Below are 59,302 nucleotides of genomic sequence, written 5' to 3' on the forward strand. Positions count from 1 at the left end.
CTGAGAGGGTCTGTTTTGGAAACCTACATTGGAAATGATCTAGGGCAGATTTAAGGCTTGTATTTGTCTTGTATACATATACACATCCAGTACAATGAAATGCTTTCTTTACTTATCCCAGCTTCTGGAAGTTGGGGTCAGAGTGCGGGGTCAGCCAATGTATGGCGCCTCTGGAGCTAAGAGAGTTAAGGACCCAACAGTGGCTGCATGGCAAAGCCAGGATTTGAACTCACAGCCTTCCAGTTGGTAACCCATGGCTCTACTCACTAGGCTACCACTGTTCCAAATCAATGCAAGAGGGGTCACTGTCCATGGGTAGTGATAGCTCAGTGGTTAAGGTACTGGACTAGTAATCAGAAGGTTGCCCCACCACCACCAAGTTGCCACTGTTTGGCCCCTGAGCAAGGCCCTTCAGTCATAATTGTAGGTCGCTTAGGATAAAACATCTGCCAAATGTCGAAAATGTAAATGTCCACTTTCATACTTTGCATCTTAGGCAGCAAACAGTTCTTCATTGTTGTCTAGCTGCGCTGAAATTAAAGTATCCACCAGATAGTTGCAGTGCTGGGGTTTGCAGCGAGCACTTTGTACATTAGGACTATGGAGTACAGTGGCACCTTGCAACTCAACGTCTCCTAAACTCAAAATCTTTGGAACTCAACGTCCTTTATCGAGAAATTTGTACCCTTAAACTCAACGGTTCCCTTAAACTCAACATTTTCATTATGTTAAAATTTTTTTTTTAAATTTAATTTCAAATTAACAATTAACAGTCGCTTTGTTCGGCGCTCGACTTGAGCGGTGCGGTAAAACGTCATCAAAGTGTGCATATGAGACGAATCTGCATTTGTGTGGAATAACTGTCAGATCCAGTGTGAAAGCTCCACATGTATCTGTGTTTATCTGGATTTTCCTCGCTGTTTCACTTTTAAACTTGTGTTACAGCTCGAGGTTCTGAGAAATTGTAAGAATCAGCTTTTTATTTCAGTGTTTTTATATTATATTTGTGTTATTTGCAGTGTATAAGTGCCAAAAACAACCCCATTATTTTACATAAGCCTAAAATATATGCAGTTCCTCGGGACCATGGAATGCAGTAACAGATTTCCCATACATCCTTATGGGAAAAAATACCTTGAAACTCAACGCCTTTTAAACTCAACGCCAGTCCCAGAACCAATTGACGTTGAGTTTCAAGGTACCACTGTATATGTCAACTGTCTGTCTGCCGTTAACCTGAACAGGCAGTCTATTTTTTTGTCCTTGCTTAACATAAACATTATGCAGTGCCCTTTTACATGATAAATAGCTAAATGATGGGCCACTCCAGGGTCTCCGCACAGACTTCGCGTAGAGAGAGCATGGGCACTCTCTAAACATTCCTCTTACAGTAGAGCATCTGGTAACTGAATGCCTCCTGACAGCAGATCGACTCACTTGGGGTCGGCATTTTAGTACAGTTACCACACTTGCACCAGCTGGTGTTGCCCACCCTCTTCTTTAGGTCAGAAGTTTGGCTTAGACATGCATGTACTTTGTCTTAAACCAACTCCTTAGTTATTATAGCTTGAGACATTTTGTTTATGGTCATTGCCTGCTATAATGTCCACATTTATTTTCATGTCAGATAAGATTTAAATTAACCTTTAATAAATCCTGGTACATCAGTGATGTTTCATTCAATGCTATGAAGTGATTGCTAGGTTCTGTTATACCGTCTTTGCTTTGGTGTGATAAGTTTTCCTGTTTTAATTAAAGTGTTTTTCATTATTTATTTTAAGAAGCTTCTTTACTTTCACCATAATTGCTTCTTGTTGCATGAATCTTCCAAAATAACAGCAACATACACCGATCAGCCATAACATTAAAATCACCTCCTTGTTTCTACACACACTGTCCATTTTATCAGCTCCACTTACCATATAGAAGCACTTTGTAGTTCTACAATTACTGACTGTAGTCCATCTGTTTCTCTGCATGCTTTGTTTGCCCCCTTTCATGCTGTTCTTCAATGGTCAGGATCCCCAAAGGACCACCACAGAACAGGTATTATTTAGGTGGTGGATCATTCTCAGCACTGCAGTGATAATGACATGTGTGACAATGTCCACTCTATTAGACACTCCTACCTAGTTGGTCCACCTTGTAGATGTAAAGTCAGAGATGATCGCTCATCTATTGCTGCTGTTTGAGTTGGTCATCTTCTAGACCTTCATCAGTGGTCACAGGACGCTGCCCACGGGCCGCTGTTGGCTGGATATTTTTGGTTGGTGGACTATTCTCGGTCCAGCAGTGACAGTGAGGTGTTTAAAAACTCCTTCAGCAGTTCTGTGTCTGATCCACTCATACCAGCACAACACACACTAACACACCAGTGTCACTGCAGTGCTGAGAATGATCCACCGCCCAAGTAATACCTACTCTGTAGTGGTCCTGTGGGGGTCCTGACCATTGAAGAACAGGGTGAAATGAGGTTAAAAAAGTATGTAGAGAAACGGATGGACTACAGTCAGTAACTGTAGAACTACAAAGTGCTTCTATGTGGTAAGTGGAGCTGATAAAATAGACAGTGAGTGTAAAAACAAGGAGGTGGTTTTAATGGCTGATCGGTGTATTAGGTAAACACAGTGACTGAAAACCCCCTATACTGTATAATGACAGGCCTACCTGAAATTGCCCCTAGGTGTGTATGTGTGGTAGGTGTGTAGGATACCCTGTGATGGACTGGTGCCCAAGTCAGCTATAATGATTACTAATAACAATTACTGAATGAATGAATATTTAAACATGTCAAATCAAATAAAATTCCATTATGGTTATTTAGGCATTAACACTATTTCTTGTTCACCTGGGCTAGACTTTAATCGCTGAGTCTTTATTTAAATCACACAGGTTCATGGCATTATGAGATAATGTATATAATTACCTCTTACAGGAACTGTGCAGTATTTTTTTCCTGGGAAGACTGATGCTGAGATTAAGGGCTACATCCGCCAGAAGCTGCAAAATGAAGCAAAAAGATTGAGAAAAAAACCTCCACTGTCTGGTGTGGACCCTATCGCTCTGAGTCTTTCCTGCCCAAGATCAAGCACAAATCAGTTAAATTTGACGGGACAAAAATCTAACGTTTGATTAGCAGTGATGAGTTATGTGGTGTCTGATTAACTAGATTTGTTGTTAAATACATAGCCCCTACTGTTAAATATAATTTAGGTATTAAAAATTCCTGACCAGTACATACTGATATGTCATTCTTGTTTTGAAGAATATGATCGAGTGACACAGTTTGGCGAGACAATTTTGTGACAGCAAATAAAATAGGTTAAAAAAGTCCAACTAGCAAGATCAACATCAGTTCTAGGATTAGCATTAATGTGAGTCTGTATTTTTTTATGATTTGTATTCGATGTGTAGCAGCTACACTGCAAAACAGAAGGTGTGAACATTATTTTCATGGTATCTATGTCTTTCTTACTATATTATGGTTCTTATTATGATTCAATCGTAGCTATGTATGTATTCTTTGTTATTAAATCATAAAAAAGCAAGTTGTAATGAGCTATTTTTGTCTCTTGTGTGTTTAGATTTATTGAGACTGTGGTTGTGTACAAAAGACGAGGTGCATGACATACTGGGTGTAATAGTGTGAATATTGGCAACAGAGAACAATGTGTGCTGCATGCAGAGTGCTGCTGAGATGAAGGTAATCAATGACGGAGTGACACAAGCAGAGTGACAACAGCAGGGGTGCTGGGCCAGTTGTCTTGGCAACCCGAGTCTTCTGGGGCACAGAAGCGTGGCTCTTACTCTGGCCAGCGCCTTTGAGCATCTGCCCAGTACAGGGGCGAGGGGATTTACAGCAAACAAATGAAGAACGAAAGTGAATTATTTGGAGGACCCAATTAAATTAGGTCAAGCATCAACATTGGAAAGACCACATATTTATAATGAGCATGAGGATTCGGTTGTGCTTTTTTTTTTGGTAAAAATCTGGCTCATTGTCATACTTTGCTCATTTGGCAAAAGCCTTCTTTGCAATGGTTGCTCTTGGCGTTTGTGTGTATGTGTGTGCGTCTGGCCTGATGGATGGCACAGACAATAACTGGGCAGACGCAGTCTCTGATTATCATAACCCTCATCAGAGCAGAAAAAGAAGAAGCAAGACAAAGGGGCAGACGTACGTACACGTGTTTGTGTGTGTGTGTGTGTGAATTGCAAGATTAATAGAACTCAGTGCTAATAAATGTTTTCCTTTTTTGGAACGGCAAAGGTTTACACGAAAACGTACCTGGCATTGAATTTTATTCAAAACGAATTTACAAGCCTGAATGTGGAATTGCCCCCACTACCCTCACACAGGGGATGTGCCAGAGTAGCAAGATAATGGCTATTAAGTCCTCAATCTTGTGAGCATAATGTGTTTCAGACGTGTGATTACGCTGAGAGCCCTGGGGCAAGAGGGAGATGACACGATGATGGAGCACCAAAGGCTGCTGGGAGATTTTACTGATCTCTAATAGAGGAGTGTTTTGACACACAACATGCACTAGATGTGTTATGTCAATGTGTTATTATACATAGATCTTTACTCCTTGCCTGATTTTTGTGTTTAAAAATAAGCTTTTTTAAACAAACAGGAAATAAAGTAGAAACAATCTCAAATGATAAAAAACTGACTTATCATCACAGTCTCTATTTCCTCGGCTGCTCCCGTTAGGGGTCGCCGGCGGATCGTGATCCGCATTATTGATCTGGCACAGTTTTTATGCCGGATGCCCTTCCTGACACAACCCTCCATATTTATCCGGGCTTAGGACCTGCACTACAATGCACTGGTTTATACATCCTAGGTACCTATAGGACAATTCAGTGTCTCCAGTTAGCCTGGCTGCATATTTTTGGACTGTGGGAGGAAACCGGAGCATCCGGAGGAAACCGGAGCATCCGGAGGAAACCCACGCAGACACGGGGAAAACATGCAAACTCCGCACAGAAACTACCCGGACCGCCCCACCTGGGGATCGAACCCAGGACCTTCTTGCTGTGAGGCGACAGTGCTACTCACTTAGCCACCGTGCCACCCAATTATCATCACAGTCAAAAAGAGATTTTGGCTAATCGAGTTCCTAACACCAAATTAGTTCAATCTCACTTGGACCCTGCTTTGTGCACAGGGTCACAGTCATGCTGGACCAGGACAGGGGCTTCCCCAAACGTGCCACAAAGATGAAAGCATATAATAATTACACCTCTTAGCATTGGGTGTGGCTTAATCACTCGGATTCAATAATGAGGGGCGTCCACAGACATTTGGCTAGATAGTGTTTGTACAATCCATTAATGAATCATGACTCCTAAACCTTGGCCCTCTAAACCCAAGTCTGTACAAGGTACTATTTAAAAGCCTAGACCTACTGTACATTGCCTACTTTTCAGCAATGTAAATAATTGTAAATTACTTTATTCATACATTTACTTTAAACAAAAAGAGCATTCTGATAAATTATAGTCTTTCTATTTTGTAATATTACAATATTATCAGTACTGACAATTTTTTACTGCATTTTCTCCCCATATTCCTCCATATTTAGCGCACTCAATTTGTCTTCCGCTGCTGAGAGATACCAGATTGCATCCGAGGAGAGCACATCGCTGTACACGCCTTTTCCGACACGTGTACAGCCCTCCTCTTCTCGCCCATGCACTCTGCACTGACGTCTCTTCCACCAATCAGGGTCATTACACAGCGTATGAAGACCCACCCACCCACACATAGTCCGGTCCCCACCCTGCAGATACGGTGGCCAATTAGTATCTGCTGCAGGCACTGCTAACTATGCCTGCCAAATGGTGCCCAACCGACACAGAGTTTCGAACCGAGGAGTTGATGGCACCTGCGCAGAGTAGGGGAATAATGCTGATCAGGGTGTGGCTCTCTGTGCACAAAGCTGATCCGCATATGAACTCACCTCATGCAGGTGAAAAGATGCAGTCGGTACTGCTCATGTGCCAGGGGGGGCGTGTGTCAGTTGCGAAGCTCCACAGTCAGAAGTGGAGGGTTGTATCGGTAGAGGTGAAGCGTAACGCTACCAGGGTAATTGGATTTAAGATTAAAGTTTGCGATACCAAAGCCCATCTATTTATAGGGACAATAAGATTCATCAATTTTTACTGTCATCTGAAATTGTATAGCTGGACCACCAGTCAGCAACAGAAGGGAGCGGGCTTCTTTATTTTAACTGCATTCCAACACAAATTAAACAGGCAGGTATACAGGATTTATTTGCTTAGGTTTGTATTGGTTTAAATGTTGATCGTCCAACACTGTTAAAGAGTACATAAAATAGAACTGATCACTTGTTATAATATTACTTTTTTTAAAAATCTTAGGTACTCTCTGAATTAGTACAAAACTGTACTAAAGCTCAATGACCCTGATAAATAATAAAAATTCATATAAAATTATAAAAGCTATTTAGACATAAAAGCTGTACACATTATTAAATATGAAATGAAATCTTTATTTATGAAATGTATTTGTGGATTGAGCAGGTCACACATGAACCCCCATAAGGTTGACTGGCCGTTTGTTGTACCGTTTTGAGATGTCAGCTTCAATCTGTACAAAAAGGAAAGATAAAACATTTACTTGACCTTGTCAGAAATGAAGAACAATCTACAGTGGACCCTTGAGTTATGAATGGTTTACCATACGAACATTTTGGGTTACGAATGATCTGTTTCAACTTAACGTATGAACAAATTTCCGATTACGAACCGAAATTCACGAAACACGTGACGTCACGAACAAGTTGACTCAGAGCTTCTCTCTCTCTCTATATATACGTATATATACAGGGGTTGGACAAAATAACTGAAACACCTGTCATTTTAGTGTGGGAGGTTTCATGGATAAATTGGACCAGTCTGGTGGCCAATCTTCATTAATTGCACATTGCACCAGTAAGAGCAGAGTGTGAAGGTTCAATTAGCAGGGTAAGAGCACAGTTTTGCTCAAAATATTGCAATGCACACAACATTATGGGTGACATACCAGAGTTCAAAAGAGGACAAATTGTTGGTGCACGTCTTGCTGGCGCATCTGTGACCAAGACAGCAAGTCTTTGTGATGTATCAAGAGCCACGGTATCCAGGGTAATGTCAGCATACCACCAAGAAGGACAAACCACATCCAACAGGATTAACTGTGGACGCAAGAGGAAGCTGTCTGAAAGGGATGTTCGGGTGCTAATCCAGATTGTATCCAAAAAACATAAAACCACGGCTGCCCAAATCACGGCAGAATTAAATGGGCACCTCAACTCTCCTGTTTCCACCAGAACTGTCCGTCGGGAGCTCCACAGGGTCAATATACACGGCCGGGCTGCTATAGCCAAACCTTTGGTCACTCGTGCCAATGCCAAACGTCGGTTTCAATGGTGCAAGGAGCGCAAATCTTGGGCTGTGGACAATGTGAAACATGTATTGTTCTCTGATGAGTCCACCTTTACTGTTTTCCCCACATCCGGGAGAGTTACGGTGTGGAGAAGCCCCAAAGAAGCGTACCACCCAGACTGTTGCATGCCCAGAGTGAAGCATGGGGGTGGATCAGTGATGGTTTGGGCTGCCATATCATGGCATTCCCTTGGCCCAATACTTGTGCTAGATGGGCGCGTCACTGCCAAGGACTACCGAACCATTCTGGAGGACCATGTGCATCCAATGGCGGTGCCGTGTATCAGGATGACAATGCACCAATACACACAGCAAGACTGGTGAAAGATTGGTTTGATGAACATGAAAGTGAAGTTGAACATCTCCCATGGCCTGCACAGTCACCAGATCTAAATATTATTGAGCCACTTTGGGGTGTTTTGGAGAAGCGAGTCAGGAAACGTTTTCCTCCACCAGCATCACGTAGTGACCTGACCACTATCCTGCAAGAAGAATGGCTTAAAATCCCTCTGACCACTGTGCAGGACTTGTATATGTCATTTCCAAGACGAATTGACGCTGTATTGGCCGCAAAAGGAGGCCCTACACCATACTAATAAATTATTGTGGTCTAAAACCAGGTGTTTCAGTTATTTTGTCCAACCCCTGTATATATATATATATATATATATATATATATATATATATATACACATACACAGTGAGCGAACATTCAGACGGTGTTTTTCGGTGTTGTCTTTATATTTTGTAAAATTCAGTATTAAAATGGCCCCAAATAAGGTGCAGAGAAAGCTTAGTGGTGAGAAAATGAACAAATCTATTACATTTGTTGCTGTATAATTACTCCTGCCAGTAGCTGTCACTGTGTATCAGACAGAGGGGACAGTGAGTGAGAGAGAAGAAGGAAGTCGGCTGAGTAAAGTATGCTTTCTTTCGTGCAATTACACCTACAAAATACAACACTACTGAAATAAAGAAAAAAATAATAGAGAAATATGTGAGTTGTTGTTTCTGGTAGATACATTTTTATAAAAAAAGAAGGAAATGTATTATGTACAATGTAGTATGCACACGTACTGTACTGAAATGTGATGTGTTTTTATTGTAAAATACAGTACTACTGTGTATTGTTGTTTATTATTATTTATTACAGTATTATCTATTCTATAATTTAAATATACACATATTTATAACAAAAAAGACCATTTAAGACATTAGAAAGGTTAGGTAAGGGGGTGGTTTGGGAGGTCTGGCACGGATTAATTTTATTTACATTATTTCTTATGGAAAAGTAGGTTTAACTAACAAACATTTTGACTTAAGAACAGCCCTTCGGAACCAATTAAATTCATAAGTCAAGGGTCCACTGTACTTGGGAAACTAAAATGACTATCATAAAAGCAGAAACCATAATCGTATTGGATAATTGTTACCAGTTTTTGTAGCTCCTTAGTTTGGCTTGTCAACACATCAATGCGAGGCTCCAGCTTCGCCTGCTCTTCCAGAGCCTCCTGCCTCCGCTCTGCCAGAGAGGTTCGCTTTAACAGCAAAATATCAGCTTGCTTCAGCTTCTGTCTCAGCATGTCAGATACTCGCTCTACATAGCTGCAACACAGGGTTTAGGGTTAGGAGCTGTGGACCAAACTGGGATTTCACTTTATCATAACTTGTCAGTTGTAGCCTAGCGGTTAAGGTACTAGACTAGTAATCAAAAAGGTCACTGGTTCAAACCCCACCACTGCCAGGTTGCCATTGTTGGGCCCTTGAGCAAGGCCCTTAACCCTTACTTGCTTAGACAGTATACGGTCACAGTATTTGGATAAAAAGCGTCTGCTAAATGCAAAAAATATAAATATAATAAATATATAACTATTATTTTTGGACCTTTATATCTATGCACCGTATGTATTCTTCTTGGTTTATTAGAAGCACAGTTGACAAGGTGCTTGAGCTAGTGCACCACTGCAGTGTGTTCAAACTTGTGAGTTTGAATCTCAGTAGAGACAACGACCTGGCCAAGCATCCACACAAACACAACTGGCTGTATTTGAGGGAGGGAGGGTCAGACAGGGTCTTTTCCCACAGCGATGTGCAATCACTGGGACTGGTCTGGGCATTTGCACAAGTGGGGTTTTGTCTCATGGATCTTAGCTTGGCTCTCTGCAAGCGATATGGCTCTGTGTGGAAACCCAACACTGTCCGGTGATAAGAAGTGGCTGCAGATTGGACATGTGTTGGAAGGGGCGTGTGGTGATCAGACTTTCACTGAAAAGACCAGGGTTGTAGATTTGCAATTGGGAACCGGAAATGACTAGATTGGGAGACAGATGAAAAACTAATTAATACCACTGCAAACAGTATATTATGGACAACATTTACATTTAATTTTAAGTCAATGATTAAAAAAAACATGCTTTCGATTCACCACTTTACATGTGTAAATATAGCATGTGATAGGCATTTTTGTGGACTACGTATGTTTGCCTATTTTAGTCAGTTATGTGTGACCAGATTTGTTTGTTTGTTAGTATTTTAACGTAATGTTTTTACACTTTTGGTTACATTCATGACAGGACACGGTAGTTACTCATTACACAAGGTTCATCAGTTCACAAGGTTATATCAAACACAGTCATGGACAATTTTGTATCTCCAATTCACCTCACTTGCATGTTTTTGGACTCTGGGAGGAAACAGGGGCACCCGGAGGAAACCCACGCGGATACGTGGAGAACATGCAAACTCCACACAGAAAGGACACTGGGGATCGAACCCAGGACCTTCTTGCTGTGAGGCGACAGTGCTACCCACTTTGCCACCATGCCGCCCGTGTGACCAGATTAAATAATGATGTGACCAAGAAACATTAAATAGTTTGGACACAGTACAAAAAGGAATGCCAGGGGTTTGCAAAGCTGTTATCAAGGCAATATGTTACTATTAAATTGACAGTAAATTCCAAGATTGTTTTTAAGGTCATTGCATGGTCGTTTCATACTTCTGATGTCTTAATTATTCCACATGGTAAAAAATTAAATATTATATTACCTCTATGACTGCTTGTGTCCAAGCTTTTTACTAGCAATGTACATGTAAACATACTCACATCTACTCTAAGCAATATCAATAGGATTACAGACAGTTAAGGTCTGTCTATGAAAGACACCTGTTACAGTGTAAGGGGCTCACCGTGGTGACGCTTGAATCATGAACAGATGCTGCATGCGTAGTGAAGTCAGTTTCTCCAGGAGGTGGCGCACATCCCTCAGCATGGTCTGTACACGCTCTGGCGTTTGGGCCTGGATGATTGAAGGAGCCAACTGAAACTGGCTCATGGACACCATATCAACTTCTTCACGCATCTCACTCAGTCTCTGGCACAGGAACACCTCCAACTGGGCACAAAGGGACAAGCAGTCACAGAAGTGAGAACATTTCTGATAGGATCTAGTTACTGTTATAGATGACAAGCTGTTTAGAAACGTCCATAGTTTTCTATGTGTTACTTTTATGTTTAAAAGTTAGTAACCTAACAGCAACCTGGTAGGGACCTGGTAAAACTGCTGGGTAAATAATATTGGTTGTAGAACAAAACTCATACATTATTGGGTTGGAGTAATCTTGAGATGTGCATTGGACGTATTAACACAGAAGAGAGGCAACATGTGGAACCTTCATCAACTGATTAGATAGGTGAGGTTTTTTAAATGGGAAAATGCTTTGTGTTTGTTTAATAATGTTACATACAGGGGTTGGACAAAATAACTGAAACACCTGTCATTTTAGTGTGGGAGGTTTCATGGCTAAATTGGACCAGTCTGGTGGCCAATCTTCATTAATTGCACATTGCACCAGTAAGAGCAGAGTGTGAAGGTTCAATTAGCAGGGTAAGAGCACAGTTTTGCTCAAAATATTGCAATGCACACAACATTATGGGTGACATACCAGAGTTCAAAAGAGGACAAATTGTTGGTGCACGTCTTGCTGGCGCATCTGTGACCAAGACAGCAAGTCTTTGTGATGTGTCAAGAGCCACGGTATCCAGGGTAATGTCAGCATACCACCAAGAAGGACAAACAACATCCAACAGGATTAACTGTGGACACAAGAGGAAGCTGTCTGAAAGGGATGTTCGGGTGCTAACCCGGATTGTATCCAAAAAACATAAAACCACGGCTGCCCAAATCACGGCAGAATTAAATGTGCACCTCAACTCTCCTGTTTCCACCAGAACTGTCCGTCGGGAGCTCCACAGGGTCAATATACACGGCCGGGCTGCTATAGCCAAACCTTTGGTCACTCGTGCCAATGCCAAACGTCGGTTTCAATGGTGCAAGGAGCGCAAATCTTGGGCTGTGGACAATGTGAAACATGTATTGTTCTCTGATGAGTCCACCTTTACTGTTTTCCCCACATCCGGGAGAGTTACGGTGTGGAGAAGCCCCAAAGAAGCGTACCACCCAGACTGTTGCATGCCCAGAGTGAAGCATGGGGGTGGATCAGTGATGGTTTGGGCTGCCATATCATGGCATTCCCTTGGCCCAATACTTGTGCTAGATGGGCGCGTCACTGCCAAGGACTACCGAACCATTCTGGAGGACCATGTGCATCCAATGGCGGTGCCGTGTATCAGGATGACAATGCACCAATACACACAGCAAGACTGGTGAAAGATTGGTTTGATGAACATGAAAGTGAAGTTGAACATCTCCCATGGCCTGCACAGTCACCAGATCTAAATATTATTGAGCCACTTTGGGGTGTTTTGGAGAAGCGAGTCAGGAAACGTTTTTCTCCACCAGCATCACGTAGTGACCTGGCCACTATCCTGCAAGAAGAATGGCTTAAAATCCCTCTGACCACTGTGCAGGACTTGTATATGTCATTTCCAAGACGAATTGACGCTGTATTGGCCGCAAAAGGAGGCCCTACACCATACTAATAAATTATTGTGGTCTAAAACCAGGTGTTTCAGTTATTTTGTCCAACCCCTGTATGTATTGATTATAACTGTGCCAAGTTAAGCTCGATAATATACACCGATTAGCCATAACATTAAAACCACCTCCTTGTTTCTATACACATTATCTATTAAATTAGTGGATAGTGGATGGCGGCGCGCACGGACGCAGCGGCTTTTGCTCTCCTGAACGGTACTTTGTTTTGTTTGTTTTTGTTAGTCTACTTGTTTTCCGGCATGATTAGAACACTCACGAACTCAACTTATAAACGACAGGATCTATTAAAGATCGGGAATTTATGTAAAGAGTTGGATTTTATCAGGAACTACCAACATGAAAACATCCCAGAAGAGATCGTGCGTCCAGCGGGATCTCCATGGATCACCATACCGGGACGCAGACGCAAGCGGCGTAGAGAGAGGAAACAGAAGCGAGGTTGCAGGGCTGGAATAAAAAACAGACTAAAGAAGGCTCCTCACAAGCCTGCGCTTCCCAGCCTATACATAACCAACGCAAGATCGCTCAGCAACAAAATGGGAGAATTGGAACTTACGATTGCAGCTCAGAAATCTGTGCAGGACTGCTCGCTAATGATAATAACTGAGACCTGGCTTCACTCCAAGATTCCCGACGAAGCTATCACACTAGCGGGTCGCACAGCTCACCGGAGCGACAGGAATAAAACCTCCGGTAAGAGCAGAGGGGGAGGGCTGTGTATTTACTCTAATCGGTGGTGCACGAATGTTACCATCATAGAGAAGCTTTGCTCGCCTGATTTAGAGTACATTACAGCAAAATGCCGACCCTTTTATCTGCCGCGAGAGTTCACCATCGTCATTGTCATTGCTGTGTATATTCCTCCAAATGCTAACACCAAGATAGCATTAAGTACACTGCTTACAACGATCAACACACTGCAGTCTGCTCACCCTGAAGGAATTTTCATCATAGCAGGAGACTTCAATCAAGCTAATTTGAAAACTGTCCTTCCCAAATTCTACCAATATGTGACATGCGCCACCAGGGGCAGAAATACATTGGACCATGTTTACAGTAACATCAAGGAGGGATATAAAGTCTCCACCCTCCCCCACCTAAGCACGTCTGATCACCTATCACTCTTTCTCACACCTGCATACAGACCCATCATCAGCAGAACAGAGCCTTCTGTGAAAACCATCAAGATCTGGCCAGAAGGAGCTTCCATTCAACTCCAGGACTGTTTTGAGCGCACTCACTGGGACCTATTTGCACAAGAAAACATAGAGGAATATACATCCACTGTCCTGTTTTACATACAGTCTTGTGTGGATAATGTCACTGTTGACAAGCGCATCAGATGCTTTCCAAACAACAAGCCATGGATGACCAGGGAGGTTAAGTGCCGACTGAGGGACCGCAACACAGCCTTCAGGTCGGGAAATGGCGAACTTTACAGCACTGCCAGGTCCAACCTGAAGAGAGCCATCAAAGACGCAAAAGCAGCGTACAGGCTGAAGATTGAGGGCCATGTCAGTGATGGCAACCCCCGGCATGCATGGGAAGGCATCCACCACCTCACAAACTACAAAGGCAATAAAAACACAATCACCAGTAGCAGTGACTCACTAGTGGAGGAACTGAATTATTTCTTTGCACGCTTTGAGGGGGTTGCAGTGGAGGAAGCAGAGAACAGGACAGCACCACTGCAAACTGCTGACAGCCTAGCACTTACTGTGAGTACAGAGGATGTCAGGAGAGTGCTCCGCAGTGTGAACCCCAGGAAAGCGACCGGCCCAGACGGAATTTCAGGGAGGGTACTTAAGGACTGTGCATATCAACTGGCAGAGGTGTTCAAAAACATCTTCAACCTCTCTCTGTCCCACTGCACTGTCCCTAAATGTTTCAAGTCTGCCACCATTGTGCCTCTTCCAAAGAAAGCCACAATCAACAGCCTGAACGACTTCAGACCGGTGGCTCTCACCTCCACGGTGATGAAGTGCTTTGAAAAACTGGTTCTGAAGCACATACAGTCTTCACTCCCGCCCACCCTGGACCAACATCAGTTTGCCTACAAAGGCAACAGGTCAACAGAAGACGCCATCAACACTGCTCTCCACGTGGCACTGACTCACCTGGAACATCAGGGAACATATGTGAGGATGCTGTTCGTGGATTTCAGCTCTGCGTTTAATACAGTTATTCCCAGCAGACTGGTATCCAAGCTGCTAAACCTGGGTGTCAGCCAGCACACATGCAGGTGGATTGAGGACTTTTTAACAAACCGCCCACAGTCTGTTAGGATGGGGGCCCATCTCTCCCCTGTTCTGACACTGAGTACTGGAGTTCCACAGGGCTGTGTGCTGAGCCCTCTTCTTTACTCCCTCTACACCCATGACTGTACACCAACCCACAGCACAAACTCAATCATCAAGTTTGCAGATGACACCACTGTAATTGGATTAATACAGAATGGAGATGAGTCTGCCTACAGGGAAGAAGTCCTCAAACTGTTTGAATGGTGCTCCATTAACAACCTGGCACTCAACACCTCTAAAACAAAAGAAATGGTCATCAGCTTCAGGAGACAGAGAGAGGAACCTACACCCTTAGACATCGGAGGAAACACAGTAGAGAGAGTGTCTAATTTCAAATTCCTAGGCACACACATCTCCCAGGACCTCACATGGACCACCAACACCACCTCTCTAGTGAAAAAAGCACAGAAGCGGCTCTACTTTTTAAGGACACTAAGAAAGGCCAACCTGTCCAAGCAGCTACTGGTGTCCTTCTATCGCAGCACGGTGGAAAGCATACTCACCCATGGCATTCTGGTGTGGTATGCCAGCTGCTCTGAGGCTGACAAGAAGGCTCTTCAGAGGGTAATCAAATCAGCTCAGAGAACCATCAACACTGAGCTGCCTTCACTAGAGAACATTTACAAAACCCGATGCCTGCGTCGGGCCACAAACATCATAAAGGACTCATTTCACCCTTGTTGCAACCTGTTCTCCTTGTTGCCCTCTGGTAGGCGCTATAGGAGTATCAAGGCCCGTACTTCCAGACTCCTGAAAAGCTTTTACCCCTCCGCCATAAAAACACTAAACTATCAAACTTTACATCCTAGGAAATAATGTGCAATTTATAGAGACCGTGCAATAACCTTCTTCTTCTTTTCTTTTCTGGAAAGTTCTTAAAACCACACGTTTATTTCTGTATCTAGATGTGTATATGTTTATTTTGTAAATACATGTGTATATATATGTCTGTGTGTACATACATGTACCGTCAAGGAGATGCTCAAAAAATTTCGTTGTGCACTGTGCAATGACAATAAAGGCATTCTATTCTATTCTAAATGGTCAGGACTCTCCCAGGACCACTACAGAGTAGGTATTACTTGGGTTGGATCATTCTCAGCACTGCAGTGACACTGACATGGTGGTGGGGTGTTAGTGTGTGTTGTGCTGGTATGAGCGGATAAGACACAGAAATGCTGAACTGAGAATAATTCACCAACCAAAAATATATCCAGCCAACAGCGCCCTGTGGGCAGTGTCCTGTGACCACTGATGAAGGTCTAGAAGATGACCAACTCAAACAGCAGCAATAGATGAGCGATCGTCTCTGACTTTACATCTACAAGGTGGACCAACTAGGTAGGAGTGTCTAATAGAGTGGACAGTGAGTGGACATGGTATTTAAAAACTCCAGCAACACTGCTGTGTCTGATCCACTCATACCAGCACAACACACACTAACACACCACCACCATGTCATTGTCACTGCAGTGCTGAGAATAATCCACCACCTAAATTATACCTGCTCTGTGGGGGTCCTGACCATTGAAGAACAGGGTGAAGGCAGGGTAAAAAAAAGGCACACAGAGAACCAGATGGACTACAGTCAGTAATTGTAGAACTACAAAGTGCTTCTGTATGGTAAGTGGAGCTGATAAAATAAACAGTGAGTGTAGAAACAAGGAGGTGGTTTTAATGTTATTGCTGATCAGTGTATGTATACAACATGTAGGCTGGAATTTACCTCTGTAAAAATATAATTTAGCATTATCTTCTACTGCAAAATCTACTACTGTACGATAAGTATTTAACCTGTCAGTTTTTACAGGTTATATATAAGATGGAATTGTTTTTAGATCTCATTTTATAAATGGTAAAAAGATCCCATGCCAGCAATCCTTCCTGACTGATTAATACAGTCTATAAACTAATGGTTTAAGATATTAAACTGGCAACATTTAATTACTAACCGCCTGATCCCTAACAGGAGAAACATATGCAAATCTGAATGACTCTGAAAAAAGATGCTGGTACTCAGTAATGAGTCAATAATAAGAAATATATTTTTAATTAGTAATCAGAGTATAATTTCAATGCAGATGAACATGGTAATGCATTCTAAAATGAAATGATACCAGATCCATTGCTGTAGTGCACTGCCATGTGAAGCCGGGATGTGTGAATGTTATTATTCTGTGTCATTACTGGTAATAGAAACCCAGTAATTAAATGGGTTTTGATAGTGAAAGAGGTCATTTATTATACGCCCTTAATTACTGAGAAGATCTGTGTAACATTATTTAAAAGCCAAATGCACTTTAGCATCGACATTTAAAACATAACATCAAACCAGGGGTTGCTAACTTGCCGGGGGAGTTTTTGCTAACTAGTAAGCATACAGCATCCCATTAAAATATATAACACATTACTAAGTTTTATATTATGTCTTAATATTATATTATATTAAGTCTTCCTGCTTTATTGAATGTAAATCAGCATAATGTAGCAAGCGTGGAACATAATGTAGAACAGAAAAATGAATGTAAACACTGTAAGCAGAACCAGTTCCACATTCAAAATGTAGATTTTACACAAAGTCTGTAAAAAACAGTTCATTACCAGTGCTGAGTAAGTATGCTAATCATATAATTGATGCAGTTGGTATATTAAAGCTTTTCCTAACAACATTAGTGTGGCTCTTACAAGAGGATGAGCAAAGTTTTACCTTTATACCAGGGCTGTCACACAATTACAATTTTTAATAGAGATTAAAGAACCAAATTAATCACGATTAATCACCTGCAAAAATAACTAAGCAAAATTTGAACAGTTATGAACATTTTTATTGCAAGAACATGTTTACCAATAAAAAAAAATTAAATTATGATAAAATTATTAAATCTAAATTATCTTTAGAAAGCCAGCCAATGCCTATATATAGTTGTTAACAGCTACCCATCTTTCAGCCAGTTATATGAAGTCGTTTCACATTATCCGGCAAAAGTGAGGATCTTTTCCTGTTCATAACCCTGGCACTGGAAACAGGCGCTCAGGGTACTACAATGAACCATTTCTAGATGCAACACATATAACGTCATGTGGACCCACATCGTTAACTATGTTAAAGCGTCTACAGTCCATTGCAATCCATTTAACACCAGTGTTTGTAATGTTCCCATGACATGTACAGTTCATGGGCTTTCCATCCAAATTCCTCTTAAATAAAGTTGTCTGAGCTCATTTTGCCTGTAATGCGTATTCGTGCGCGCAGATGCCTGACGAGACAAAGGCGGCTCTGACCAAAGATGATACTGAAGCGTCAATTAATAACTGTAATTTTGTCTAGTGAGGATTTCTCACACTTTTTGAAAACAAAAATTATTATTTAAAATACCCGATTTTTTTGCAATGTTTGTATGTATGGGTTTGACTGTCTGTATGTCTACTGTAATGTAAAATTTTTGAAAAGCAATAAAAAGACCCCTATATTTCACAATATGTAGCAGCAGCAGCTTGAGTCATTTGTAACTCATGACCACAAACTGGAAAAAGACCCGTATTATCTCTATACATATTTTCGACACATATTTAGTGGTACAAACATAGCCCAATAAAACGTTGTTTGATGAAAAATTTTAATCTAAATTAATTTTTTTTATCGCGATTACAATTTTAACGTGTTAATTGCGCTAATAGCCCTACTTTATACGTTTTAATCTGCACAGATTCACATGTGCACAGTTTAACATGCAATCTGACTTCCCACTGACACAAACTTGTTTCACTGTTTATTATTTCAACACAAAATAGTTTCACTATTTGTTATTTAAATAATTATTTTAAGGTTTACTTATTAAATTTAGTAATTCGGCTGCACACACTGAGCTGGCCTACAGGGTACAGTACTAAAAAGATCAATATAAATAATGCTTTTGGTGGTCTGAAGCAAAAGTACCTCCATCAGTTCATCAATAAACTGACTGCGTGTCTTTGGGTTCTCCAGCAGAGAGAGGGCATCTTCTCCTCTGGCAACACCTTCAGGACCTGCAAACCCACACTGGCTCATTAGACTTGGGAAAAGTGCACCAGTAAAATAACACCTACAGATGTGTAATTTGCAAATCTACTTCTTCTAGCAGTAATCCCCTCAGGTCAGTTATGTCTATTTGTAAATAGCACTGCTGAAAATTCATGGATTCCAGCAGTAGTGTGCCACCCCAGCAGTAGTGTGCCACCCAAGCATTACAGATCAAAATTAATTTGCAAATAATTGCTGTCTGTTTTATTGACATTATTAAACTGCCCCAACTTTGTAAAACTGGGTGTGTACCACAAAAACTACATTTTACTTACACTCAGTACCTGCAGCAACAACTTCGATTTCCACTGCGGCAGTTTCAGTATCTCCCCAGTCAGCGCCACCATCGCTTGTTGCCTTTAACATTCAAATAAAAAACATAGATGTTAGAGCCTCTCTCTTTTAAAACTGCTGTTGCACAAAGAAAACAAAAAACACACACTTGCAAGGTACCATGTAAGTGATTTTATGGGGTTAAACATTGGGGTTACCTCTTTGCCAGACTCGAGAGTGATGCCCCAGTCCACACCTTCCTCAACTGTGGTTCCAATATTCCCTTCAGCACCACCACTTAAGTCACCCCAATCAATCTGTATTAAGAGATCTTAAGTAAATACAGACATGCATATGTATACTATATTTAAAAAAACATTTTCATTTCTTTCTCCAAACTTACTGCTTCCTCCGCAACACTGTCAGCTGGTGCTTCCTCTACTACAGGTCTTTCTACAACTGTTGGGGCATTTCCTGTCCTCCATTCATACATTGTTGTGTTTCCTTTTTGCTGTACATATGACAGTACAGGCAGAACTGGCTCAGACCTGAACAGATATAACAGGTGTAAATTGGCACGGTTCACATTACGCCATGCACCTTACTGCCACACGAGCTTACAGAGACAATGAAATGTATTTAAGGATAACCTCAATGTGCTATGTAACGGCACGTGCGAGCTTGGATGCTGAAAATCCTGATCATGTCTACCAATGAGAAATGAAAGCGGAATTGTTTTTTTTTTAGCATTTGGCTAGCTGGTGTGCTATTTATTATCGTACACACAGTATTACATTATTTAACTATAAATGACACATTAAAGGGTGCAGAGACAAGAAATGGTACTTACCACTCACAGACAAATTTAGTGAAAGCTGCGTAGAGCTCAATTGGGTCCCCCAGACAGGCAACCTTTTTACCCATCTCCTCCAGGACAGTGGGTAAATCCTTCACCAGAGCCTGCAACTCTCTTGCCACATTTACCCCCTAAACAAGTTAGATCAATGTCAATTTTATTTTCTTTCTTTCTTGCAACAAGGTGATGCAACAATACATTCAGGAAGAAAAAAATATGTATAGAACATGAGTACTTGAGCTCAACCAGTCCCCTTATCCCACTTCCCTTTGACCCAAACCAGTCAGGCATGGTTTCCCCCCGATGCAAAAGAGAGAACGCTAGGGAAAAAAGGCCATTCTTCAGAACAGCAACTTATTAAGTATCCATAGTATATAGTCAAGAATAGGACCCCATATTTTATGAAAATAGTTCCCCCCAGTTCCAACTCCTTAACCCATCTGTCATATGTAGGTGGGTTTCCATTTGAGCAGAACAGTGCGTCTAGCCAACAACGAAGGCAAGAACCTTTTGTGAAGCGCCCAATATTGATGCCCCCGGATGGATGCCAAAAAGTATTGTAAATTATATGCTTGACCAGACACTTTATTAAAGACACAAATACTTTCACATAGTTTTTTAATTGGACAGTAGGGTGTCAGCACCACAAAGCAGACATCCATCTAGTTTCACTGTGCCTGTGCCCATTGCAGCCTCAGATTTCTGTTCTAGGCTGACAAAATGAATCCTGATGTGGACATTTACTGCTGAAGCCCATCGGCCTCAGGGTTCAACATGCTATCCATTCTGAGATGCTTTTCTCTTACTACAGCTGTTAAAAGTGGTTATTTCAGTTTATATAGCGTTTCTGTCAAATCAGTCTGTGCATGCTGCTCTGACCTTTCACCAACATGCCATTTACGCCTCCAGAACTGCTGCTCACTGGATGTTTCACACCCTCACACCCTTCTATGTAAATTCTAGAGTTGTGCACAAATTCCAGAAGATCAGAAGTATTTGAAATACCAACATGCCGCCACGATATGCAATCTCAGAGACTGGTCCAGGCACCTATATGGGAGGGAGGTCACATAGAGCCCAGTGTAGCTGTCAATATGCATTACAGCTCTATATGGGGACCCAACACTGGCGGGTAATAAGAAGTGGCTCTCCTTGAACAGGTCAGGGTTGTGCAAGCTGCAGTGGAATCGCAATCGGGAATTGGAAATGACTAGATCAGGGGTGTCAAACTCGTCATTTTATGTGGCCCGCGAGAGGTTTAACGACTGTACGATTGTTGTGATGGTTCGAGTCGTTACAGAGACGCGCTTATAATTTACCGGGACTCCTGCGCCTTTAAAAGACAACCGTGACATCGTAGTCATGGCAACTAACTTTAACCTTCGCTAAGAAGCCATGTGACTTTTACGGCAAAGAGAACGCGAAGTAGCGTAGTCAGTAATGTAAACAATAATAAATAAATACAAATAATTATCTTGCAGTATAATACCAAAGCATCGTCTGTAAGTAGTGGCGTTTATATTCTCAGTTGTTAGTAAATGTTTAGTGAGTATATCACAGCGTTTTAGTTACAAATTTATCGTAATTAAATACTGTTGTTACGTTACTATAGCAATTAGTATCTTTACACAATTTTAACTCATTAGCGCTATTTTACGTTTGGTTAAAGCTCATATTGTACTAGATGTAACACTTGACTACAGCTGTGTGCTTTTACTGTATTAAGTTCTTTATTGTTTTTATTGTTTGTATTTTTACTTCATTCTGGTGCACACAGTGTATCACACAGCTGGCAAGCAAATGAAACTGACTGTATTCTGAAGAGAGCTGTCTGTCTGTCTGTCTGTCTGTCTGTCTGTCTGTCTGTCTGTCTGTCTGTCTGTCTGTCTGTCTGTCTGTCTGTCTGTCTAGCTGGGAAAGGGGGATAAACTATTAGTGAGGGCAGAACAGTTGTCTTAAAATACACTGTAAAATCCTAAACAAACTGCATCTTTCAAAATGCAGGCTGATTTTGTGACCTGCAAAGTGACACAGCCCACCAGTAGATGATGTTACACATATTTACACATGATCCTAAAATGTACAAGAAGATAAGTAAGAAAATTAAGCAGAAGGAGGAAATGTAATGAAAGTGAAAACAAGTTTGTGCTTCAGGAAGAGAAAACGGTGCGTCTCTTGTGTTATGAGGCTGTGTCTGTGGTAAAGTAGGACAATATAAATGCAGAATTCAGCCTCCAAGAAAGACAACAGACTGCAATCACAGCAGGATACGTTACAATCGGCCCTTTGAGGGCCACCATAATGCTGATGTGGCCCTCGGTGAAAATGAGTTTGACACCCCTGGACTAGATTGTGAAAATGGGGAGAAAAGGCGAAAAATCCAAACAAAAAAAGTACTTTGATCTTTAAACTGAGGCATGGATATGGACATGCTCAAACAAACGATTGCTGACACTCTACTACTAGGTTAATCAACATATCTTACCAGATCCTTTAAGAATAAACAATTCATTTTCTTATAAAAAAAAAACACAAGTTTTTCAGATGTCTACCTGGGTTTTGACATGGTACAGCAGCTTTGTTACTCACAGAAAATGTCAATTTAGTGGTTACTTACCGCAATGCCATACTGCTTAGATGCTGCATAATAGCGCTCCCTCATGTCTGCAGCTCCGCTCTGGCACTCCAGCTCTCGCCTGTTTAGTTCCTGCTGCAGCTGCTGGGCTTTAGTCACCTGCTTCCTCAGAGCTGGTCCCTCATAACTTACGTTGCGGCATAGCAGACTGGCCAGCTCGGCTAAACACACACAGCAAGAAGTCACACAATAATGATGTTCTATGTCTAACACAACATGCACCACATGCACAACAGCGGTTTAACCTAAAGTTTTAAAAACATCTTGCGACTTGCATACTTACCCAAATACGCGTTGTCATTCTCATACAAGGACACTATTTCTTGCCAGTCCTATTAATGACAAATGACATGTTTGTATAATTAATATCTGAGTTTTTAAACACGCTCACATATGCACATACAGGCATTTAATTACCTTCATCCTTTGTGATGAATATCTGCCAAATATATTTCTGGATGAGGCTTCTGTTCCTTTTAGTATTTCTACTATCCTCAAACAATGGAAATAGTGTATATCTGCAATAACACATGACAAAAGACATTACTGAAGACAGTGGTAAGCTGTTAGGGAACACAAATTAAACAAAATTTCCTTTCCAACCAAGAGCATACTGAAATAGCACGCAAGCTGGCTGACAGCCAAGTAGAGCTGCCATCTTCATCCTGAAAATTAAGAAAACTTTAAACCCATGTGAACCCACTTTGTGTTGTACACTGATCAGGCATAACATTAAAACCACCTCCTTGTTTCTACACTCACTGTCCATTTTATCAGCTCCACTTACCGTATAGGAGCACTTTGTAGTTCTACAATTACTGACTGCAGTCCATCTGTTTCTCTGCATGCTTTTTTAGCCTGCTTTCACCCTGTTCTTTAATGGTCAGGACCCCCACAGGACCACTACAGAGCAGGTATTATTTAGGTGGTGGATCATTCTCAGCACTGCAGTGACACTGACATGGTGGTGGTGTGTTAGTGTGTGTTGTGCTGGTATGAGAGGATAAGACACAGCAATGCTGATGGAGTTTTTAAACACCTCACTGTCACTGCTGGACTAAGAATAGTCCACCAACCAAAAACATCCAGCCAACAGCGCCCCATAGGCAGTGCCCTGTGACCACTGATGAAGGTCTAGAAGATGACCAACTCAAACAGCAGCAATAGATGAGCGATCGTCTCTGACTTTACATCTACAAGGTGAACCAACTAGGTAGGAGTGTCTAATAGAGTGGACGGTGAGTGGACATATTATTTAAAAACTCCAGCAGTGCTGCTGTGTCTGATCCACTCATACCAGCACAACACACACTAACACACCACCACCATGACATTGTCACTGCACTGCTGAGAATGATCCACCACCTAAATAATACCTACTCTGTGGTGGTCCTGACCATTGAAGAACAGGGTGAAAGCGGGCTAAAAAGGTATGTAGAGAAACAGATGGACTACAGTCAGTAATTGTAGAACTACAAAGTGCTTCTACAGTGTATCACAAAAGTGAGTACACCCCTCACATTTCTGCAAATATTTTATTATATCTTTTCATGGGACAATACTATGTAGAAATAACACTTGGATATAACTTAAGAGTAGTCAGTGTACAGCTTGTATAGCAGTGTAGATTTACTGTCTTCTGAAAATAACTCAACACACAGCCATTAATGTCTAAATGGCTGGCAACATAAGTGAGTACACCCCACAGTGAACATGTCCAAATTGTGCCCAAAGTGTCAATATTTTGTGTGACCACCATTATTATCCAGCACTGCCTTAACCCTCCTGGGCATGGAATTCACCAGAGCTGCACAGGTTGCTACTGGAATCCTCTTCCACTCCTCCATGATGACATCACGGAGCTGGTGGATGTTAGACACCTTGAACTCCTCCACCTTCCACTTGAGGATGCCCCACAGGTGCTCAATTGGGTTTAGTCCATCACCTTTACCTTCAGCTTCTTCAGCAAGGCAGTTGTCATCTTGGAGGTTATGTTTGGGGTCGTTATCCTGTTGGAAAACAGTTTTCGAAGGGAGGGGATCATGCTCTGTTTCAGAATGTCACAGTACATGTTGGAATTCATGTTTCCCTCAATGAACTGCAGCTCCCCAGTGCCAGCAACACTCATGCAGCCCAAGACCATGATGCTACCACCACCATGCTTGACTGTAGGCAAGATACAGTTGTCTTGGTACTTCTCACCAGGGCGCCGCCACACATGCTGGACACCATCTGAGCCAAACAAGTTTATCTTGGTCTCGTCAGACCACAGGGCATTCCAGTAATCCATGTTCTTGGACTGCTTGTCTTCAGCAAACTGTTTGCTGGCTTTCTTGTGCGTCAGCTTCCTTCTGGGATGACGACCATGCAGACCGAGTTGATGCAGTGTGCGGCGTATGGTCTGAGCACTGACAGGCTGACCTCCCACGTCTTCAACCTCTGCAGCAATGCTGGCAGCACTCATGTGTCTATTTTTTAAAGCCAACCTCTGGATATGACGCCGAACACGTGGACTCAACTTCTTTGGTCGACCCTGGCGAAGCCTGTTCCGAGTGGAACCTGTCCTGGAAAACCGCTGTATGACCTTGGCCACCATGCTGTAGCTCAGTTTCAGGGTGTTAGCAATCTTCTTATAGCCCAGGCCATCTTTGTGGAGAGCAACAATTCTATTTCTCACATCCACAGAGAGTTCTTTGCCATGAGGTGCCATGTTGAATATCCAGTGGCCAGTATGAGAGAATTGTACCCAAAACACCAAATTTAACAGCCCTGCTCCCCATTTACACCTGGGACCTTGACACATGACACCAGGGAGGGACAACGACACATTTGGGCACAATTTGGACATGTTCACTGTGGGGTGTACTCACTTATGTTGCCAGCTATTTAGACATTAATGGCTGTGTGTTGAGTTATTTTCAGAAGACAGTAAATCTACACTGCTATACAAGCTGTACACTGACTACTCTAAGTTATATCCAAGTTTCATGTCTATAGTGTTGTCCCATGAAAAGATATAATGAAATATTTGCAGAAATGTGAGGGGTGTCCTCACTTTTGTGATACACTGTATATGGTTGGTGGAGCTGATAAAAAGTGAGTGTAGAAACCAGGAGGTGGTTTTAATGCTATGTCTGATCGGTGTACAAAGTATCTATCTCAGGTAAATCACTTATGTGAGTACTCCAGTCATAAAATGTACTTACATGAGCCCTTTAGTAGCTGTTTAATCTCCTCATTCTCCGGCATGTCTTGGAGAGCAGCGTTAATCTTCTCCCTTATGGCCATCACTGCGCTCTGCCATTTTAGAGAGCAGTGTCTTCTGTCCACCAGCCAGTCTGAGAGAGTGCATCATAAGTAAACAAAGCATAAACAAGTTGTTAACACAATTATTTGCCTATCAATAATAAGATTAAAAAGAATAACTTTACTGCCTTTTATACATATACATGTGTGAAGTACAATTAATTTTTTATGTACATAGCCTAGCTTGTTTGGCTCAGGGCACCTTGCCCAACAGTGGCCGCTCGAAGGAGCCAGAATTCAAACCCTTAGCCAGTAAAGTAATAGTTCAAAGCTCGAACCAGTAACTGAATTTGTATGTATACAGTTACTAAGGCTTTTTTGTAAATGCAAATGATCAGCCACCCTCAGTAACAGGGACAACTACGACCTGATATGATTTGGGATCATTTGTGCTTCATCATTTTCACTGAGATGGTAATCTGTGGCACATGAGTGTTTTCACTGCTATATGATGAATAGTCCACCACCCAAGCAATCATGTCAGAGGCCGTGTTAGCTTACTCACACAGAGATGTACACCAGAGATGTTTGAATATTGACTATATGAAACTACAGTGATGATAGAAGAGGTATTGTTAACTGTTATTTTTGGATAGAAGAAATTCAGTAAATAAAATAAATATAAATATATATACAGTATATATTATATAAATATAATAAAATAAAATAAAAATATATAATATATAAATCATATTTATGTTTGGTAGATAGTGTTTAGTCTGGTCCAAATTAAATCAATGGCAGCTTGAGCTTTGATCCCCTGCCAGGATTTGACGTCATCTTTGATTTTTTTCATAAATAAATAAAAGAGAAAGACAGTGATAGCCTAGTGGGTCGAGCTTTGAGCTATCAATCAATCATACACACATATTATCAAGGGATCTTTAAAAAGTTTCCGCAATTTTATATTTTCATTGGAAACGAAGGACAGGATGAGTACTAATGGGTCGTGTCTGAGAGACTGAGCGAGAGCTTATAGTCCGGATTTAGTGCCATCTTTCCACCTTTTTGGATGCTCAAAGAAGCTTTAAGGAGAAGAACATTTTCATGTGATGATGATGTAAAAGCAGTGATAAATCAGTGGCTACTCACTCAGCCAAAAACATTTTTTGCTGATGGCACTAAAAAGTTGTTACGACACTGGGAAAAATGCATCGGGAAGGTGACTGTGTGGAAAAGTGATGTAATTTGTTTCTGAAATATATATATACATACACACACAGGTGTGTATACCAGCCAGTAAAAAAGCAGTAAAAAAGGACAGGACAAATAAATAATAAAGGACTTACCAGAAAGTTTGCTGGTTTGAATGTCAATTGGAAGATTCTGAATATTCTGTAAATAATAATAAGTGTTAAATTTAATGTTGATACAGAATTGAGTGTTAATTGATGAAGTAATTTTAAAACCTGTATTAATAAAACAGTATTCCAAACAACTACATTTTATTATTACGTTACACATTAACTATATAGGTCTGTAACACAAATGAATACTATAATACTGTTGCAACTGTGACTTGTCCTGTTTGTTCTCCATATATATTATATACACAGATCAGCCGTAACATTAAAACCACCTCCTTGTTTCTACACTCACTGTCCATTTTATCAGCTCCACTTACCATATAGAAGCACTTTGTAGTTCTACAATTACTGACTGCAGTCCATCTGTTTCTCTACATACCTTTTTAGCCCACTTTCACCCTGTTCATCAATGGTCAGGACCCCCACAGGACCAATACAGAGCAGGTGGTGGATGATTCTCAGCACGGCAGTGACAATGACGTGGTGGTGGTGTGTTAGTGTGTGTTGTGCTGGTATGAGTGGATCAGACACAGCAGCGCTGCTGTCCACTCACTGTCCACTCTATTAGACACTCCTACCTAGTTGGTCCACCTTGTGGATGTAAAGTCAGAGACGATCGCATATCTATTGCTGCTGTTTGAGTTGGTCATCTTCTAGACCTTCATCAGGACGCTGCCCACAAGGCACTGTTGGCTGGATATATTTTTGGTTGGTGGACTATTCTCAGTCCAGCAGTTACAGTGAGGTGTTTAAAAACTCCATCAGCATTGCTGTGTCTTATCCACTCCTACCAGCACAACACACACTAACACACCACCACTGTGTCAGTGTAGTGCTGAGAATGATCCACCAACCAAATAATACCTGCTCTGTAGTGGTCTTGGGAGAGTCCTGACTATTGAAGAACAGCATGAAAGCGGGCTAAAAAGGTATGTAGAGAAACAGATGGACTACAGTCAGTAACTGTAGAACTACAAAGTGCTTCTATAGGGTAAGTGGAGCTGATAAAATGATAAAACAAGGAGGTGGCCATGTGGTCATAATGTTATGCCTAATCGGTGTATGTAGTAATATATACATTATATAAATATCTATCTATCTATCTATCTATCTATATCTATATCTATATAGATAGATAGATAGATAGATAGATAGATAGATAGATAGATAGATAGATAGATTTAATGTATTTAATAACAAGTTGTTTAACCATAACCTGCTTAAACAAATACATTCATAGCCAGTAAATACACAACTTTAATTTTGACAGCTGGCTGCATTAACAAGTTAAACTCAAACCGTAACAACGTAAACACTTATTATGTACATTATTGTACATTTCAGAAATGTATCAGTGCACTGTTACAGCTGTAGATGTGTGTAAATGTGAAATAATCAATGTGTCATGTGTAGTTAAGAACTAATACAGGAAAAACCAACACACAAACAGTTAGCCACATTAGCCACCGTTAGCAAACAGCTAAGCATCTGGATAATAAAGCAGTAAAACGCTGTAGTTATACCAGCACAATATTAACTTTACTTTATATCACTTTACCTCCATTTTATCCTTAATGTTCTGATATTTTCACTTTTCCAGACTGATGTTAACATACTACATGTTCACCATTCTATCCATCATGCAGCGTTTCATTTACACAGCCATTGACACGTACTTGTATAACTAACCAATCACATCGTGCCGGGGTCAGCCGTCGCCATCTAGATCAACCAATAACAACAATGGAATTGAGCCGACGACTCTACCGCGAACCACAGGTATGAGCTACAGGGAATCGGTTCTTCGAGTCACCAAAATAAAAGACCTCGACGAAACGAAAAAAAAAAATCACTGACTGGAAAGTTCAACAAGAAGAGCCGAATCCAGGGATCAGCCGATTAGATAGCTGTCTTGGACCCGATCCCCTAAACGAGTCCAAGCGGAATAGAATTACTTAATAATTTACATGATATGGCCTAATTATTTAGTTCTTTTAACCACACTAATTGCTAAGATTTCATTTACATTTAGGGCATTTAGCAGACGCTTTTATTCAAAGCAACTGTAGTACTGTGACAGTATACTGTCACAATTCTGTCACAATCAAGGGTTAAGGGCCTTGCTCAAGGGCCCAACCGTGGCAACCTGGCAGAGAATATTAGTAAAGTTACATATCTATGAGTAATATATAATAACTATAGCTATTTACATATATGGAATTATATCTATGTGCATAGTACTATATACATAATAATAATAAACAATACAAATAATACAAAATAATAATAAGCATATAAATAAAATGTGATTAGTTAGGTGTATATTATAATAATAACAGTAATAATGATACAAGATGTGTAAATAGATAACTATACAACTGTAACTACTGTATAACTATATAGGTGCAAATGATAAATAATAATAACAGCCTAGTTCATTAACCACTAGGCTACAACTGCCCTAAGAGTTATATAAAATAATTTAAAATATATGCTTCCAATTTTGTGGTAAAAGTTTGGGGAAGGTCCTTTCCTGTTCTAGCTTGACTGTGCCCCTGTACCCTAAGAGAGGTTCTTAAGGACATGGTTTGTCTGGTCGTGTGAAAAACTCCATTAAACTCCTTTGGGATTAACTGATATGTAGACGGCAAGCTTTTATCCAACATCAGTTTATAACTTTATGAATGCATGTATGACTGAATTGCCACAAATTCCCACAGGTAAGTTTTGTAAAGCCTTCCCAGAATAGTGGAGGCTGTTATAGCCACAAAAGCAGGAGTGTCTGGGAAACTTTTGAGTGCTGGAAAGGGATATCCAACAAGCTCATGTTCAGATGTCTACAGACTTGCCTTAACACAATTTGTTGCAGGAACATGTAGTAATAACTTGTAAAAGGCTGACTGCTTTTCAGAGTTTTAGGTTTTAGTCTCTCAGATCTGATTTAACTCAGTAGCCAATTGTCAAGGCCTCTGTGAGCTGGACCAGATGTGTCAAAAACAGAAAAGTGACAAACTGCAAGACCAAACTTGAGAAACAGTGGTGATTTAAGCAGAATTATTCAGTCTGTCCTGTAACATGTAAATGTTTAAAACAAACTAGAGCAATTACAGCTTTAGATTTATTTCAAATATATACTATACAAAATAAAATGTTAAATTAGTACACGGGCGGCACGGTGGCCAAGTGGGTAGCACTGTCGCCTCACAGCAAGAAGGTCCTAGGTTCGATCCCCAGGTGGGGCGGTCCGGGTCCTTTCTGTGTGGAGTTTGCATGTTCTCCCGGGTGCTCTGGGTTCCTCCCACAGTCCAAAGACATGCAGGTGAGGTAAACTGCTGATGGAGCCTATCCCAGCTTTTCAATGGAACAAGGCACACAGTAACACCCTGGACAGGGCGCCAGTCCATCGCAGACACACATATACACACACACACACACAAACATACACACACCCATTCACCTACAGTATATGGCAATTCAGTGTCTCCAATTAACCTGACTGCATGTTTTTGGACTGTGGGAGAAAACCCACGCAGACACGGGGAGAACATGCAAACGCAGCACAGAAAGGACCCGGACCACCCCGCCTGGGGATCGAACCCAGGGCCTTCTTGCTGTTAGGCGACAGTGCTAGCCACTGTGCCACCCATCACATAATCATTCATATTCTAACTCAGTCCTTAAAAGCCGGTTCCTTTTCACATGTTTCTGGGAGGTAGGAGAGAACCAGACATCCTGCCTCCAAACAGTGATCAAAAGTGAAGATCAAACCCAAATTGGTGTTTGGCACCCACTGTACCAGCTGCACCACTGTGCCCAGAAAGAAAATATATGTAAATGTAAATAGAACCACACAGCAAAATCCGCAAACACAAAATAACTCTATGAGAGTTAATTTCAACACTTTAAAAGTGTCTATATGGGTCCACTCCCCAGGGTGTTATTTTAACACTTTTCAAAGTGTTGGAATTTTAACAGTGATGGAGTTAATTTTGACTCCCTGGAGAGCTAAAATGTAACACTGTTTAACACTACTCAGTGTTTAATTTTTTCAGCACCAGAGTGCAGTGTTAATAACCGACTCTTTTATGGTGTCAATTTTTACTCAACAGGAGTTACCTCCATGTTGACATTGATTTGCATACTGCAGCTTTAAGAGTGTGCAATTAATTCACTTTAGCTTGAAAAAGAGAATGACATACTACTGTTTGATTTAACATGTTTTTTATCATTTATTTCTGAACATGTGCACCACTTTCAATAAAACATTTTAAATATTCAATGAAATGTTTCCAACATATAACAATATGGCACTATGCAAGCTCTGTTACCATTCTCATTGGAGTACTGCTTATCAAAGGGTCTGAAATAGGTAAGCTGGTCTGTACAAATAACAGAAAATGCATCACCTCTCTCAATACAGTATCCATTAAAGTGCTCATCAAAGTACAGTGTGTCAATGCTACCAGCTAGTATGAAAGCATGCTCTTCATGTATTATTATACTACAGATTTTTTTGAACTCTGGAAGATCATATGATCCAGTGCAAACAAACAAACCAACCTCATATTCAGTACCGTAATTTCTGACCCAGTTAGTAGTTGAAACATCAGAAAATGCCTCCAATTGTAATGTCTGTCCAAGTACTTCTCCACCCTCCAAGCTAGATAGTGTTTGTGTTCTTGTAGGACCAAACTCAAATCTCTTGAAATAATAGTTCTCATAGTGAAATGTCAATTGACGCTGATGCTGCTTTACTAAAGATTTTATGAGATTTTTGAAATTTTTTACAGGCCTTTTGAAAACACGGTGTTTAGCCTCAAATCTCATACACCAAATATGTATAAGAGGGCCAATTTTTTTAATACAGCGTGGATAGTGTATCATCAGGTGGTGTTTTGGAATCAAATTCCTATCAGGATACAGCAATTTGAACATATTATGGTGATCACAAATTAAATGTTTCAGGTAACATCATTCCATCAGTTATAATTGGGGAGAACACTATGTTGACTATCTGTATCAAAAGGAGAAGTAGTTTCCAGTGACTGTTACCCCTTTCAATGACATCACCAAATATAAGGGGAGTGTTGCGCAGAACACACCATGACTGGACAGCATTCAACCCCAGGTGTTTGCTATTGTCATCCAATTGTAAGCCACTTGGTTTGTTTTTGCGTTCTGGGTAACCATAATTAAAGCTCTGTATTCTGTCAGACAAAGTGTTCACAGAAACATAGCCCTGTTTAATGAGGTAAAGAAAAAGCAGCTTAAGTTCATACTGTACAACACCCTCTAACAAATCACGCATGATGTCAACAGCATAGTTGTCAGAGCTATGGAAATACTGTAAAGCATTGAACACACAGTTCTTTTTAACACCAAATACTGAAAGTTGAGCAGGATTTTCATTTAGTACCTTACAATGTTCAGTGTGCAGTTCTTTTGAATGGAAAATTACACCAGGATGATCCTCAGTAAATACAGACTGTATGTCTTTCTTATTAGTCAAACAAAACCTACAGAAATGTGTTCCACTGAAGGATTCCACAAAACCCAACAAGCCATTTAAAGCAAGGTTATCTCCTGTAATTTGAATTACTGAGCCCAACAATGGTTTTACAAAAAAAGTTGTATTTCTTTTGTTTCCAAAATTTTTAGATCATCAATGAGAGGCTTCAATATTTCATCAAAACCATATGTCTTCAGATCGTTAGTGTAAAAAAAAAAAAAGAGTTGCAAGATGTATATTTATTAGCACAGAGTTACATTTAGGTGGAAGATTTTTCAAAGTAAAATAGACACCACCAATTTTGTGAACCCCCTTCTTGGAACCTAAAGGGTTGGCTGTTTCAAAATCGTCATAATAGAGCAAAAGCTGTAGAGCATGCCTCTCTTGTGAGAATAGGGAATGATTTTGGAAATATGAACCATTATTAATGTCTTTGTAAATGCCCTTTTCACTCAATTTGTCCTGCAAGAAGCTTTCTCTTATTTCCCTGTTTTTGAAAATGGATTTGAGTGTACCAAGAATGGGCACATACATATATTTGTCTGTTACAGGGAACTGGCTGTATATACCTGTAGTTCTATCTCTTCGTACATCCATTCTCACCCCAAGGACATGTTCTTCAGGTTCAACTATTTCCCACCTTTCATCAAAATGTTTCTGTCTCTTTGCCTCTGTGTTTAATGCTGAAAAAGGATTGTCTAGCTGATCAAAACAGTGCTCTATTTTTTTTTTACAAACACCTGAATCCTTTCCTTCAGGAGAAAAGGTTTTGAGAACTGCCTCTCGTGCTTGGTTGTGAACATTATTAACAACTTCCATTGAGCTAACAATTGTTTGGACAGTGCTTTCAGAAAGACCTGCTGCTTGCAAATGTGCAACAATTGAACCACACATAGATGACAGATGAGAAATATCATCAGAACTCTGTGAAGGTACATGAAACACTTCCGAAGTGGCAACAGAAGTTGAACATTTTGGTTGATTACTTGAAAACTGCACCTCATCTTCACTTTGTGCAGTGACATCCTCGCTAGTATCAACATGGGGAACTGTGGCATGCCTATGTACATTGTTGAGGTGCTTTCTAAAGCCATTGTAAGTACAAAAAGATAAAGAACATCCTCGCTCTCCACATTTCAAATGTAAACTTTTGCCAGGATATAAGCCATGGTGAAATTTTAAATGCTGAAAAAGGAGCGAACAACTATTGTGGTGCACTTTACAGACAAAACACGTGAACATTATTTTTCAAAAAACTATTAGTTCAGTCTTGCTCTAAGTTCCTTAACACGGGGGCTCTCCTTGGCACTTCCAACATCAATATTATACACTGTGGTCTGCACAAATGTATAAAAATTGCTCAGAGCTTCATCATAGGAGAGATTGAAGATGTAGTGAGCTTTAAATAGCTCATCAAAAGCAGCCACCAACGTCTGAGCCTTGCATGGGACAGCCTTCTGGTCGATGATGATGTAGAACTTTGAGATTTTGTTCTTTTGCTCACCAATGCAGAGGAGGAAGGGCTGTTTCGTTTCAGCTCTCTCAAGGAAGGTAGTAAAAATGGCTCCTTCCTATAGGTTAGAACTATAGAACATGTTACAAGTCAGTGCAAGTAGAGCTTTCATGCAGTGACATACAAATATTTTCACCTTGAGGATTATTACTGGTAATACCATTACATCATTAGACCCCCAATCGCATATGAAAATGCATTAGAAAAGAAAAAAAAAAAAGAAATTATATCTCCTGTTATAACCTTTAAATCAGTGGTTCTCAATCCTGGTCTTGGTGGGCCATCCTGCACATTTGAGAGATTCCTCTGCTCCCAACACACCTAATGCAACTAAAGAGCTAACCCCAAGGTTGAAGTGGGTGTGATTGAGTGAGGAGAAAATGCACATGCAACATGCAGGGCAGAGGCCCATCAGGACCAGAATTGAGAATCACTACTCTAAATGTTCTTTGAATCAATCCTTCATTAATTAATTCATTCAATCATTTTCTGTAATTGCTTCATCCTGTTCAGGGTCGTGGTGGGTCTGGAGCCTAACTGGAATCACTGGGCACAAAGCAGGAATGCACCCTGGACAGGGCACCAGCCCATCACAGGGCAACACACACTCACACCTTTTAATAGCCAATACACCAACCAACCAACATGTGTTTTTAGACTGTGGAGGAATCCAGAGCACCTGAAGGAAACCCACACAGACTCAGGGAGAACACACCACATTCCAAAGTGACCTGAGGCAGGGTTTGAATCCACTCCCCCAGAACCCTTGAGCTGTGTGACAGTGACACCATCTGTAGCACCACTGTGCCACCCTTACTTCAAATCAAAGGTTTCTAAATGACAAGACAAAAGACAGCATGTACAAAAATCAAACACTACATACTGGAAGGTACCGCACAAGATGGTTGGCTGCCTGGGCTGAACTGATCTTTGCTGGGGGTTTTTGGCCTCTTGAGGTTGGGGGAAGTAGATGCAGAAGCAGGAGAATTGCTGACATATCACTGTCCCATCCTAGAGAACAAACAGTGTTTAACTGACAAATGCTTTTAAAAATCTTCAGAAATATTTTGGGAATAAAAAGTTCCACTCACCATAGATATCCTCAGGTTGGGGTTCAATTGCTGACAGCAGTTCCTCAACATACTGATTCGGGGTGAGGGTCCTGCAGTCACGGATGACTCTGGGCTTGAAAAAAGTAGGCCACTTTGCCAGAAACCTACTGAACACCTCATCTCCAGACACCATGGAGAAGTCCTGGTCAATCTTTGAAGGAGACACACAATTTCCATACATGATTAAATATAATCAAACATGTTGTCTAAACATGTTTCCAAAAAAAAAGAGTGGAGACCTGTCTAATATTTAAGATGAATTTTCTTACCAATCCAGGAATGTCAAGGAAACGAGGAAAGTCATCCAGGACCGAAACTGATGCATCCTTATCATAAACCAGCTTCTGCCTATACTGGAAAGTTGCTCTCATTCTCTCTTTGACCACGGACTCATCTGTTGAGTGCCTCATTGTAGATAAAGCCTCCCTGCACTCTTCACCAAACAGCTGTTCAACACTTAGCAGAGCTTCTCGTCTGCTTTTTGGACTATCCTCATAAGAAGGCCTTGAATGACTCTGGGAGCCAACAGAGGAGTTGCGTTAATCCTCCAGGCTAGGTAGCCAGTGTTACCCACAGGATCGTAGTAGTGTTCCTGTTTTGGACGCAAACCAATCACAGCCACAAAAAAAATCCTTAATTTTCATTAAGACACTTATACATTTCAATTACTGAGACACAGCAGTTTGGGTCTTCAGCTAAACAATAACATTAACTTACATATCCATTATCAGAGTATGGATCTTGGAGGTATGGAAACAGCGTCACAATTCCCAGTGCATAATTCGTCTGTGCACTTGATGGTGGAATCCTCCTTCAAAGAGAAAATAAATAAATAAATGACATTTTCAGTGTGTATTCTTAAATTTAATTGACTTATTATTCAAATTCAGTTGAATGTCTTACCCATGTGTTTCGATCATATCAGCAACCAGGATGTTCACCATTTGTTTCCATTTTGCATCTGTTAGAGTTTTAGTCTTGTCATACTCCATGAAGATTTCTTCACCCTTTGGATTGGCCTTGAGAACTACTTCAACCATCTTCAAAAACATAATTCAATGCCATATTATGTCTTATCCTAAAACTTTGAAAAATGTAATTTTGACAAAAAACTTAAAACTAGATAATATTAAAATCACAATAAGTTTAATGAATTGTACCGGTCTTGCTTGATCCCGATCCATAAATTCTGTCACCCTCCTTCTCTTTGTTGATTCAAGGATGACTGTGGAGTCGGATGAACTGGATGACAGTGGGGAAAGAGGAGTGTCTGACACTACAGAAGAAGCTGATTCATGACTAACAATTTGGACTTTCAGATCTAGGAAACAAAAAAGTATTTATTAGTAAAAGTAGTAAAATTAAGTTTCCCACCTTGCACCCCGTGATTCCGGGTAGGCCCCAGACACACCACGACCCTGAACTGGATAAGCGATTACAGACAATGAATGAATGAACGAACGAACAAACGAGTAAAATTAAGGAAATAAATAAAACACACCAACAAAAAGCATTCTTTAGTGTGTTAATATGTTTTCTCTATTTTATAAGCAAAATCATTCCAATGACTAAATAGACTTACCTATAACTGGTTGTCTAAATGAGATCTTGAAGTTCAGTACACCTGGCTGCACAAGTTCCTCGAAAATATCTTCATCCACTTCTGTTCCTGATTCGTCAGTTAAGATGAGCTGACATTCAGGTTGCAGACAAAATGTTATAGTTACTAGGACAAGAAAAATATGTTGCAATAAGCAACCTAGGCATAGAAACAGTAATATAAATTGTACTATATTTAAATCATCCACTTGTTATTGCTACAAGAAAAAAGTAATTAGCAATTTTCTTGCAAAAAACTTTAAGGTTTCCAGGATTTTTCACAAGTATGCTGGCTATAGATTTGCTTGCCTTTGTTTATTTTCGCAAATAAAAAAATACTGTCTTGAAGAAATCTGTTGTATTCCACGCTTTCATCAAACTGTGGAACTTTGACGTATTTTTGTGTTCCTTCATACTCAACTTTAGCTAGCATGTCCCACAGGGAAGAAAGTTAAGATTGTGATAATTTACCAAAGAGTAATCACGTCTTATCAGCAAAAACATTACCACACGTTGTGAGATATGGCATAAAATTGTGTTCAAAATCTCTTAGAATTGTTCACATGGAGACGTAAAAATAAATTACGTGTTGTAGATGGCAAAAATGTAAGTGTATTTACATGCCAAGACATGAATACACGTACGTTTTTTACATTTTTGCAGTCTACACAAGAAATTACGTGTGTACATGTAATATTTTTGTGTCCATGCCAACTGTTCTAAAAGGTTTTGGCCTTAATTATATGGCATATTTAATATTTTTACCCTCTAAGTCAGGGGTGGGCAATTAAATTTTCCAAGGGGCCACATAAGAAACTCGGACTGTTGTGGAGGGCCGGACCAATAAGGTGAACTTAATTCTGCTCAATATTAATTGTATCTTTTTATTTACATTTACATTACATTTTCAGCATTTAGCAGACGCATTTATCCAAAGCCATTTACAATACAGTTACAGTATACAGTCTGGGCAATTAAGGGTTATGGGACTTGCTCAAGGGCCCAACAGCAGCAACCTGGCAGTGGTGGGGCTTGAACCAGCAGCCTTCTGATTACTAGTCCAGTACCTTAACCACTAGGCTACAACTGTCCACTCTTTATGAAAAGCAGTGAATTGTACAGTTCTAATAAGCTGTTAATGTTTTGATGTTACATTTAGAAAGTTAGAAGTATGCAGAGTAAAAACATCAACATTATTTCACTATTTAAACAAACAAATGCAAAAACAAATGTGAACAAAATGTGCAGGTTTTTAAACTTTACACTATTTTGTTTTGAGTCTAATTACCTCATTTGTTTTTCAGTCCTTTGTTATTGTTTAATATTATGTTTAAAATCACAAAGCTGGTCCTGACTGCTTCAGTTCTGGATGTGTTAAACTTTATAAACAGTCTTTGTTGCTTTTGCAGTTTAGTTAGAGAAGCTTCAGGTGTGACGCTCCACATCGTTCATATGCTTGTATTTCTGTTTAGTACCGCAACAGCGATTTAGAGCCTAAATTCTGATCCTTAACCAGCGTTACATCTGACTTTAGTAAATAAACAATTCAGAAGTTCGTGTCTTGTTAAAAACTCCACCGTCAATCACACTCAGTTCTGTTCGCATTACAGTGAAGCTGATACACTCTAGTGATGGGTCGGTCGCGAACGATGCGGCTCTAAGAGCCGGCTCTTTAAAGTGAACGACGGGATCCGGCTCCTGACTGGGAGCCGATTCGTTTTTTTCCGGATTTTTTTTTCTGTCAAAACCGCACGTGATTGGTCAAGATACGTGGTGGCGTTTGTGTAATTACACTGAGCAGGAGGGGAGGGGTTACACACGCACACACACACACACACAGACACACACAGACAGACAGACAGACAGTGAGCACACGAACAGGAGGGAGAGAGAGAGAGAGATTGTTTTACTACCTCATTATTGTAAATATTATACTTTTTATTGTTATTATTTTGCACTGTTTTTATTAATATTTTATTCTATTCTAAATTTTTTGCACATGTAACTATTCTGTATATTTTTGTTCTTTCTTATTTTTATTGTTTATATTTCCCTGTAACTTGCTTTGGCAATACGAATGTCCTTATTTGTCATGCCAATAAAGCTTCTTTTGAGTTTGAGTTGAGAGAGAGAGAGAGAGAGAGAGAGAGAACTCAGCGCTTTACAGAGCCAGACATTACACGCTGGAAAGGTGAGGAAAATGAGTGAGAGGAAACATAGTAAAGTTTGGACACGAGAAGCCCCTTTTACAGAGAAGTTCAGACCCACTGAACCAAGTGTTCACTGGGAGACCAAGTGTTCAGTCTACCCACATCTTATACATGTGATGGCACATAGACTGTGTATCTGTCCCCTCAGAGAGAATCTTTTTTAACAGGGCAGATCATAACAGAAAGGAGAAACAGGATCAATGCTTTCACCTGGATTTTCTTTTTGTTTTGCACATTTTTATTTATATTTTGTTGAGTGATGCTTTGTTGATGTTGTGTTGTTTCACTCTAGATGCTTGTTTATTTTGTTTTGTTTATTAGGATTTTAACGTCAGGTTTTACACTTTGGTTACATTCATGACAGGAACATTCACCTCACTTGCATGTCTTTGGGAGGAAACCGGAGCACCCGGAGGAAACCCACGCGGACACGGGAAAGACATGCAAACTCCACACAGAAAGGACCCGGGCTCTTCACCTGGGGATCGAACCCAGGACTAGAGATGGGACGATCATGCAATTTTTAGCGCAAAATCAGCAGTAAATAATAAAGTAACCAAACAATTATTTTTTTCACCCACAGGAGACATATCTTATTAGTCTAACTGACCACACACACACACACAGGTTTAATGTTATCCAGTTTAGTCTGAAAAAAACTTAAAAAGAGCCTCACAGTGAAAATAAACCGAAAGCAACAGCGTGTGTGTGTTTCTTTAAAAAAAACGCTTTGTTCACAGTGTCGCTTTAAATGATTCTGATTCAGGAGTCGAATGTGACGCGTAAGTTTCTCTCTCCGTTTTTACTGTTATTAATAAATGCTGTGGTTTTAAATAAACACCGGCTACTACAGAACATTGTGTGACTTTCTTACATTAAAAAGCTTAATTAAAAAGCTTAATTAAACCGCTATTACCACAGAGCGGTAACCGAGTCAGACTCGTTCCGTCTGTGGAGCTAAAAGTTCTGATTACCCTAAAAGTTTAGCAGATGATCCTGAACTAACGAATTTGATAATGAATAAACTTTTGCCTCTGATTGGCTCTGTAACGTTTTCTGTTCTCATCTACATCACAAGTAAGAACCGCTTACGATTTACCAAAGTGAACCAGGAGTTTATATAACGTGCTGATAGAATCGACTCAGATGTGACCGGGTTGAATTATCTTTTTAAAGTAAATATTACAATCAGCAAAATTACATGGTATGTATGATGCACAACGTTAATGATGTTATTTTAGGTCATGAAGAGCTTTCACGATGGTTTCTGTACGATGGTTGATGAATGGTGATGTGATGGTTGGCGCGTCGTAGCTCAAAGTCTGAATCAATCCACTGAGCTGTTAACTTAACATGATCTTTATATAATCACACGATCGGATCGGCTACTTTTAGGAAATATCGCCGATCGCCGATAGCATATTTTGATTAAAAATCGGCCGATACCGATTCATAGCCGATCGATCGTCCCATCTCTACCCAGGACCTTCTTGCCGTGAGGCGACAGTGCCAACCACTTAGCCACCATGCTGTCCCACTTTGGATGCAAACGTACAAATAATATACACAATCAGATCTTTTTGTCTAATTGAGATGGGTCTTTGTTTTTGTATTTTATAATTTATTGTTGGAGCACTCTGTTCCATGTTGAGTATATAAATAAAGCAATTTAAATAATAAACATTTGATACAATGTTTTTTTACATGAGTAATTCATTTTACATGTAATTTGGTAATAAATTAATTTAAGCAACAAAAAAATCTAAGGAGCCATCTTGGGAGCCGAAAGAGCCGGCTCTTTTTAGTGAGCCGAGCCAAAAGAACCGGCTCTCTAAAAAGAGAGCCGAAATTCCCATCACTAATACACTCGCGCACACGCAAATCGAAACGTACGGATATTTAAAGACACAGCGCTCTCGTCAAAATCAATCCTGTTATAGTGCATGTTTGATGTACATTTATTTACATCTAATTTTTAATTGCCACGAACCTCATGCGGGCCGGTTGGGGATGTCTCGCGGGCCGGATCCGTACAATGCCCAGGTCTGCTCTAAGTGAACTATTCTAAAAGATGTTGGCCCTAATTTTATGCCATATTTAATATTTTTTACCATCTTTGTGAACTATTCAAAAATGTTTCGGCCCTAAATTACATGCCATATTTAATATTTTTCCCTCTGGCGAACTATTCTAAAATGTTTCGGCCCTAATGGTAGAACCCTCCTGTGAAACCGAACCGAGAACTTCAACTCACTTATAAATGTTCGACCAAGTTTGCACCAAGTTCAACGCCTCGCCGTTACCCGACTCCACCACCACACAACAATAATTAATTTTAAAAACTTGTAACTAATACATATGCAAACCAATTCTACAGAAATATAACCGAATGCAGCACTTACCGATTAGATTTGTAGCTAGGGTGGCCAGATTCATAGTAACAAAAAGGAGGACATTACACCAAAAAGAAGGACGTCATATTAGGAACAGGGGGACATGATACTGCAACACACAGAATGAATCCAGAACCCATATAACAGAGTTTTTGACCAATTGAAGCAAGAATTCTATATCAAATTACTGTTTTACTCACTAAATGTTGTATCTACTTTTTATATTTAAGTCTGTTCCTCGCTGCCTCCAAAAGTTTACTTTTTGGCATTTTCACCGCGTCCCTGATCATGAGAGCTGAGTGATTGACTCAGGTAGCGGTGTTTACAGGACAGAGAGGGCGGGCGAAATTCAACCACCCAATCACAGACTAGCATTTAGAGGGCGGACCTTCTCCGATTGGCCAGTGGTAGCTCTATAAGGAGGAGTCAAATGAGGCTATTAAACCAATGAAATACAAAGCATTTGTTTCGACATGTACCTGAGCCAATGGTAAATAATATTGATCAAAAATGAAACCAGTTCACTCCAAAAGGAGGATTTTTAAGTGTCCGTCCTAGCGTTGCGTGAATGGAGGACTGGCAGCTGAAAAGCCGGACTGTCCGGCCTAAAATTGGACGTCTGGCCACCCTATTTGCAGCCTGAACTGGTGATAAATTAGATGGCTAATTAGCTGTCCAGTCGAAAAGAGTGCTGTGGGTGGGGTTCATCACTTAACACTCTGGGAGTTAATTCAAAATCCTAGAGTTTAGTAATATTTGTGTTAACACTCTCAGAGTTAATTTAAAGGAGAGCATGTTTAACACTCTATTTTGACACTGAAGTTTTTTTTACTGGGAGTGAAACCAAACAGATGAGACAACCCAGAGTTGGATTAACTCATGCAGTAGTCAGATTAACTCTCTACTCTCAAATATTTCATCAGCACCATATATTTATCTCTGCTGATTTTGCTGTGCAGGATAATTTGTTTTAAAGCTGCATTGATTGCTTTAAATATACAAAATAATTTAAATTACCTAGGTCTGACTATGCAAAATAAAGCATGTTTAGGAAAAACTGAACTCTGGTGGCATGGCTCATTAGATAAGGTAATCAAGACATGTTTGCAAGCCTGTTTGCATATGAACTGCTTTGAAGTTCTTTTAAAGTTGGCATTGCTTTGTGTGTTTTATACTGTGAGAAAAGTCAGCACAGCATTTGTTACAAATAGGCTACAGCTGAAAACCTTCAAAGAAATACATTGCTCATTTATCTTGTGTTTAATGGGATTAGCGCAGGACAGGAATGAGTAAGCTTGCTTTTTTTGTCTCTCCCAGAGAAACAAAGTGATTTAATCAAGAGAAATAAAGACATTTGTTTTTCTTTATAGGTAACCAGGAAATCTTACTGAGTTCATTCAAAGTGTTTAGTGCCTTGTTTGTTTACCAGGCAAATTTAAAGTTAACATCACAGTCCTTTTGAATTGGTTCAGCTTGACAGATCAAACCCTCCTCTTTTTACTCACATGGCTGTAACATTTACACAAGTTGCAAAGATCTGTCTCCAGGTTCAGCTGTGACTGATAGACTTGTGGGAGGCACAATAGGCATAGGACACAAAAGTCTCTGTGAGTGGGTGTGTATGGAAAAGAAGACAACACAACAGCTTGGCACCAAATGAGAGCAATCAGATTTATCAACGGAGAAGGGAAAAAGTCCAAAGTACAGAAAGTAACCAGGCTTTGGAGACAAAAGCAATCTACGCAAAACAATGTAAGAACAACGCTGGTAGATTATCAGTGCTATAAACTGAACTGTTTTATTTTATGTGGACATCTGTTCATCTGGAACACGGATACGTTTGATCAGGTATAATTTATTTTAAGGAATCAAATGAGACCCATTCTAAATGCATGCAAACTGTGGACTAATAGCATTTTTTATATTCCTTAATGCCAGGTAATAGTGTTGTTGCGTTTGTTCATTTTAAATATCAGGTGGCATAACCACACACGAATAAAATTAGACTTTAATTCATTTACAGCAACTTTTTTGCATGTATGGACAGGTTAGTTGTACACATTTCTTTACTTTACTGGCTTTGATGTGTTAATACAGTACTGTTTGCTAGAAATGCTTTATTATTAAATACCATAGAACAATGTTAAACTTAGCTTGAACCTAAACACTTTGCAGAACAGATTGCGTCCTCATTTTAGGTTAAGTGAAAAGAAGAAATATGGGACACTAGATATCATAGTCATCGAAATAAAGTGGTTATGGATGATTGTTTTACTCTTAGAAGTAGGAATCAAACAAATCAGGCCTTGTGTATGAAACTGCAGCATAACATAATTCCACACCAATTCCAGGTAACAAAGCAGGGAAAAAAAGATCAGATCCCGTAACAGTGAGCAATCACAATCCCCTGTGGCTTTACCTCAAAGTGCTGGCCTGGCCACCCTTGGACCAACCTTTTCTTTATTTAAACATTGTTTCAGTGAAAAGCTTTGAACTTGGTTACTGATGGTTAATGTTTATACAGGGCATGATATATATACCTCCCTTGTGATTTCCCTGGTTGCTGGAACAGGGGAAAAACTAATTTACATAGTAAGCTTATTTTTGGTAACACTAAAGGGAAAAGGCTAAAAACTAATGCTGCCATGAGGAAGTTTAGATGTGTTGATAAAAAAAAAAACTGAATTTATGTTGCCAGTCATAGTTCTGGGTGGTTCTGACATTGATTATAATGTGTATAAGGCTCTTACTTTTTTGTTTGGGTTTTCTCTAAACACTGGGGCTTCTTCCTTGCTCTGAAAACTATGGCAATACCCTGCAATGTTTTGGTGCCCAATATAAAGTTTATCTTTGAATTGTGTCCTCAGCATAGGCCTCAATTGTAAAGGAGACTAATCAGTTACTTAGAATAAATAAAAAATCAACAGAGGAATGAAAATAATAACAAACTAAAAGTTGAATGAGAATACAAAAAAATGAAGTCTTTCAGGCACCCAGGTGGAACAGTGGGATATTCCGCTTATACACCAGCGACGAGATTCTGAACTCCACGGTTCGAAACTCGGCATTGCCACTGGACGGCTGGGCTCCATCTAGCGGGCATAAGTGCTTATCAGCCTGCAGCAGACACAGTTCTGCTAGGGCGGGATGACCAGACTATAATAACCCTGATTGGTAGATAGAGAGGCATCTGTGCAGAGTGCATAGGTGAAAAAGGGGTCCTCTAAGGGCTGCGCACGGGTCGGAGGAGGTGTGAGCAGCAGTAAACCCACCTCGACTGCAATCAGGAATCCCCCAGCAGCGGAAGATATATTGACTACACTAAATTGGGAGAAAATGGGAGAAAATGCATAAATAATAAAAAAAGTATTTCTTATGGCTTTTCTGTACCCATATTATGTGGGAAAGTTTGAATAGACCTATTAAAAAGTGCATGGAACAGTGATTGCTTTGCCATGGATGGAAAGAAAACCCAAACTGTTATTTTATGCTAAGAGGAAAAGTATCTGTGAGTTCAGTTATACAGGATCTACCAAAACAGGGCACAGTCTTGGTTGTGGAACTACATTGGAACCTTTAAGGTGATGTATTAAAATTACATATTTAAGTTTGTTTGTTTATTAGTATTTTAGACACGGTAGTCAGTCATGGACAATTTTGTATCTCCAATTCACCTCACTTGCATGTCTTTGGACTGTGGGAGGAAACCGGAGCACCCGGAGTAAACCCACGCAGACACAGGGAGAACATGCAAACTCCACACCCGGACCGGTCCAACTTGGGATCAAACTCAGGACCTTCTTGCTGTGAGGCAACAGTGCTACCCACTGAGCCGCCGTTCTTATTATCTTATTATCTTCTTATTATCTTCTTATTATCTATCTATCTATCTATCTATCTATCTATCTATCTATCTATCTATCTATCCATCCATCCATCCATCCATCCATCCATCCATCCATCCATCCATCCATCCATCCATCCATCCATCCATCCATCTATGTATAAGATAAAAGATAATAAGTCTTTCTTATGACTTTTCTGTGCCCATATAACTTGGGCAAGTTTGAATATACTCATTAAAAAGTGCATGGAACAATGATTGCTTTGACATGAATGAAAAGTAGACCCAAACTGTTATTTTATGCTTAGAGGGAAAGTATCTCTGTGGTAAGTTATACAGGAAATGCTAAAACAGATCTGCCATGGTTCTGGAACCACATTATGTTTAGTAGGTGAGAGAAGAGCCCACACAAACAATTGGAGCCTTTAAGCTGATGTATTAAAAATGACATATTTAAGAACATTAGCATGTGTGTGTATATGTTGACATTTGTGTGTATTTGGTTGGTTGGATTATCGCTCAGGTGGTGCAGCAGTCTATTACTTTAGTCTCATTTAATAGTAGCTATTGTTTAGCTGGCTTATTGTATACTGTAGTCAGCAATGTTTCTCAGAAACACAAAACCAGTGATCACTAAATGAAACAAGACACCTTCCAACAGATCTGAAGATTAGTGTTAGAAAGAGGTGCGGTTAAAGATAGACGGTCATTCAGAATGTGTCGGCTCTTGTTCAAACATTGCATTCATTAAACAAGTCCAGCCTTTATATAGTGTGTAGAACATATCATTACCATTTACATTGTATTTTTATCTTCAGTAACTTGATCAGGGTTGTGGTGGTCCCACACATATCCTATAACATTGTCCGAGAAGCAGGAATACATGCTGGACAAGACACCATTCGATTACAGGGTAATTCAGCCCCTTACAATTTAATTTACATCCACCTGCTGGATTTTTTTTCATAGTGGGTTTGTTTGTTTGTTTATTAAGATTTTAACGTCATGTTCCACACCCTGGCTACATTCATGACAGACATGGCAGCCACTCACCACACAAGGTTAATCAGTTATATATCAAACACAGTCATGGACAATTTAGTGTCGCCAATTCACCTCACCTGCATGTCTTTGGACTGTGGGAGGAAACCGGAGCACCCGGAGGAAACCCACACAGACATGGGGACCGTCTTGCTGTGAGGCGACAATGCTTTCATAGTGGGTGAATACTGGAGTACACTGAGGAATTCCAAAAAGTCAAACAGAGAGAACAGGCCAAAATGCCACAGTGATCAGAAACTAGATAATCAAAAACAAAAGTAATTTGACATCTGACCCTAAGCTTCTAGGGCCTCCCATTCATTATGGACGTTAATATAGAGTTGTCACCCATTTGCGTCTATAACAGCCTCTGCATTTGTGGAAATGCTTTCCACTTGATTTTGGAGTGTGTCTGAGGAAATTTGTGAGGTCAGTCACTGATGTTAAATGAAAAGGCTAGATTAGATCAAATAATTGTGATTAGATTATTATAAATTTGACATATTTTATATTGTTGCCTGGTTACCAAAAACACACACTGGTTGCTGGCTGTTAAAAGCAAAAGTGCGGCTTTATCAGATCTGCTTACGTCACTTATGAATTATGCATCAGAAACACCGTCTGTGAAAGTTCCTTCTCTATTTCCTTCTCTATTTTCAACCTAACCTAACCCAAATTTTTGAACTTCTTACACTTGATTTTTACGGAGGACAAAAAAAACACCATCACCCCTTGATCATTCGAAAACACTGATCATGTTCAGGATTCATTTATCAAATTACTATGAGTAACTTTGCTTTTTTTAAATTTTATTTTGTTTATGCATTTTCTCCCCTTTTTCTCCCTTTTATCGCGTCCAATTGCCTGATTGCGTCATGCTTCCTCTCCACCAATGCCGATCCCTGCTCTGATTGAGGAGAACAAAGCTAACCCACGCCCCCTCCGACACGTGGGCAGCATGCCGTATGCATCTTATCACCTACACCTTGACAAGTGCAGTGCAGCTCAGCGTTGTGTACGGACAGACACACCCTGAGAGAACTCTTTTCTCATCTCATGTGCAGGCGCCATCAATCAGCCAGCAGAGGTTGTAATTGCACCAGTCATGAGAGAGAGAGACCCCATCCGGCCTAGTCCCACCCATATCTGAACAACAGGCCAATTGTTGTTCATGTGGTTGCTCAGCCTAGCCGGTAGGCTGAGCTGAGATTCGATACGATGTATTCGAGATCCCAGCTCTGGTTCCAGCGTGTGTTTTTACCGCTGCACCACCTGAGCGGCGAGTAACTTTTGCTTTTATTTTGTATTTCTTTATTCTTGTAGAGATTGACCTTATCGGCTACGTCAGCGTAAGACTCAGCAACGAGCTACTGATCCAAGCTCACGCCTAAATAGTGCTGAGTACATGTAAAGCAAATAAACACTGATTAGTGTGGTAGACTGTGGGGAATGCATTGATCTGCACTTGCTGTTATTGGTGAAAGAAGTGAAAACAGATCGACCCATGACAATGTTTAGTTCATTTCGCACAACATAATAATTGTACTTTTGGCCCATTTTTCTTTACTAAAGTCTTTAAATTGTGCAAGGTAGTCAGTGGTGTACAGCTCATTTAAGGTTAAGATATAGTTAAGATCAGGGCAATGACTAGGCCACTCAACTCAGTAAACCATTCACGTATGGTCCTTTATTTGTGCATAGGTGCTCTGACCTTCCACAAACTGTTGCCACAATGTTAAATAGACAAAGAATGTCTTTGTAAGCTGTAGTTAGCACTATTTACACCAATCAGGCATAACATTATGACCACCTCCTTGTTTCTACACTCACTGTCCATGTTATCAGCTCCACTTGCCACATAAAAGCACTTTGTAGTTCTAAAATTACTTACTGTAGTCCATCTGTCTCTCTACATACTTTTTTAGCCTGCTGTCACCCTGTCGTCAATGGTGAGGACCCTCACAGGACCACCACAGTTGTACAGTCGACCACTAGAGTAGGTATTATTTGAATGGTGGATCAGTCAGAGCACTGCAGTGACACTGACATGGTGGTGGTGTGTTAGTGTGTGTTGTGCTGGTATGAGTGGATAAGACACAGCAGTGCTGATGGAGTTTTAAACCCCTCACTGTCACTGCTGGACTAAAAATAGTCCACCAACCAAAGATACATCCAGCCAACAGCGCCTCGTAGGCAGCGTCCTGTGACCACTGATGAAGGTCTAGAAGATGGCCAACTCAAACAGCAGCAATAAATGAGCGATCGTCTCTGACTTTACATCTACAAGGTGGGCCAGCTAGGTAGGTAGTGTCTAATAGAGTGGACAGTGAGTGGACACGGTATTTAAAAACTCCAGCAGCGCTGCTGTGTCTGATCCACTCATACCAGCACAACACACACTAACATACCATCACCATGTCAGTGTCACTGCAGTGCTGAAAATGATCCACCACCTAAATAACACCTGCTCTGTGGTGGTCCTATTGGTGGCCCTGACCATTGAAGAACAGGGTAATCATTAGCAGGCTAAAAAGGCATGAAGAGAAACAGATGGACTACAGTCAGTAATTGTAGAACTACAAAGTGCTTCTATATGGTAAGTGGAGCTGATAAAATTGACAGTGAGTGTAGAAACAAGGAGGTGATTTTAATGTTATGGCTGATCAGTGTATGTGTGGTCTGCTCATCCATGGAAACCCAAGCCACGAAGTCTTGTTCTCACAGTTAACATCAAGCAGGGCTAAAATCTAGTGTCATTTGTGATTTTTGTTTACCTTACTTAACATTTACTTAGTACCACTTGTCTTTGATCTCGTCCCGCTCACTTAGTTAGATTAGACAGTATCTCTTGTATTTGTTGTAGATCTTGTATTTATTGTACTGCTTTTCCAATCTACACCTTGTGTATTGTGTTGTTTGCACTTCTGTTCTGTGTTGGACTTTGGACCTGGAGGAACATTGTTTTGTTTCAATATGTACTTGTATAACACTGAAATGACAATAAATCCTCTTGTCCTTGAACTTGAAAGTCAGTAAGACTATAAACCAGGTCTGTCTGTCATAGGTTTACAGTGTCATGGCTGAATCTGCGTGGTGGAAACGGTCCTTCTTGAAGAAGAAGTCTTCTGAGTCCAAGGTGCTTTACGAGATCCCAGCTGAGCATGGAAGCAACACTGGCAACAAAGATCCATCCAGCCCTCATCACACAGAAATTACGGACAGTGAGCTAGACGCCAAGCTGGAAAAGATTGTGGACAAATCTGGCATCAAGGGCCATAATGTTAAAGTCTCACACTCTGGTCGTTTCAAAGAGATGAAGAGGATTCGAGCCACTCTGGCTGAAAATGCAAGTATTTTCAGTGAAAACAACAGAACTGTTGAGGACTGCGTGGTGGAGAAATAGGACATAATCTTAAACAGGTGGTATTTTTAATAGACAAACACACTCCTGCTTGTTAACTGGCACATGTAGGAAGAATACACAAAGTGGAATAATGACTGATACATTACTGAAAAGCATCCTCGTTTTACTTAAGCAGTCATAACATCAGGGCAGTTACAAACACAAAAGTAATTCATTTCATGGGTATAATTTCTAAACTCCATTCTAGAAAAAATATTGACTTGGATTTTGGCATGGAATATTTTGTCTGCATTGTTTTACATACACTCTACTGCCAAAAGTATTCACTCACCCATCCAAATCATTGAATTCAGGTGTTCCATTCACTTCCATGGCCACAGGTGTATAAAACCAAGCACCTAGGCATGCAGACTGCTTCTACAAACATTAGTGAAAGAATGGGTCGCTCTCAGGAGCTCAGTGAATTCCATTGTGGTATCGTGATAGGATGCCACCTGTGCAACAAGTCCAGTCGTGAAATTTCCTCGCTACTAAATATTCCACAGTCAACTGTCAGTGGTATTATAATAAAGTGGAAGTGATTGGGAACGTCAGCAACTCGGGCCACAAAGTGGTAGGCCACGTAAAATGACAGAGCGGGGTCAGTGGATGCTGAGGCGCATAGTGCACAGAGGTCGCCAACTTTCTGCAGAGTCAATCGCTACAGACCTCCAAACTTCATGTGGCCTTCAGAATAGCTCAAGAACAGTGTGTAGAGAGCTTCATGGAATGGGTTTCCATGGCCGAGCAGCTGCATCCAAGCCTTATATCACCAAGCGCAATGCAAAGCATCGGATGCAGTGGTGTAAAGCACGCCACCACTGGACTCTAGAGCAGTGTAGACATGTTCTCTGTAGTGACGAATCACGCTTCTCTGTCTGGCAAGCCGATGGACGAGTCTGGGTTTGGCGGTTGCCAGGAGAACAATACTCGTCTAGCTGCAAAGGGTGGGCCGACATCATATTAAACCCTATGGATTAAGAATGGGATGTCACTCAAGTTCATAAGCATGTGAAGGCAGATGAGCGAATAATTTTGGCAATATAGTGTAACTGATATATGGTTTAATTTGTTAATTCAGCAAACGCATATGATTTCTAGAGACAAAAAAACTTAAATCAACTGAACAGATTCCATGTTTTTGTGTTTGGAAAACAAATTTTGTAAAACTGTTAGAGTAAATTAAAGGTTTATTAATGAATACTGGCTAATATACAAAAAAGAATATTAATAAAGATATGTTTCTTTTATGAGTAATATGAGTATTTGCCATAACCTATGGCCATATTAAATTTTTTTAAACATAGATAATAAATACAGTTTTAAAGTTCACATTGTAAACACATTACAGTTAATCAAATTACGTGAAATCTAAGATGTCTTGGGCAACAAAATACATTTGCAACTAAATGACCCAGCTGTTCATTAATTTTGTCATCCTGCATTTTAACATAGCCTGATTGTATGTGGCATTTGGCAACTACAGTATAACTCATCACCTTTTAAGAGTTTGTTAATAAACCAATTCAAGCCATGCTCTGTGTTTCTTCCAAGTAGTTAAGTGGTGTAGTGGGTAGCACTGTTTTTCCCCCCAAAAAGAACCTGTGTTTGATTCCCCGTCCAGATGGCCGTGTTCTATCTGTGTCTGTATGGGTTTATTCTGGGTTTTCAGGTTTCCCTTTATGTCCGAAGACATGCAGTCAGATAAATTGGAGCTACAATTAATTCCCCTAGGTCTGAGAGTATGTGTGTATGTCTGCATCTTGATTTACTGATGATCTTTTTGTATTGTTTCCTGCCTTTTGCCTAATTAATCAGACCCACTGCAACCCTGACCAGAATAAAATGATGGTACAAAAACAATGAAGGTGTGACAATGAGCTCCTGTGTGCCACGCCCCCCTCTCCACACCCCTTCAGTGATTGGTTCCCCTGGACTGATTAGCTCCAGCTGCCCTCTATAAAAGAGGAAGGCTGGAAGACAGACACAGGGAACTATTTGACTTTTGTTTGGCTCTGTATGGAGGATGTTTTTGGCTCTGTATGGAGGATGTTTTTGGCTCTGTATGGAGGATGTTTTTGGCTTTGTTGGTGACTGTTTTGTTTAGCAGTTTTCTTAACCCTGTTTTGTGCCCATGTTCCTAGCTCTTGTTACTAGCCTTGTTTCTAGCTCTTGTTACTAGCCTTGTTCCTAGCTCTTGTTATTAATCATGTTCCTAATCTTGTTCCTAGCTCTTGTTACTAGCCTTTAGTGATGGCATAAGTGGGGCTTTTGAGAGATCGAAGCAAATGAAACAAATGATTCGGAAAAAGATTCGAGCTTGTGAAATGTTCGAATCATCGCATCACAGTGACATCTAGTGTCCAATCAGTGGTCTAACAGTAACATCTGTCATATATCACTGAAAGAAGTGTGTTTTGATAGTGGTATGAAACATCATTCCGTCATATAATGAGTGTCCTTGACATTGACCATTATTTATTATACAATCAAATTGAGAAGTGCTTGTGCAACCAGGCTATACAATATTTATTACACATTGACACATACAATTGATCAGTTTCGAAACGTTTCGAAACAGCGCAACGTAATGAAACATTTTCCGGGACAGTCGCATGACTTTCATTTTGATACGGACTTCGAAGCAACGTTTCGAAACACTGAGCTTCAAATGAATCGATTCAGTTTCGAATACAAGTTTCTAGGTTGACATCACTACTAGCCTCGTTCCTAGCTCTTGTTACTAGCCTCGTTCCTAGCTCTTGTTACTAGCCATGTTCCTAGCTCTTGTTACTAGCCATGTTCCTAGCTCTTGTTACTAGCCATGTTCCTAGCTCTTGTTACTAGCCATGTTCCTAGCTCTTGTTACTAGCCATGTTCCTAGCTCTTGTTACTAGCCATGTTCCTAGCTCGTTACTAGCCATGTTCCTAGCCATGTTCCTAGCTCGTTACTAGCCATGTTCCTAGCTCGTTACTAGCCATGTTCCTAGCTCGTTACTAGCCATGTTCCTAGCTCGTTACTAGCCATGTTCCTAGCTCATGTTACGCTAGCTCTTTGTTTTGCCATGTTTGCCTAGTTTTGCCTTGTTTGCCTAGTTTTGCCTTGTTAATAAATCCTTTGTTTTTGTTACATTTTTGCATGTCTGCCCCTTTGTCTCATCCTTAGCCCCCTCGTGACAGAAGGAATGAATGAACAGACAGAAAACCTTCTACCTTTTTATTGCTGTGATAAAACCCAACAACTCATCACAGCATAAATGATAATAAATACATAAACACAGTTTAAAGTACTAGATAAGATATAACTGCATTAATTATTAACACTTGTTTGTACCAGACACTTATTATGTACTGCTTTTATAGATGTAGCCTACAATATAAATGAAACTGGGATACTTTACATAGAGAAATAAAGAAATCTCAGCTGCTAATTTACTGTCAGTAATAAGTAGTTAACCTGGTAATGTTTAACCAGCAGTAACAATTCACTAAACAAATTTCTGCCACTTTTTCGACTGTTTCTGTGTCTACAATGTTGTTTAACCCTAAACTCAACTGTATTATGTCTTTAATGTAACTGTAACTGTATATGGCAAACTACTAAAGGTTTTACATAGATTTGTTAAAGCTTTATGGGGTGGTTTCCTGGACAGGGTTTAACTTAAGACAGGAGTAGGCCTTAATCTGGAATAGTAAATCATGTCTTTAAAAAATTAATTAGCTGTGCTAGTCTGAATTAGGTGGAGCAAAGCTGCCTACAAAACATGGAATGGATCCAGAATCGCTTACAATTGATTGAACTGGAGAAGCAAACACAAGTATGACCATGGCAGCAGAGAAGAGACCATAATCAAAAAACTTTAGAAAAAGTTGGGACAGTATGGAAAATGCAAATAAAATCACACAGTTTCTTACATTTACTTTAACTTGTATTTCATTGCAGACAGGATAAAACCAAGTTTGAACCCAAGTTCATGTTTTGTCTGCTCAACTAATTTTATTTCTTAATATACCTCCATTCCTGCATTTCAGACCTGCAACACATTCCAAAAAAGTTGGGATGGGGGCAATTTAGGGCTAGTATTTTGTTTGTTTATTAGAATTATAATGTTGTGTTTTACACTTTGGTTACGTTCATGACAGGAACGGTAGTTACTCATTACACAAGAGTCATCAGTTCACAAGTTTATATTGAAAACAATCATGGACAATTTAGTGTCTCCAATTCACCTCACTTGCATGTCTTTGGAAACCGGAGCACCCGGAAAGAACCCACACAGACACGGGGAGAACATGCAAACTCTACTCAGAAAGGTGATCAAACCCAGGACCTTCTTGCTGTGAGTCGATAGTGCTACCCACTTAGCCACAGTGCCACCCTTTAGGGCTAGTAAAGAGGTGAAAAGACTAAATAATGATGTGATTCCAAACGGGTGATGTCAACAGATGATTGCAGCATCCAGGAAAGGAAAGTCTTTAATGAAAGTCTTTGTTTGTCCACAAATGTGTGAGAAAATGATTGAAATGTTTAAAAACAATGAACCTCAAAGAGAGATTGGAAGGGATTTGCATGTTCTCCCTCTACAGTGCAAAATATCATTAAACAATTTAAGGAATCTGAAGGAATTTCAGTGTGAAAAGGCCGAGGGTGCAAGCTTAGGCTGAACGCTCGTGATCTTCCATCCCTCAGATGGCATCAGCAACCACCACTCAACAACAGCTGATATAACCACATGGGCAGGGGATTGCAAAAAAGAAGCCTTATGTTAACCATGTCCAGAAGCGGCGTCGACTTCTCAGGATTCGGAAGCATAGGATGGACCATCACACAGTGGAAACGTGTATTGTGGTCAGATGAATCAGCATTCCAGGACTTTTTTTTGGAAAAAAGCCAGGGTCTGTCATGGTATGGGGGTGTGTCAGTGCCAGGGTCTGTCATGGTATGGGGTGTGTCAGTGCCAGGGTCTGTCATGGTATGGGAGTGTGTCAGTACCAGGGTCTGTCATGGCATGGGGGTGTGTCAGTGCCCGGGTCTGTCATGGCATGGGGGTGTGTCAGTGCCAGGGTCTGTCATGGTATGGGGTGTGTCAGTGCCCGGGTCTGTCATGGTATGGGGTGTGTCAGTGCCCGGGTCTGTCATGGTATGGGGTGTGTCAGTGCCCTTGGTAAAGGTCATTTACACTCTGTGATGCAGCATTAATACAGAAAAGTACATTGAGATCTTCATTAATAAATGAAATTAAGTTGAGCAGATAAAACATTAATTATTTCAGGTTCATCCTGTCTGCAATCAAATAAAACCAACGCAAATGTAAGAAACTCTGTGTTTTTATTATTTGCATTTTCCATACTGTCCCAACTTTTTCTGATTTGGTGTTGTACATTCTAAAACGATCTCAAACAATAATGTCATCAAAATTATGTAATGGGTCACTTGACAGCAGTAACATGTCTAGCTGGTGGTACTCGCTGATCTTCATTGACATAGTGCAAGTAATTCATTTGTTTTCTTTGACAAACAACATTAATCTGAAGTTAAACCTGCCTCCTGTGAGGTTTAAATTAAGCCTCAATTTAGTCCTGCAATAGCTCTAATCTTCCTTCAAGAAATCAAATTAGATAATTCAGAATTAGGCTTAATCTAGGCCTATTTTAAGCCATGACTGAAAAAGCAGATTTCTTTTAATCTAGTTTAAAAGGCTGTTTTAGTCTAGGACTAGGCTTAATCTCCGTCCGGGAAACGTGCCTTTTGTGGTGGGCAAATCAAATATGTTTCTATTTTTAAAGACCCAACATAAGCTATAGGCAGTTTAAAATAACTCTATATGACATTACAAGAAATCTACCTGCTAATATCTTATTGATCTTCCTGTCCCATTATGTGTTATTCTTTTTTACTCTTCTCATTTAAATGCAACAGGACCCTCTCTAGGCTCACTCAGTAGAACATGGTAAAGGACTTGCGTTTTAAAATTAAAACCTGTGTTACTGATAGACAGAGTAAATTTGTAAGGATTCCACGTGCTATGGAATCTGACCTTTTTTTATTATGAGACACTTTTGATACAGACCCTGGCTTTTGGAATGTTGCTGATAACAGTGTGGATGGTCCTTTCCGTCTTTGGTCTGGAGGGAGGAAACCGGAGCACCCGGAGTAAACCCACGCAGACACAGGGAGAACATGCAAACTCCACACCCGGACCGGTCCAACTTGGGATCAAACTCAGGACCTTCTTGTTGTGAGGCAACAGTGCTACCCACTGAGCCACCGTGCCGCTCCATAGATAGTAAGATAATATTATCTATCTATCTATGTATAAGATAATAGATAATAAGTCTTTATGACTTTTCTGTGCCCATATAACTTGGGCAAGTTTGAATATACCCATTAAAAAGTGCATGGAACAATGATTGCTTTGACATGAATGAAAAGTAGACCCAAACTGTTATTTTATGCTTAGAGGGAGAGTATCTCTGTGGTAAGTTATACAGAAAATGCTAAAACAGATCTGCCATGGTTCTGGAACCACATTATGTTTAGTAGGTGAGAGAAGAGCCCACACAAACCATTGGAGCCTTTAAGCTGATGTATTAAAAATGACATATTTAAGAACATTAGCATGTGTGTGTATATGTTGACATTTGTGTGTATTTGGTTGGTTGGATTATCGCTCAGGTGGTGCAGCAGTCTATTACTTTAGTCTAATTTAATAGTAGCTATTGTTTAGCTGGCTTATTGTATACTGTAGTCAGCAATGTTTCTCAGAAACACAAAACCAGTGATCACTAAATGAAACAAGACACCTTCCAACAGATCTGAAGATTAGTGTTAGAAAGAGGTGCGGTTAAAGATAGACGGTCATTCAGAATGTGTCGGCTCTTGTTCAAACATTGCATTCATTAAACAAGTCCAGCCATTATATAGTGTGTAGAACATATAATTGCCATTTACATTGTATTTTAATCTTCAGTAACTTGATCAGGGTTGTGGTGGTCCCACACCTATCCTATAACATTGTCCGAGAAGCAGGAATACATGCTGGACAAGACACCATTCGATTACAGGGTAATTCAGCCCCTTACAATTTAATTTACATCCACCTGCTGGATTTTTTTTCATAGTGGGTTTGTTTGTTTGTTTGTTTGTTTGTTTATTAGGATTTTAATGTCATGTTCCACACCCTGGCTACATTCATGACAGACATGGCAGCCACTCACCACACAAGATTAATCAGTTCATAAGGTTATATCAAACACAGTCATGGACAATTTAGTGTCGCCAATTCACCTCACCTGCATGTCTTTGGACATGCACCCGGAGGAAACCCACACAGACATGGGGAGAACATGCATAAAAAAAAAAAAAAATTCTCAGGAGCTCAGTGAATTCCAGTGTGGTATCGTGATAGGATGCCACCTGTGCAACAAGTCCAGTCGTGAAATTTCCTCGCTACTAAATATTCCACAGTCAACTGTCAGTGGTATTATAATAAAGTGGAAGTGATTGGGAACGTCAGCAACTCGGGCCACAAAGTGGTAGGCCACGTAAAATGACAGAGCGGGATCAGTGGATGCTGAGGCGCATAGTGCACAGAGGTCGCCAACTTTCTGCAGAGTCAATCGCTACAGACCTCCAAACTTCATGTGGCCTTCAGAATAGCTCAAGAACAGTGTGTAGAGAGCTTCATGGAATGGGTTTCCATGGCCGAGCAGCTGCATCCAAGCCTTATATCACCAAGCGCAATGCAAAGCTTTGGATGCAGTGGTGTAAAGCACGCCACCACTGGACTCTAGAGCAGTGTAGACATGTTCTCTGTAGTGACGAATCACGCTTCGCTGTCTGGCAAGCCGATGGACGAGTCTGGGTTTGGCGGTTGCCAGGAGAACAATACTTGTCTAGCTGCAAAGGGTGGGCCGACATCATATTAAACCCTATGGATTAAGAATGGGATGTCACTCAAGTTCGTAAGCATGTGAAGGCAGATGAGCGAATAATTTTGGCAATATGGTGTAACTGATATATGGTTTAATTTGTTAATTCAGCAAACGCATATGATTTCTAGAGACAAAAAAACTTAAATCAACTGAACAGATTCCATGTTTTTGTGTTTGGAAAACAAATTTTGTAAAACTGTTAGAGTAAATTAAAGGTTTATTAATGAATACTGGCTAATATACAAAAAAGAATATTAATAAAGATATGTTTCTTTTATGAGTAATATGAGTATTTGCCATAACCTATGGCCATATTAAAGTTCACATTGTAAACACATTACAGTTAATCAAATTACGTGAAATCTAAGATGTCTTGGGCAACAAAATACATTTGCAACTAAATGACCCAGCTGTTCATTAATTTTGTCATCCTGCATTTTAACATAGCCTGATTGTATGTGGCATTTGGCAACTACAGTATAACTCATCACCTTTTAAGAGTTTGTTAATAAACCAATTCAAGCCATGCTCTGTGTTCCTTCCAAGTAGTTAAGTGGTGTAGTGGGTAGCACTGCTTTTTCCTCCCAAAAAGAACCTGTGTTTGATTCCCCGTCCAGATGGCCGTGTTCTATCTGTGTCTGTATGGGTTTATTCTGGGTTTTCCGGTTTCCCTTTATGTCCGAAGACATGCAGTCAGATAAATTGGAGCTACAATTAATTCCCCTAGGTCTGAGAATCTGTGTATGTCTGCATTTTGATGGACTCTTGATCTGTTTGTGGTGTTTCCTGCCTTTTGCCTAATTAATCAGACCCACTGCAACCCTGACCAGAATAAAATTATGGTACAAAAACAATGAAGGAATGAATGAACAGACAGAAAACCTTCTACCTTTTTATTGCTGTGATAAAACCCAACAACTCATCACAGCATAAATGATAATAAATACATAAACACAGTTTAAAGTACTAGATAAGATATAACTGCATTAATTATTAACACTTGTTTGTACCAGACACTTATTATGTACTGCTTTTATAGATGTAGCCTACAATATAAATGAAACTGGGATACTTTACATAGAGAAATAAAGAAATCTCAGCTGCTAATTTACTGTCAGTAATAAGTAGTTACCCTGGTAATGTTTAACCAGCAGTAACAATTCACTAAACAAATTTCTGCCACTTTTTCGACTGTTTCTGTGTCTACAATGTTGTTTAACCCTAAACTCAACTGTATTATGTCTTTAATGTAACTGTAACTGTATATGGCAAACTACTAAAGGTTTTACATAGATTTGTTAAAGCTTATAATGTTTACATTTAAACAGTTATCACACTTTAGCTTTAATGTGATTAATACTGAAAATACAAGTGATTCTCAGACCTTTTCTGAGACTCCCTGTGTTTAAAAAAAATGGGACCCCTTTGACAAGGGTTATATTATTCTTACACTTTCAGCAAGGATGACAAAAGGTTTTGTGTTCAATGAATTCATGATGAAGGCATATTATCTCTGTATTATCTGATTTCGATTGAACTGGTCGATTGAGCTTCCTCACCTGGGTCTGCTTCAGCAGGAGCTGCATCAACAAC

General features: G+C 40.2%; 4 protein-coding genes across 7 annotated transcripts in view; 2 read left to right on the forward strand and 2 right to left on the reverse strand.

The window, feature by feature from the left end:
- si:ch211-194k22.8 (uncharacterized) overlaps window positions 1–3,558 on the forward strand; it is a 9,769-nt gene extending 6,211 nt beyond the window's left edge. The window contains exon 7 of the mRNA XM_063003759.1: window positions 2,936–3,558. Within this exon, the coding sequence (XP_062859829.1) occupies window positions 2,936–3,132 (197 nt within the window). The 3' untranslated portion in view covers window positions 3,133–3,558. The remainder of the gene's footprint in view (window positions 1–2,935) is intronic.
- Window positions 3,559–6,497: 2,939 nt separating this feature from the next.
- cdk5rap3 (CDK5 regulatory subunit associated protein 3) lies at window positions 6,498–35,709 on the reverse strand. Of its 2 annotated transcripts, XM_063003069.1 has the most exons (16): window positions 35,554–35,709; window positions 35,264–35,435; window positions 35,056–35,183; window positions 27,133–27,178; window positions 25,744–25,875; window positions 22,955–23,055; window positions 22,821–22,869; window positions 22,520–22,698; window positions 19,897–20,033; window positions 19,450–19,594; window positions 19,265–19,363; window positions 19,049–19,130; window positions 18,651–18,739; window positions 10,645–10,850; window positions 8,889–9,060; window positions 6,498–6,619 (listed from the first exon to the last, which is right to left on the reverse strand). In XM_063003069.1, exons 1-16 carry the CDS (start codon window positions 35,692–35,694, stop codon window positions 6,554–6,556), a joined length of 1,944 nt encoding a protein of 647 aa, XP_062859139.1. In that variant the 5' UTR covers window positions 35,695–35,709; the 3' UTR covers window positions 6,498–6,553. The 2 variants fall into 2 exon arrangements, with proteins under 2 accessions (XP_062859139.1, XP_062859140.1); XM_063003070.1 differs by lacking the exons at window positions 35,056–35,183; window positions 35,264–35,435; window positions 35,554–35,709 and adding an exon at window positions 28,709–28,795.
- LOC134321355 (uncharacterized) lies at window positions 35,702–41,577 on the reverse strand. Its single transcript, XM_063003071.1, has 6 exons — window positions 41,496–41,577; window positions 36,867–37,010; window positions 36,445–36,605; window positions 36,188–36,324; window positions 36,002–36,095; window positions 35,702–35,876 (listed from the first exon to the last, which is right to left on the reverse strand). The coding sequence occupies exons 1-6, from the start codon at window positions 41,527–41,529 to the stop codon at window positions 35,742–35,744; spliced, it is 705 nt and encodes a 234-aa protein (XP_062859141.1). The 5' UTR covers window positions 41,530–41,577; the 3' UTR covers window positions 35,702–35,741.
- prr15lb (proline rich 15 like b) lies at window positions 39,858–50,975 on the forward strand. 3 transcript variants are annotated; one of them, XM_063003073.1, is made up of 2 exons: window positions 39,858–39,875; window positions 49,436–50,975. In XM_063003073.1, exon 2 carries the CDS (start codon window positions 49,448–49,450, stop codon window positions 49,772–49,774), a length of 327 nt encoding a protein of 108 aa, XP_062859143.1. In that variant the 5' UTR covers window positions 39,858–39,875; window positions 49,436–49,447; the 3' UTR covers window positions 49,775–50,975. The 3 variants fall into 3 exon arrangements, with proteins under 3 accessions (XP_062859143.1, XP_062859144.1, XP_062859142.1); XM_063003074.1 differs by lacking the exon at window positions 39,858–39,875 and adding an exon at window positions 43,158–43,238; XM_063003072.1 differs by lacking the exon at window positions 39,858–39,875 and adding an exon at window positions 43,234–43,334.
- The last annotated feature ends 8,327 nt before the right edge of the window (window positions 50,976–59,302 follow it).

The sequence above is a fragment of the Trichomycterus rosablanca genome, chromosome 10 (genome assembly GCF_030014385.1).
Source record: "Trichomycterus rosablanca isolate fTriRos1 chromosome 10, fTriRos1.hap1, whole genome shotgun sequence".
Lineage (NCBI taxonomy): Eukaryota > Metazoa > Chordata > Actinopteri > Siluriformes > Trichomycteridae > Trichomycterus > Trichomycterus rosablanca.

Excerpts from the sequence above, each read along its gene's own strand:
- cdk5rap3 (XM_063003069.1), bottom strand. The coding sequence starts at position 35,694 with ATGAGGCACTCAACAGATGAGTCCGTGGTCAAAGAGAGAATGAGAGCA. Across the intron at positions 10,851-18,650 it reads TTATTGATGAACTGATGGAG|TTGGAGGTGTTCCTGTGCCA; the intron begins GTACTTTTGCTT and ends CTTTGTGCCCAG. Across the intron at positions 9,061-10,644 it reads ATGATTCAAGCGTCACCACG|CTATGTAGAGCGAGTATCTG; the intron begins GTGAGCCCCTTA and ends CCTGTGTTGCAG.
- LOC134321355 (XM_063003071.1), bottom strand. The coding sequence starts at position 41,529 with ATGAATCTGGCCACCCTAGCTACAAATCTAATCG. Across the intron at positions 36,325-36,444 it reads ATCGGGATCAAGCAAGACCG|ATGGTTGAAGTAGTTCTCAA; the intron begins GTACAATTCATT and ends ATGTTTTTGAAG. Across the intron at positions 36,096-36,187 it reads GATATGATCGAAACACATGG|GAGGATTCCACCATCAAGTG; the intron begins GTAAGACATTCA and ends TTCTCTTTGAAG.
- prr15lb (XM_063003073.1), top strand. The coding sequence starts at position 49,448 with ATGGCTGAATCTGCGTGGTGGAAACGGTCCTTCTTGAAGAAGAAGTCT.